This window comes from Pezoporus wallicus, unplaced genomic scaffold, assembly GCF_028554395.1.
Source record: "Pezoporus wallicus isolate ANWC-B61680 ecotype Strahan unplaced genomic scaffold, APGP_CSIRO_Pwel_v1 contig_7961, whole genome shotgun sequence".
In the NCBI taxonomy this organism is placed as follows: domain Eukaryota; kingdom Metazoa; phylum Chordata; class Aves; order Psittaciformes; family Psittacidae; genus Pezoporus; species Pezoporus wallicus.
Window position 1 is genome coordinate 1 of NW_026635130.1, and position 65,497 is coordinate 65,497.

The following is a 65,497-nucleotide window of genomic DNA, read 5'->3' on the forward strand; positions in this document are numbered from 1 at the left end:
GCCACAGCGCCGGAAGCGGAAGTTAGCCGGGGAGCAAACCGGAAGAGGAAGTGTTGGGGGACCGGGCAAGATGGCGGCGGCGGCGGCAGCAGGGGAGGGCTCGGTGCTGCCCCATTCGGTGCTGCTGCCGCCGTGGGACCGGCTGAGAGCGGCCGGGTAGGGCCCCCCCCGTTGTACCGGGACCGGCTGAGAGCGGCCGGGTAGGGCCCCCCGCCTTGTACCGGGACCGGCAGAGAGCGGCCGGGTAGGGCCCCCCCTTGTACCGGGACCGGCTGAGAGCGGCCGGGTAGGACCCACCCCTTGGACCGGTACCGGCTGAGAGCGGCCGGGTAGGGCCCCCCCTTGTACCGGGACCGGCTGAGAGCGGCTGGGTAGGACCCACCCCTTGGACCGGTACCGGCTGCTTTCGGGCCCGGCCCTGATCGCTTCCCCGCAGGGTCTGCCGGCGGTGGCGGCAGCTCGCATTGGACCGAATGGTGTGGAGACACGTGGATCTGAGCCAGCGCCGGGTACGGGAGCACCCCAGTGTGGGCAGGGGATTGACAGGGGGATCACCCCATTGCAGGCAGGGGATTGAGGGGGAGATCACCCCATTGCAGGCAGGGGATTGAAGGGGGGATCACCCCATTGCAGGCAGGGGATTGAGGGGGGAATCACCCCATTGCAGGCAGGGGATTGAGGGGGGGATCACCCCATTGCGGGCAGGGGATTGAGGGGGGAATCACCCCATTGCAGGCAGGGGATTGAGAGGGGGATCACCCCATTGCAGGCAGGGGATTGAGGGGGGATCACCCCATTGCAGGCAGGGGATTGAGGGGGGATCACCCCATTGCAGGCAGGGGATTGATGGGGGGATCACCCCATTGCAGGCAGGGGATTGAGGGGGGATCACCCCATTGCAGGCAGGGGATTGAGGGGATTGGGGGGATCACCCCATTGCAGGCAGGGGATTGAGGGGGGAATCATCCCATTGCAGGCAGGGGATTGAGAGGGGGATCACCCCATTGCAGGCAGGGGATTGAGGGGGGAATCATCCCATTGCAGGCAGGGGATTGAGGGGGGGATCACCCCATTGCAGGCAGGGGATTGAGGGGGGAATCACCCCATTGCAGGCAGGGGATTGAGGGGGAATCACCCCATTGCAGGCAGGGGGAATCACTCCATTGCAGGCAGGGGATTGAGAGGGGGATCACCCCATTGCAGGCAGGGGATTGAGTGGGGGATCACCCCATTGCAGGCAGGGGATTGAGGGGGGGGATCACCCCATTGCAGGCAGAGGATTGAGGGGGGGATCACCCCATTGCAGGCAGGGGATTGAGGGGGGAATCACCCCATTGCAGACAGGGGCTGTGCCACGGTTAAAAAAGATGGAAAAGTTCAGTGGTGTCCGCTTAAGTCCCTCAAACCAGACCTCCAGAAACAGAACTAACAAAACTGTGAGGTTTTATCCACAGAATCGGATTATCGGACGTCCTCGTAACCCGTACGCCCCGGTAACAAGAGAAGATGACAAGTCAACAGACATCCTGCCCACACCTAGTTCTGCACCGACAGACTCCGCACAACGGCCACATAACCCCCATACACGGAGGCTACGATGTCTTTTTGTGATCCTCGTTTTACAGCTCGTCGCTATAGGACAAGCAGTATCAGAGTACCACCCCCATCAGCCTTTTAAGTGGACCTTGTCTAGGTGGGAAGACCAAAAAGTTATCCAAAGCCTAGTCACAACAGGAGGACCCACCTTTACTGCTAGCCTCTGTCAACTAGTGCCTAGAGACCCGTGTTTAGATCATATAGGGTATTATTTCTGCCCGAGCTCGAATCCAGGAAAAGGATATTGCAATTACCCCGGGGAATATTATTGTGCCTACTGGGGATGCGAGACAATAGCCTCAAATTGGGTCCCTGAAACTCCAGACAGGTTTTTAAGGGTACAATGGGGGCCTTATGGATGTACCCCTCCGGAACAAAGTTGGAATGAAGGAATAGTATTAGCTCCCCGTGGGAGAATCGACCTGGGGAGCTGTCAGCATCTTATGATTAATGTAACGAACCCTTTCGACCATGGGTGGATAATAGGGAAAACTTGGGGGGTGCGATATAAGGAATCAGGAACCGATACAGGGGGCCTCATTTTAATAAAGAAGGAACCAATCCCACGAGATCCTAAACCCGTAGGATCTAATCCGGTTCTTCACCCAGAAGTACCTGTCCCAACGATGCCCAACCCAACGACACCTACACCATTACCACATAGTATTGGAAGTAGTACTGAAGTTATTGCACACACCACCAAAATTTCCGATCAAAATTCTCTTTGGAAAATGATGCAAGCTAGCTATCAACTACTGAACAAAACTCACCCAAATCTCACAGAGCATTGTTGGTTGTGCTACAGGATAAACCCCCCCTTTTACGAGGCTATAGGAGTAAGCGACACCCCCAGACGAGCAAATGGTACGAATCCAGCCCAGTGTGTTTGGAACACAGACAAACAAGGGATTACATTAGCACATGTGGTGGGTAAAATCCCAAAACATAAAAAACAACTGTGTGCTAATGTGACACAAGCTAAAACCCCTGCACGGTGGCTGATACCGGCCAGCAATGCCAAGTGGGTTTGTTCCGTTACGGGAGTTACACCTTGTTTGTCGTTAGACAAATTTAATGACTCCTCAGAATATTGTGTCCAAGTAACTGTAGTCCCTAAAATCTTCTACCATGCTGAAAATTTTGTCTATGATTCACAAATGACCCCGGAACACCATCTGTCAAAACGGGAACCCTTTACAGCACCGACAATAGCCACTCTAATGAGCGTAGGACGTGCGGGAATAGGTACAGGAGTAGCATCCTTAGTGCAACAAAATAAAGCACTTAGTGCCCTGAGAATGGCAGTGGACGAGGACCTGGCTAGAGTTGAGCAATCAGTGCATTAGAAAGTTCACTTAGATCACTATCTGAGGTAGTGCTACAAAATCGAAGCGGGTTAGACCTAGCGTAGGAGGATGCGTCGCACTGAGGGAAGAATGTTGTCTATATGCCGACCACACTGGAATAGTGAGGGATGCTATGGCCAAACTACGAGAAGGCCTAGAAAAACGGGAACGAGAGGCGCAACAAAATTGGTTTGCATCATGGTTTAACCATTCCCCGTGGCTTGCCACCCTAATATCTACCCTGATAGGGCCAGTTATAACAATCGTGATAGCGTTGATGTTTGGACCCTGTATATTGAATAAGCTGGTGTCGTTTGTCAAAAGCTGATAGAACGCCAGCAATTGCTTTAAGAGTGCTCTTGATTAGAATTTTTACCCATCTCCAGTTATACCCTGTTATTCTCTGTTACATCTTCGTTATCTCTTGCTTAAGGTGCCTTATATTTTTTATTCAAGTATATGGTGTGTGTTTTAAGAAATGTTGTAAAACACAGATTAAGATACATTTAGCATGTTATCCAAGATTACGATACATGCATTTTAAATGTTGTTATATTTAGCCAATTTAGTGATGCATGGGGAGAGGGGAAATGTAGGTAGGTAGGGTCTGGCGGCCGGAAGATGTCGCGCTATAGGGAAAGATGGGGCCCCTCTCTTGATAGCCAATAGCATTTGGTTTGTGATGTAGGCAGACGGAAGTGACGTCACAAACCCAGGGTATATAATGCTGTTTTACATACCAATAAATGGCATTTGCCATCCACCACATTGGTGGCTGTGAGCTGATGGCCCGAGCGGCCTGGGGTTGGTCACCGTGCCGTTCCTGAACCAGGTCACCACGGCTTGTGAAGGCAACAGGGCTGAGACGGGATCACCCCATTGCAGGCAGGGGATTGAAGGGGGGATCACCCCATTGCAGGCAGGGGATTGAAGGGGGGATCACCCCATTGCAGGCAGGAGATCACCCCACTGCAGGCAGGGGATTGAGGGGGGGATCACCCCATTGCAGGCAGGGAGTTGAGGGGGGGATCACCCCATTGCAGGCAGGGGGTTGAGGGGGGGATCACCCCATTGCAGGCAGGGGATTGAGGGGGGGATCACCCCATTGCAGGCAGGGGATTGAAGGGGGGATCACCCCATTGCAGGCAGGGGATCGAGGTGGGGATCCCCCCATTGCAGGCAGGAGATCACCCCATTGCAGGCAGGGGATTGAGGGGGGGATCACCCCATTGCAGGCAGGGGATTGAGGTGGGGATCACCCCATTGCAGGCAGGAGATCACCCCATTGCAGGCAGGGGATTGAGGGGGGGATCACCCCATTGCAGGCAGGGGATTGAGGGGGGGATCACCCCATTGCAGGCAGGGGATTGACGGGGGGATCACCCCATTGCAGGCAGGAGATCACCCCATTGCAGGCAGGGGATTGAGGGGGGGATCACCCCATTGCAGGCAGGGGATTGAGGGGGGGATCACCCCATTGCAGGCAGGGGATTGAGGTGGGGATCACCCCATTGCAGGCAGGAGATCACCCCATTGCAGGCAGGGGATTGAGGGGGGGATCACCCCATTGCAGGCAGGGAGTTGAGGGGGGGGATCACCCCACTGTGGGCAGGGGATGAAGGGGGGTATCACCCCATTGCAGGCAGGGGCTGAAATGGGGGGGGTCATCCCATTGCAGGCAGGGGATTGAGGGGGGGATCACCCCATTGCAGGCAGGGGATTGAGGGGGGGATCACCCCATTGCAGGCAGGGGGTTGAGGGGGGATGACCCCATTGCAGACAGGAGCTGATGGGGGGGATCACCCCATTGCAGACAGGAGCTGATGGAGGGGAGGACCCCATTGCAGACAGGAGCTGATGGAGGGGATCACCCCATTGCAGACAGGAGCTGATGGGGGGGAGGACCCCATTGCAGACAGGAGCTGATGGGGGGGGAATGACCCCATTGCAGACAGGAGCTGATGGGGGGGGATCACCCCATTGCAGACAGGAGCTGATGGGGGGGGATGACCCCATTGCAGACAGGAGCTGATGGGGGGGAGGACCCCATTGCAGACAGGAGCTGATGGGGGGGGATCACCCCATTGCAGACAGGAGCTGATGGGGGGGGATCACCCCATTGCAGACAGGAGCTGATGGGGGGGGAATGACCCCATTGCAGACAGGAGCTGATGGGGGGATCACCCCATTGCAGACAGGAGCTGATGGAGGGGATCACCCCATTGCAGGCAGGGGGTTGAGGGGGGGATGACCCCATTGCAGACAGGAGCTGACTGGGGGGGGATGACCCCATTGCAGACATGGGTCCCCCATTCCCCACTCTCTGAGCCCAGCCCCTGTCCTGTTGTTCCCCACCCCAGCACCCCAGCTCCAGGGTCCTGTGGCAGCTCCTTCTCCGGCACCTCCCCGCGGGGCTGTGCACGCTGCGGGCCCGGGGCTCCCTCCTCTCCCCCTCCCGGCCTCCCCTCCTGTCCCCGGCTCTGCTGGCGGCCCTGGGCCAGCGCTGCCCCCCGGCTCCAACGGCCTGAGCCTGGCCGAGACCGACGTGCGCCGGGTCCCCTACGAGAGCATCCCCGCTTCCCCGGCGGCGCTGGAGCTGCGGCGCTGCGAGACCCCCGCTGCCCGGTTCCACCCGCCCGCCTCCTCCCCGCGGTCTCTTCGCCACCTCCTGGTCCACCACGTCCCGGCCTTGGTGGCTGCCTCCTCCCGGCACCGCCGGGAGATGCTGAGCCTGCGGGGCTCCTATCGCCTGACGGAGCCCGCTCTGCAGCGCGCTGCTCCCTGCGGGGCTGCGGCGCCGGCGATGCCGCCGCGGGCTCCCTTGGGTACCACTTGAAGCGGCCGCGGGAGCTCGAGGTCGTTGCTGCTGCCTGCAGCACCTGGAGATGCTTTGCCTTGAGCTGGGGGTGAAGGTGTCTGCCGGGGCTGCGGTTGCCTTGGGTCGAGCGCTGCCCCGGCTCAGGGAGCTCCGGGTCGTCGGCGCTCGCATCACAACGGGAGTCCTGGGTCAAATCCGGCTGAATTTATCCCGTTGCAGCTGCTCCCATTCGCCTCAACCCCCAGCCTGAAGCAGCCGGGGCTGCCAAGCCTGGTTTAGGGCCAGAGTGGGCACACGATAGCGAGTGCATCCCATAAAGGGGCTTGGTAGGAAGTTGGGTTTGCTGGGATCCCCACCACCACCCCAACTCTGTTTTCTATGGAGCAGGGGAATAGGGAAGCCAGGCAGCAGCCATCTCTTGGGAACGCCGCTGAGGAGGTGACCGGAGACGAGCTGAGGTTCCCTCTGCTCCTCTTCCCTCCCCACCGAGCACCAGGCAGCAGCTCAAGGAACGCAGAACTGGAAGAGCCACTGGAATAAAAGAGATCCAGGAGCCCAGATCCCAAACTTCCAGTCAACATCCAGCTCCGATTGCTCAAGCAGCCCACATGCACACTCCAGCCTCTGCTGGGGAAGAGGTGGATACCCCAGCCACACGCTTCTGCTTGGAGAAGCCTGGGCAAGGAGTGCTTCCCAATCCAGGATGTCCTTGCTTGGACTTCCCTTGGAATTCCGCTCTTCAGGTTACTCCTTGGGAAGCCTTTACGCATGGGGGCTTCCTGGGTACGTGGTCCTGAGGTCCTGTTTGCTCAGTGCTCTTGGGCATCACCGACAGCCACATTTCCCCCTCGCCTTCTGTTGTCATCGCCCTCCCTGCGGTGTCCGCTGCCATGGAACGCTGCGACGTTCCCATTCCGAGGTTATCCCATCAACCAGGGAGGGCTTTGGATGATTCCTTGTGTTTATTAAATCAAACTGCTTCCGACTGATGTTTCCTGGGCTGGGTTCATCCTGTCCTCCACTCCGCTTCAGCAATGAGCCATTGGGTTCCACACAGCCCCGACGGCAGTGACCCCCCCACCATGATGAAACCCTCACCCTGCCCCTTGCCAACTGCAGGTCTTTGTGCCCTGGCTTCTTTCCTGCTCCCATTCCCAACCTCTGGAGCTGTGGGGCAAGCAAACAACGGGAACATGCCCCCAGCTCTGCTTTGGAACGCATCCCAAGGCTGTTGGCTTAGTAACACCCGTTCCCTGTTTATCTTGCTCAGTAACCCCCGCTCCATGTTTCTCCCAGGCCTGGGGGTTCCCAGTGGAGTGATTCCTGTTATTAAAACTGGGAGCAGCGAGGAGGGAAAACAGCAAAGGGAGAATGAATCCCGGGATAAAGCCAAGTCAAGGCATAGTTGGAGCCGAAGCGCTCCCTCAATGCTTGCAGCGGGATGCTCCCGGCAACGGGATTTAATATCCAGCAATCCCAACTCGCCAGTTTTCCATCATCTCCCAGCACGTCATCGCTGAACACAACGGCACAGCCCAGCAATTCCCGGTTTCCAAGGCACAAAGTGGCCCTTTCAGGTTGGGAAGCGGGAGGGGAGCTGGGAATCCGGGGTGACCGGGGGCAAATGTTGGGAATCGAGGACAAGGGGTGAAGGAACGGGACAAGGGGGAATGGCTTTAAGCTGCCAGAGGGGAGGTGGAGATGGGGTCTTGGGATGTTCTTCCCCATGAGGGTGGTGGGACATGGGGATGGGTTGAAGGGAGAAGTTTGGGATGAGCCATCCCTGTTCAAGGCTGGATCGGATGGGGCTTGGAGCACCCTGCTCCAGTGGAAGGTGCCAGGGGTTGGAGCTGGATGAGCTTTGGGATCCCTTCCCACCCATCCTATGAGTCTATGGGAAGACTTGCAGAGAGCCTCAGTGAATCCAGGCCACGAACAGCCCCCCCAGCACCCCACCAGGGCCACCAACATGGAAAGAGACCTTAGGGAGCCCCTAAAGCTGGGTTATCCGAGGGCAGAGTGACCCTGCTCCAAGCAAGCCGTCCCCGTGTCCCCATCGCTTCCATTGGAAGTGGCCACAATCCAAGGTGCTCCTGGGAGAGGACAAGCCCATGGGACAGAGCCTGGTTAAATTATAACCCTGGGGCTCAGCACCAGGAGCTGCTGCAGGTTCTCCACTGCAAGAGCCTGATTGAGGAGCTTCTGCTTCCTCCATCCTAAGCTTCATCCCCCCCCTCCCCGCCCCACCTCCTCCCCACCAGAGCTTACCAGGATGGAGGAGGAGCATCTTCATGAGGACCTGAAGGTCTTTCAAGGTAAGCTTCAGCCTCAAAGAGGAGGAGGAGGAGGAGGGAACATGGGCTTCCATCACCAACATGGCTTAGGAGGAAGAGGAAGGTCTAAGGCCTCTTTCCTCCTCCTCTTGGGCACCTTGTGGGATGGATTGGGATGGGAACCCACCCCTTGCAAAGGCTCAGATGGAAGAGGAGAGAAAGGGACATCACACACATGAAGGGCTCTTGGTGGAGCCCAACCAGCAACACCGGAGAGGGTTCCATGTCCTGCACCTTTCCCAAATGGAGCTCCCAAGCCTGGAATGTGGGAGCCCGTTTCCCACATTCAACCCCTCCGATACGGGCATCAGATGCCAGCTCCAGCCAGCAGAGACATTCCAGACCATGGATGGTCACTCGGGGAGCAATTTCCCTGCTAAGAAGGGGGTTAGGAGGCACCAGGAGGCTTTCAGACCACATTCCAGCCCCAACCCCATGGCTCAAGATCATCCCTTTGCCTTCTGTAGCAGATCATTGACCACTGCAGGTTATTTATTAACCCTTCTCTAAACGGGCCGGAGGAGCCGTCCCGCTGATCCCAAGGGAATACTTTGCCATCCCGATGCTTTTGTTTTAAAGACAGAAACTTCTTCAGGCAGAAGCTGAAGTCCTTCGTCACCGTCTATTTGCTGCTGGCCCTCTCCTTCCTCCTCATCTTCACCCTCTTCGCTGTGTCGCTCTCCAGAGGTACTGGAACGCCTCGGAACTGATGGATTGGGCACATAGAACCCAGGGATACACGAGGTCTAAGGGGGTGCTTCCTAAAGGTCCTAATCCCAGAGGACGGAGCTCCTGTGTAGTGACCATTGATGTCCATGGCACCATGGCTCATCCAAGCTACAAGCCCTATAGGCTGCTGGAAGGGCTTGGATAGGGCTTAAGGCCACGTTGGATGGGCCTTGGAGCACCCTGCTCTAGTGGAAGGTGTCCCTACCTATGGCAGGGGGTTGGAACTGGGTGAGCTTTAAGATCCCTTCATCCCAATTCGATCCAGTGGGATGCTTTCCAGCCTGGGGCTCTATGGAAGGTGAAGCACGCCTTTAGCTGTGAGGGGGTGAGGTGCTTCCTTGGCCGCAACCCGAGCCCTGACCCAGCATCAATCCTTCTCTCCCCATAGTTTCAGCCATTTCTTCGAAGCTCCAGGAGCTGCCCCCGCCGCAGAACCACACCGTTTCGGGCAGGGATTTCCTCTGTAAGTCCCGCTTCCCCCCCGCCCCATCCCATCAGCTTTCCCTCCCCAGAGCGCCCCTGGGGCGCATCGCTTCCCTGAGGGGCTGCAGGGCATCGCCCCCCTCTGCCTTTGCTGCTTTGCCAGCCACGACCGCTTCCTTATCCCATAGGGAACCGGTTTTCCCAGGTCACTGAAGCCTTTTGGGATGCTGGCGGCCACCTTTGTGCCGATCCAGCCTCCAACAAGCTCCGGGTTGGGACCGACCACCCCCCCCCCCCCCCATCCCTCTGACTTCTCCCTCCACATCCTTCTTTCCCCCAGTGTTTCCCTGCGGACCCGGATCCAGGGAATGGGAATACTTTGGTGGGAAATGCTACTACTTCTCCCTCACCAGGACGAGCTGGCACAAAGCGAAGGCTCAGTGCGAGGAGATGCGCTCGCAGCTCGCTGTCGTTGACAGCTACGCCAAGCAGGTAAAGAGCCGGCTCCAAGCGGGAATGGCCGGGATCCTGCCCCCTTCCGTGTCCCTCCTGGATCCTGCCCCCTTCCGTGTCCCTCCTGGACCCTGCCATCGCCTACAGCAGCCAGCAGAGAGCAGGCAGAGCCTGCGCTGCCTGCAGCCGGGGCTCCGCTTGGGTGCGCTGGGGATGCTCAGACCCAGCAGCGGCACCCATCCTGTGCATCCTGTACACGGGGCAGATACCCCCTAAATCCACAGCCAAGGGCAGAGCTGAAGCTCCCCAGCTCCTCTCTGAGCCCTTCCATAGACTTCTTCCATAGAATTCCCCCGGGTGCGGGCTGGAGGAGCCCTTTCCTGGCGCTTTTCCCTCCTGATCCCTCTCCCCGCTGCAGAATTTTGTCATGTTCAGGACAAGGAATGAGCGTTTCTGGATCGGGCTCACGGATGAGAACTCGGAAGGGGAATGGGAATGGGTGGACGGGACCGACTACAAAACCACCTTCACGTGAGTGCTGCCCTGGGTGCCTGTGCCCAGCACCCCGATGGGGTTCCTATGCCCAGCACCACAATGGGGTTCCTATGCCCATCACCACAATGGGGTTCCTATGCCCAGCACCCCGATGGGGTTCCTATGCCCATCACCCCAATGGGGTTCCCATGCCCATCACCACTATGGGGTTCCTATGCCCAGCACCCCAATTGCATTCCTATGCCCATCACCCCGATGGGGTTCCTATGCCCAGCACCCCGATGGGGTTCCTATGCCCAGCACCCCAATTGCGTTCCTATGCCCATCACCCCGATGGGGTTCCTATGCCCAGCACCACAAGGGGGTTCCTATGCCCAGCACCCCAATTGCGTTCCTATGCCCATCACCCCGATGGGGTTCCTATGCCCAGCACCCCGATGGGGTTCCTATGCCCATCACCCCAATAGGGTTCCTATACCCATCACCACAATGGAGTTCCTATGCCCATCACCCCGATGGGGGTTCCTATGCCCATCACCCTGATGGGGTTCCTATGCCCAGCACCCCAGTGGGGTTCCTATGGCTCCTGCTTCACCCTGCCCTGCTCTAGCACAGCAAGAGAGGCAGAAATGAGCGCCTAAACCATGTGAAATCAGCCAGATTTAGCCCATATCTGCCCGCACTCAACCAGATCCTTCTCTGCCCAGGTTTTGGAAGGAGGGAGAGCCCAATAACAGCGGCAACAATGAGGATTGTGCCCACCTCTGGGTGTCGGGGAAGTGGAACGATGTCTACTGCACCTACGAGTGCTACTACATCTGCGAGAAGCCTGTGCCCCAGTGAGCAAAGCCGCTCATGGAGATGCTCTGGCGCCACGAACGTTCCTTCCTCCTCTTAACTTATGCTCTCTGCTCTGTCCCGAGGAAGAGCAGGGATGGGTTTGTATGGTCCGAAGCGATATCCATAGGAATCTGGGCTCTCCATGGGGAGCTCAGCCTAATAAAGGACAATCGTTGCTCTGGTTAACGAAGCTTCTCTGTTTCTAGGCATGAAGGGCTGTGGGAGGGGAGCGGGAGGCATGGAGCAACACTGCAGGTCAGAGGAGATGCCAGGAGCAGGCTGGGGATAAATGGGGTGCAATGCTCCAGTGGCGGGGTTTGGAACTGGAAGATCTTAAGGTCCTTCCCAACCCAAACCATTCCGTGATTTAGGATTAGATGGATATGGGATTTGCTGCCCACCGGGCATCCCAGGAGCATCTCCCATGGTACCACCGGGAAGGGGAGGCGTGGATGGAGCAGAGCTGAGCTCCATCCATGAGGATTTGGTGCCTCTGCCGTGACCCTTCCTGCTCCTGAAGGGGTTTGGTGCTCAGGGCAGCTCTGCACCCCCAAGAACTACCCTGTACCCCCCACCTCCGCCCGGCTCGAGTCCCGGCCACTGCACAGAGGATCCAAGTGGAGCCCCAGGGACCCCGGGACACACGGGGCTGGAGCTGGAAGCGGGCTTTGCTTCCCCCCCGAGACCCCACAGCACCACTTGGGGGGCTCGGACGGGGCCGGACGGGGACACCTCGAGCTCCTCCGTGGGCTCTGTACCGTGCACAAGTGAGTGTGCAGAGCGCAAGGTGCCCAGGGCGAGGTGCGATCGGACCCGGCTCCGGTCCCGGTCCGCCGCTCGGTCCCGGTTCCCGCTTGGTCCCCGGACGATGCCGGCGCTGGATTCGTTGGAGGAGCCGCGGGGAGGACGCGGACCGGTTCCGCTCCCCCCCCCCCCCCCGCCCCTCTGGGACCGTCCCCACCGGGAGCCGAACGGGTCCACGGCGGCCCCGACGGCGGGAGGGCGCGCGTCCGCTTGCCCTATTGGCGACACCGCTGTCGCGACAGAGCCCGGCAACCCCGCGGTGAGCGGCGGAGCGCAGCCCCCCACCCCATCTCCCCCCTTTCGGGGGGACCCGTCGGTATCGCACCGGGCTCTGCCTGCACCGGGAGAGGGGAAAAGGGGGGGGGGGGGGGGGGGGGGGGGGTCCCACCTCGATGGGGCCCCCGCCGCGCTCCCGGCTCAGGCGCGCTCCCGGGGGAGGCGGGGGGCGGCGGCGCGCACGGGCGCGGGCACGGGCGGGGGCTGCGCGCTCTGCCCCGCGCACGGTCGCGCCCCGCTCGGCTCCATTCCCGTCCCCTCCCCGCCGCCGGGATCGTTATCCCGGTGAGTGCCCGCCGATGGACGGGGCGGGCGCAGGGATGCGGGGTCGGGAACCGACGGCCGGGATGCTCCGTGCGGGGGGAGACGCGGGTGTGCGCCCCGTCCGTGAGCGGAGAGCCCGGCACCGGCAGCGCAGGGACCCGTCGGGTCGCCGTGTCCCGAGCGGACGGGACGGGATGGAAAGCGGGGGGGTGCTGGGCGACAGCGCCGCCGGAGCCCCCGGTGCTGCCCCCGGTGCTGGCTCCGGGGATGCCGGGGGTAAGATCGGTCTCTACCCCAGCGGGACCGGGGGGAGCGGAGCGTGCGGCCGCCGCCGCCGCCGTGATTTCGTTGCCGTTCGTTAAGCGGAGCTCTGGGACGGGGGAAAACGAGCGGGAGGCACCGGGTAGCCCCGACCCGAGGCGGGGTCGGGCGGTCCCGGTCCTTAACGCTCCTCTCCGCCCGCAGCCCCAACGCTGGCCGCCGGGATGAAGACGGAAGAGGCTCCGTCCTGCCTGCAGCAGGCGACGCCGGTCCTGGGCTTCGGTGAGTACCGGACGCACCGGGAGCGGGTCCCACGCACCGGGGAGCACCCGCGGCCGCCTGCCCCATCCCCATCCCCATCCTCATCCTCATCCTCCCGGGCCGCTCCGGGGGTCTCGGCTTGTCCCTAAGTTCCAGCGGGACCCGCAGGCCCTGCTTGCGCTTCCCGTTCTTCCCCCGCCCGAACGATCCCATCGGCATTCCCGGCTCCTCTGCCGCGTTCCTTCCCCGCTGTCGGCATTATCGGGGTGAGCAGCGGGGAGGGAGCACCCCCTCGCCCAGCCTGGCTTTTTGGGTTGGTGATGCTGAGGCAGCCAAAGGCACTGCAAGGTGTTGGCGCGCTGCAAAATGGCATCTTGGCACCCCAAAGCATCCCTGGCCACGGACGCAGCACAAGGGGACAGAGCCTGGGGGGGACAGGGACACCAGGAGCATCCATCCCTTGTCTGTCCCAGCCTCCTGGATAAGCCCCTTCAGAGCCTCAGGGTATCCCGGTCCTTGGTTGGTTTTAGGGAGTATCCCACGCAGGGCCCTGGACCATGGGGTGCTGCCGATCCAAATTGGGAATTCCAGGCAGGAAATCTGCCCGTTGGGTGTTCACAGGCCTGGGGAGGGCCTGGATGCAGGGGATTAAGTTTGGATAACACCGGGGTGAGGCACCGGAGCTGCCTCCCGCATCCCCCTGAGCTGCTTCCCGCATCCCCTTTCCACCCCTTCCTTGTTGTCCCTTTTCCCTTCCTCGGGGAGCCATGACATGGAAGGTGGGAATGCTCCTCGTTAACACCCCTGTGGGTCCAAACTGTTGCATTTTCAGGAGCCCGGTGTCTTTAAGGCAGAACCTCCTTTACTTTCAGTTTTGCTCCTTCTCCCGCTCTGCCTTGGGGGACGGGAGGGATTCAGGCACTTTTCCTGGGGTTTTCTGCATCCCTTTCCACCCTCGGAGCTCGGGATCGCTCCCAATGTGTTGCAGCATCACCGTGCTGGTGGCCTTGTGCTGAGAGACTCACGTGTGGCTTATTGCAGGGCTCTAACCCCCTGCTCGGGCCCTGCATCCTGAGCCAGCATCCTGCTGCTTCCCATCACCCCGACTCCTTGGCATCCTCCTGCCTGCTCAGGGACAGACATCCCCAGGCTGAAGTTCTGGGTCTCTCCCTTTGAGGCTGATCCCACATTCCCAGAGCTCCAGCCTGGTTTTCTATTGGATTATTCCCTGTTTTCCCCCTTAAATCAACCAGGAATTGGGGATTTGTAGTCCCAGATGCCTCCAACCCACTGGAGCCTGTGGGTCACACGCAGCCCATGGGCTGGAATTCAAGAAGGGTGACAACGTTTGATGGCAGGAGCTAAAAACAGAAGGAAAAGTGACAAATGGAGCCTCAATGTGTGATAAATATCCATGGAGAAGCCCTGTGCGTGCCCACAGCCCCTGGCATGCGGTTCCTTGTTGCCTTGGCCATGCAAGCTGCTGCTCCGGCATCACCAGCTATTCCCTTTCCTTCTTCTGGGATTAAATCCTCATTCCCATTCCTGATGCGCTGGCTCCCAATGTGCAGGAGGGGGTCTGGTCCCCTTCCAGCTGCTGTTGTTACCCAGGACCCAGCACTTGCTGTGCTTGGTGCAGCATCACCCAGCACAGGGATGCAGGCGATGCCCAATGCAGGACCCAAAGCTGCCTTTACACCAAACGCCCCTTTTGGGGGGGGGCATAGAATGATCCTCACAAAGCCCCTTCTTGTGTTGGTGCAACCACAGCAGCCTCCTCAAGGCATTTGTGGGCTTTAAATGACCTCAGGGCATGGGGGAAGCTAAAACTGGGTGTTTGGGAAGCTTCCTGCTCATGGCTCCTGCATCCTGGGGTCCTGCTGGCTCCGTGCTCCACTTATCCAGGGGGAAAAGCAGCTGCTTCCTCAGTGAAGGAGCACGGTCCTAAGGGCAGAAGCATCACCCATGGGATGCCATCGTGGCCCCAATCCTTCCAGGGGGCTTGGGAAGGTGCCACCCCGGGATGGAGAAGCTCACAGGGGGGATAAAGGCACGGAGAAGCCGCAGAGGACAAGCAGAAGGAGGCTGTGGCCATTGGAGAGGCTGAAGCTGCCTGGCTCGGCTGCAGAGAGAGCGTTTATTGCTCACTCCTTCACCTTCGAGTTCTGCCGAAGCCTTTGAAGAGCAGCCACAGATTTACGTGTTGATAACGGCGAGGAGGAGCAGCAGCAAATCCCAAAGCTCTGGAGGCGTTTGAAGCCGCTCTCAGCACCAAATCTGGGGTGAAAACTCCCTTCTCAGGGCATCGCTTCGCCTCCTGGCACGGGAGAACTCCCTTCTCGCGGCGTCTTTTCTCCTCCAAGCACAGGAATCATAGGATCATGGGACGGGTTGGGTTGGAAAGGAGATGAAGGTGATCCGGTTCCAACCCCCTGCCGTGGGCAGGGACACCTCACCCTTAGACCATGGCACCCAAGGCTTTGTCTTGAGCACTGCCAGGGATGGAGCACCCATCACTTCTCCCATTCAACCCATGCCAGTGCCTCAGCACCCTCCCAGGGCAGAACTTCCTTATCTCCAAGCTGAACTTCCCTGTTTCAGTCTGAACCCATCACCCCTTGGCCTGTCCCTCATGCAGGTCCCTCTCCAGCATCCCTGCGTCCCCTTTAGCTACTGAGAGCTGCCCTGAGGTCTCCTTGCAGCTTCTCTTCTCCAGCCCCAACGCTCCCCACCTGGCTCCACGGGGGAGCTGCTCCAACAGCCCTGCATCCCTGTTCCGTGGAGGAGCATCCCCTTCTCACTGCATCCTTTTCACTCCGGTTCCAGGTCCCGACTCCAAGATGCGGGAGGTGTGCGCGGGATGCGACACCCCCATCTCCGACCGCTTCCTGCTCCGTGTCAACGAGCGCTCGTGGCACGAGGCCTGTGTGAAATGCGCCGTGTGCCTGCAGCCCCTGGCCGGGACCTGCTACAGCCGCAACCGGCAGCTCTACTGCAAGCACGACTACGAGAAGTAAGTGATTCCCGGTGGCCTCCCCTCTTCCTGCCCATCCCGGCTCTGTTCGGACCATGTTGGGATTGGGTTGGGGGGTGAGGAAGGCTTTGTGGTGTTGGTGCACAGAGGTTGGTGAGATGCTCGTGGTCTCCATAGGGATGCTTTGGGATAGGAAGTGAGCAGCTTTGATTTAATGTTGTGATGTGGATGGAGAGGAGTAAGTGATTCCCGGTGTTCTCCCCTCTTCCTGCCCATCCCGGCTCTGTTCGGACCATGTTGGGATTGGGTTGGGGGGTGAGGAAAGGCGTCATGGTGTTGGTGCACAGAGGGTTGGTGAGATGCTCGTGGTCTCCATAGGGATGCTTTGGGATGGGAAGTGAACAGCTTTGATTTAATGTTGTGATGTGGATGGAGAGGAGTAAGTGATTCCTGGTATCCTCCCCTCTTCCTCCCCATCCCGGCTCTGTTCGGACCATGTTGGGATTGGGTTGGGGGGTGAGGAAAGGCGTCATGGTGTTGGTGCACAGAGGTTGGTGAGATGCTCGTGGTCTCCATAGGGATGCTTTGGGATGGGAAGTGAGCAGCTTTGATTTAATGTTGTGATGTGGATGGAGAGGAGTAAGTGATTCCCAGTGTTCTCCCCTCTTCCTGCCCATCCCGGCTCTGTTCGGACCATGTTGGGATTGGGTTGGGGGGTGAGGAAAGCCTTTGTGGTGTTGGTGACACAGAGGTTGGTGAGATGCTCGTGGTCTCCATAGGGATGCTTTGGGATGGGAAGTGAGCAGCTTTGATTTAATGTTGTGATGTGGATGGAGAGGAGTAAGTGATTCCCGGTATCCTCCCCTCTTCCTGCCCATCCCGGCTCTGTTCGGACCATGTTGGGATTGGGTTGGGGGGTGAGGAAAGGCGTCATGGTGTTGGTGCACAGAGGTTGGTGAGATGCTCGTGGTCTCCATAGGGATGCTTTGGGATGGGAAGTGAGCAGCTTTGATTTAATGTTGTGATGTGGATGGAGAGGAGTAAGTGATTCCCAGTGTTCTCCCCTCTTCCTGCCCATCCTGGCTCTGCTTGGACCATGTTGGGATTGGGCTGGGGGATGAGGAAAGGTGCCATGGTGTTGGTGGCACGGAAGTTGGTGAGATGCTTGTGGTCTCCATAGGGATGCTTTGGGATGGGAAGTGAGCAGCTTTGATTTAATGTTGTGATGTGGATGGAGAGGAGTAAGTGATTCCCAGTGTTCTCCCCTCTTCCTGCCCATCCCAGCTCTGTTCGGACCATGTTGGGATTGGGTTGGGGGCTGAGGAAAGGCGTCATGGTGCTGGTGCACAGAGGTTGGTGAGATGCTCGTGGTCTCCATAGGGATGCTTTGGGATGGGAAGTGAGCAGCTTTGATTTAATGTTGTGATGTGGATGGAGAGGAGTAAGTGATTCCCGGTGTTCTCCCCTCTTCCTGCCCATCCCAGCTCTGTTCGGACCATGTTGGGATTGCGTTGGGGGGTGAGGAAAGGCGTCATGGTGTTGGTGCACAGAGGTTGGTGAGATGCTCGTGGTCTCCATAGGGATGCTTTGGGATGGGAAGTGAGCAGCTTTGATTTAATGTTGTGATGTGGATGGAGAGGAAGAAGGGATGAGCTCTTGGTTCTTGTGACCTCCAAGCCCGTTGTGGCCTCCTGTGTGTGGCACTTGCTGGTCAGAGCTGGGGGCAGGACACACAACACAGGCATCCAGGGATGCTGCTGGGAAGAGGCTCCATCAATCCCCTGGTGTTTGGCAGCATCCTTTAAAGCCTTGACGGCCCAATCTTATCTTCCCTGTGCTTCACAAAGGAGAGCGCAGCCTCCTCCCTTGGGCTGGACAAGGGCTGGGAATGGTGCAACTGGCTTGAGTAACCAGATAAGAACATGTTTGCTGTAAGGAGCACGGTCTCCTCCTCCGGGTGCCGGTCCTGAGGCTGGTGATGGCATTCCCATGTGGAAAGCCTCCGACACTGCTCTTTGCCATTGGTTTTGGGGGCAGGATAACAGCGTGACCACGCTGGTTTTCCTACCTCCGGTCCACTCCATCCCACTCCAATGCTCCAAACCACCCCTGAAAAGCTCCAGCTCCTCAGGCGCTTCCCAAGGCGTCTCCACTCAGCACCTTTGTGCTTCCAGCATGGGAATTTCCTCCTGTTTGGGTCTCTTATCCCTCAACTCCCCCCCAGTCTGTTCCATCTTGGCCTTGACTTGCCAAAGCTCATGTATTTGGCCGGCGATGAATCCCAGGCTGTAGGATCCAGCATCGCCCTGGGCTTCATGGTGACCTGGAGGGGAGACCCATCTGGCACCGAGCCCTGCTCATGTGAAGCTGCTCCAGGAGAGGGAAATGCTTTAACGGGGAGATAAGGCAGCAGCAGCTGCAGCTGGACGTGGGCTGTGGAGCTCCGGATGGAAGGCTCAGCATCAAGATGGATGTTGCTCCGTCCTTACCCCATCCACCCACAGCCTGGAGGCTTGCGGGAGCCTCTTCCCCTCCTAGCTGGGGCCCAGGCACCTGCCCTGTAAACCCAGCACGTGGAAAGGCAAAGGATGAGGGATGCAGGGGGGGATGAAGGGGAACCCCCCCCCCAAAGGGACGATAGCGCCGGGCGCTGTGCTTTGAAGTGTGCTCGTGGCCTGCCAGGGCTGGGGGAGCTGCCGGGGGATCGGAGCCGTTGGAAGCCTTCCCCTCTCCTCCGCAGGCCTTCCCTGGCCCATGTGGAGATGATTTGCTCCGAGGGACTCGGGCTTGAACTCGGCTCGAACTCGCCTTGAAGCTTCCCCATCGCCGCTGAGCACGGAGCGAGGCCTCCAAGCGCCCTCGGTGGGAGGGTTGAGGATGGGGGGGGGACACCAGACCATGGAATCGGGGAATGGGATGGGTTGGAAAGGAGCTGGAGGTCACCCGGTTCCAGCCCCCTGCCACGGGCAGGGATGCCCCACCTTAAACCATGGCCCCCAAGGCTCTGTTTGAGCCCTGCTAGGGATGGAGCACCCATCACTTCTCCATTCAACCCATGCCAGTGTCCCAGCAGCCTCCCAGGGCAAAACTTCCTTATCTCCGAGCTGAACTTCCCTGTTTCAGTCTGACCCCATCACCCCTTGTCTGATCCCTACAGTCCCTGATGGTCCCTCTCCAGCATCCTTGTAGCCCCTTTCAGATACTGGAAGTGCAGTCACCGGCTCTGCCCGCATCCCTTTTAGGGTCCTCTCAGGTCCCTTTTAGGATCCTCTTGGAGCTGGTCCCATCCTTGCTGGCTGAGATGGGCAGGACCTCATGGTGCACGTGAAGTCACAAGGATATTCCTACCCATGGTGTTGACAGCCCATGAAAGGGTGGCCAAGGCTTGGGAAGATGCCTTTGGAAACACATCCCAAACACCCTCATCCAGCCCTGAGCACCAAGCAGGGATGCTCAGAGATGGGAAAGCTGGGCTCTGAGGCCGCATCGTTTGGTACCCTGGAAGCACATCCAGCATCATCCTGTTGGGACCATTCTGCCCCATCCTCTGGGCTGTGGGGGACAGGGAAAGCCCGGAAGGGAGGTGAACACTGTGATGTGAATGGAATGGCTCGGAAAACGGGGAATGCGAGCTGGCTTTTTGCATTAGGTGGAGGAAGGAGCTTGAAGAAGTAGGTTCGGGCGATGGCTGGGATGCAGAGGGAGGCCAAAGGCGCCCCAAAGCCTTTTGTGCACCCAGAGAAGCAGCCAAGGAGCAGCTGAAGAGGCAGAGAGTGAAGCATTGACCCTCCCTGAGCCGCATCCAGCCCCTTGGCAGCTCTTCTGAGCGAGCTGGTTAATGTTTAAAGCCATGTGGGAGGGCTCCTGTCGGAGCAAAGGTAGGAGAAGGGCAGGACAAACCTCACTGCATTCCAGGGGCAGGAGTCAGGCCCTAAAAGCGATGGAATTCACGTTGGAAGCAGAAGGATTTGTTGGGTATGTTTCTCCTTCCCCTTTGTGGCACCTGGGATGTTTGGCGAGAGGATCATCAGAGCACTTCCTAAGCTTGAGGACAGGGAAAACAGAGCTTGGGACGTGTTGATAACCAAAAACCAGGGATTCAAGGACAAAACAGTGCCTAAAAGTGGCTGATTGCAAGGGCTGATGACGGCTGCTGCTTGTAAAAGGGGGCTTCTGGTGGCTCATCCATAGAATGCTTGGGGTTGGAGAGGACCTTAGGATCATCCCGTTCCAACCCCAAGCTTTGCTTTACCAAAGGCCTGTGCCGAGCATCCCAGGCAGCAGGCAGGGCTCCATGCTTGGCCATGGGCAGCAATGGGGTCGTCCCCCCCAATGTCTCTGTCTTCTCCTGCCCTCGCTCCCCACCAGGCTGGAGGCTGTAATAGGAGCGAGCAGATAAATGAGGCAATGAAGCACATGGAGGGGATGGATGGATGGATGGATGGATGGATGGATGGATGGATGGATGGATGGATGGATGGATGGAGCCGTGCCCGGGAACAGCCCCTGCAGGTACCCCCACGAGCAGCACAACAGGAGATGAGGGGATGCAGGAGGTGCACCCTGCATCTCCCACTTCCTTTGGGTTGGGTGATGGGGCTGAGCTTGGGCACCCTTTGACAGCACCCATCCAGTGCTCCTCCCACCAGCATCCCCAGGCTTCATCAACCCACCCCATCCCAGAATCTCCTGCCTTTCCCCCCCCCCCCCCATCCCAAAGATTCCCTCCTTCCTCGTTGGGTGGGTGGCTGAGCCCCGGCTCCCGCAGGGAGCGGAGCCCATCTGGTGATGAATGACATTCATTACACAGAGCTGAGCTTCTCCCAGCCCAGGTCCTGCTGTTCCCTCGCCTTGCTTTGCTCCCAGGGCCCAGGAAATGAAGCACGAACTCCGTAACCACCGGGCAAGATGCAGATGGGCCTCGAGTGGGATTAAGGGAGCAGCCACCACGTGCTCTCTGCCTCCCTGCAGTCGGTTCCATGCACGGGGGAGGCAGATCTTTGGGCCTGGGTGATGAAATGCCCTTTACTTGGATGGATCCTTGCTCTTTTTGGCTGCTTTCCCTTCCATGCTCCATGTCCCAAGGCTTTGAGTCTCTCCCGGACCCCTGGTCATCAACTTACACCCTACTCCCAGGCAGAGCTGCCTTTAACCATCTCCTTGGGTGCTGGGGCTATGGTCTAAGATCAGCTCTTCCTGCAGGAATCATAGGATCATGGGATGGATTGGGTTAGAAAGGACCTTAACATCACTCAGCTCCAACCCCCTGCCATGGGCTAGACCGTGTCACCCAGGGAAAAGGAATAAATGAACCCCAAAAGGTTTGGATAGCAAAGTGAACAGCAGTGATTCAAGGTATCACCCCCTCCCAAGCAGAGGACACCGGTGCAGCTGGTTTGGACCCTTGGCACTTGCAATGAAAGATGTTTCTTATCCCTTTCAGGTGTCTTTATGGGCACACAAAGCTTGTCCAAAGCTTCTTGTGGCCCCTTTAGGCACTGGAGCTGCCCTAAGGTCTCCCCTTAAGGAGCCTTCTCTTCTCTGGGGGTTGATGCTCTTCTCATCCCAGCACCTCCACTCCCTTCCCCATGCCTGGAACGCCTGCAGCACTGGGGTCTGGATGTTTCCTGCGCTCACTGCGCGCTGCAGCTCACATCCCCTTTCCTAAGGCAGCATCCCGGGAAGGGCTCTGCCATCATCGACGAGCATCGGAGAAGCGATTAGCTTGGAAAAGAGCTTTAAGGTGCCCGAGCGCACCCATTCCCCAGCGCTAACCCGTGGCGCTGAGAGCATCACCTGCACGCTTTGCCTCGGGGGGTCGGGAAGGGTCCAAAGGATGCTCCGCGCTCCCGCTCCCGGCCGCAGCATCGCCCTCCTCCCGGCTCAGGGACCACCAGAGGGCAGCCGTGAAGGCGACGGTGCCCGGAGCCAGCTCCTCCGAGCAGTGCCAGGGGCTGCGGCGCTGGGAAGCGGGGCTGGTCCCAACCAGGACCCGCATCCCCAAAGCCCGCATTAGAGCATGGCAAGGGGAGCCCAGGCCCCGCTCCTCCCTTTTACACCCAGGATCCACCTGGATGCATGGAAAGCCCGTGCATCCATGGCAAAGGTTTAAGGCAAAGCGACGTAGAGCAGCGCATCCGTCCCGGTGTTGTCACATCCCTTGTTGCCGACTTGCCTAACACCGACACCAGGCGCTAAAGCAGCAGCTGGAACGTTGGATGAGTGCTGGTGGTGCCACCAAGCACCTTGAGAACGGGATCCTCCTTTAACGCCTTGCCTGGGATGGGTTAAGCTGCTCCCAGGGTGTTCCCCCACCTTGGGCTTCCCAATCCTCTCTTTCCCTTTCTCCATCCCCACCCCTGCTGCCTTGCTAACACGCTGCTGGAGCACGGCCCTTCTTCCCTAGCTGGTGCACAGACTGAATGACAACCAGATCCATAATCTGCTCCCAGCTCTCATTTCCCACTCCCCTTAATGCAATTAAGCCTAAATGAGGTTAATTACAGCTTATCCCAACGATGGTGGTGGCCGCTTCACACACCTCTGGCTGCTCACACAGGGGGTTCCCGTGACTGGGGTCTTGCTGCTATGGTGATATTGGAGCTGGTCAGCTTTGCATGGGGAAGCAGCATCCCAAATCCCTTTCCTCATTCCTGGATATTGATGGTGCCAGGGGAAAGGTGAAGCTGGGAAGGAGCTTGGCCTGTGGAAAAAAGGGAGCTTAAAGAGCAATCTGTTTTTAAACTGGTTGCATTCATCCCAAGCAGCAGCAGAATCCCTTCGCGTCCGACGTGCTTGCTGGACCAGGAGTTTGCTGCTGTTTGTGACCTGGCCCCTTTGACTTCCCTTTTCTCCTCTGCTTTTCCTTCTTCTTACCCCTTTTAACCCCTCTTCTCTTCATTCCTACCCCATCCATCACCACTGGGCTGGTTTGGACATGGAGATCTCTGTTACGGCAGCCGGGTCCTCGTGGCGAAGAGGCGGGCTCCTACCAAAGGGCAGTTCAATCTCTTTTCGTCTGGATGATGCTCAAGGGGTGTCTGCCTCAAGAGCATCCATGCAGAGGGACTGGGAAGGGGACTGCAGCAGAGCTGGAGCAGATCACTCCTTAAGGGACCTTCACCTTCGGTTCTTGCTCTGAGGGTCGCTGTTAGCTCCTTCCCCCTCCTCAATCCTTAACTCAGGTTTATTGGTAGGAGAGCTTGAATCCTTCCCAAAGCAAGTCCTGCTTTAAAGGACTTGAAAGGGAGACCCCTTCCCACCCCATTCCCAGCCTTGCAGGGAGGCTGCTCTGTGAGCTCCAACATGGATAGGGACCACAGCACTGAGGTGCTCCAGGGTTATTCCCGTAACCCAGCAGGGCACGGATGGGAATCACAGATCTGAACTAAAAGGGACGACCCCCAGGCCTGAGCTGTAGAGCTTGGGAATCCTTTGGAGCTTGGGAACCCTTTGGAGCTCTGAACCCTGTGGAGCTCAGGAACCCTTTGGAGCTCTGAACCCCTTTGGAGATTGGGATCCTTTGGAGCTTGGGAACCCTTTGGAGCTTGGGAAACCTTTGGAGCTCGGGAACTCTTTGGAGCTCTGAACCCCTTTGGAGCTTGGGAGCCCTTTGGAGCTCAGGAACCCTTTGGAGCTTGGGAGCCCTTTGGAGCTCAGGAACCCTTTGGAGCTCAGGAACCCTTTGGAGCTCTGAACCCTTTGGAGCTCAGGAACCCTTTGGAGCTTGGGAACCCTTTGGAGCTCAGGAACCCTTTGGAGCTCAGGAACCCTTTGGAGCTTGGGAACCCTTTGGAGCTCAGGAACCCTTTGGAGCTCAGGAACCCTTTGGAGCTCAGGAACCCTTTGGAGCTCAGGAACCCTTTGGAGCTCTGAACCCTTTGGAGCTCAGGAACCCTTTGGAGCTCTGAACCCTTTGGAGATTGGGACCCTTTGGAGCCCAGGAACCCGTTGGAGATTGGGACCCTTTGGAGCTCAGGAACCCTTTGGAGCCCAGGAACCCCTTGGAACTCAGGAACCCTTTGGAGCTCTGAACCCTTTGGAGCCTGGGAACCCTTTGGAGCTTGGGAACCCTTTGGAGACTGGGAAACCTTTGGAGCTTGGGAACCCTTTGGAGCTTGGGAACCCTTTGGAGACTGGGAAACCTTTGGAGCTCAGGAACACTTTGGAGCTTGGGAACCCTTTGGAGCTCAGGAACCCTTTGGAGCTCTGAACCCCTTTGAAGCTCTGAACCCTTTGGAGCTCTGAACCCTTTGGAGCTCTGAACCCTTTGGAGCTCAGGAACCCTTTGGAGCTTGGGAACCCTTTGGAGCTCTGAACCCTTTGGAGCTCTGAACCCTTTGGAGCTCAGGAACCCTTTGGAGCTCTGAACCCTTTGGAGCTCTGAACCCTTTGGAGCTCTGAACCCTTTGGAGCTCTGAACCCTTTGGAGCTCTGAAGCCCTTCCTCCCTTTGCAGTGCATTTTGCCGGGCTCCGTGCTGGGATGGGCTGGAGCTCCCTGTCACTGGTGATGGGAGGCAGCAGCCCTGTGCCCCGTCACTGCTGCGTGCTCCTGCGTCGTCCCCTGTGCCCCCGCACAGCTTCTTCCCCCATTCAAAGAGAGGGAAGAGGGAGCGAGCAGAGAGTTTAATTTAAACCCATCTCCCAAGCTTGCTCTTTCCTCAATCAATATTGCTTTTTACATCATATCTAATCTCTTCCCCCCCCCCCCCCGAAGTAAAACTTAATGAAATAATTCTAATGAATGTTTAATGATATTCTTTTGTCATTATTAAAGCCGCAATAAAAGCGTCTGCGGCCCCTGCGCCTCCCTCCCCCTCATCCCCATCCCTACCCCAGCATCCCTGCTGCCCTGCCGGCTCTTCCCCCCCCCCCCCGCCTCGTCGCGCTGTGACAACGGCAGCTTTCAGACCCGCAAACAGGAAATGAGAAAGGGAGAAACAGGATATTGAGCTTGGATGCTATCTGGAGCCGCAATATCACCCCCAGCAACTCGGCGAAGGAGCCCTTCTCCTGCCAGGCATACTAATGGAGATGGGCAGGCTTCCCCGCAGGCAGGCAGGACGGGATCACTGGGGCTGGGGAGCACCCAGGCTCCAAGCTGCAGGCCTGGGGAGAGGGTTTGGGTTGTGCTGTGCGGGGTGGCGAAGGGGAAGGAAGAGGAGGGAGGAAGGAGCTGGTGGCTCCCTTCCTAGGGGATGCGTTGGACCAGAAGCTCTCTCCCCTGCTCTAGGAGCAGGCTTTGCTCTGTTGTCCCTGCCAGCTGCAGCACAGCCTTGGAGCTGGAGGAGCTTTAAGCTCCCTTCCAACCCATCCCATTCCATGACCCCACAAGAGCTCTGGAACGGCAGCGGGGACTATGCACGGGCTGCAGAGCAATCGAAGCGGCACCGGCACCCTAAAGAGCATTGACCCAGAGCTGCAGCCCAGCCCCAGTCCCACCTTCCAGCACCCTCCCAGGGCAGGACTTCCTTATCTCAAACCTGAACTTCCCCTGTTTCAGTCTGAACCCATCACCCCTTGGCCTGTCGCTGATGAAGGTCCCTCTCCAGCATCCCTGTAGCCCCCTTGGACACTGAGAGCTGCCCTGAGGTCTCCACGCAGCTTCTCTTCTCCAGCCCCAATGTTCTCAGCCTGGCTCCATACAGGAGCTCCTCCAGCTCATCCCCGGGGCCTCCTCTGGCCTTGCTCCAACAGCTCCATGTCCTTACATTGAGGACACCAGAGCCAGATGCAGCCCGAGAGCAAAGGGGCAGCATCACCTCCATCACCTCCTTTGGATGCAACCTAAGAGCAAAGGGGCAGCATCACCTCCATCACCTCCTTTGGATGCAGCCCGAGAGCAAAGGAACAGCATCACCTCCATCACCTCCTTTGGATGCAACCTATGAGCAAAGGGGCAGCATCACCTCCATCACGTCCTTTGGATGCAGCTCAAGAGCAAAGGGGCAGCATCACCTCCATCACCTCCTTTGGATGCAACCTAAGAGCAAAGGGGCAGCATCACCTCCATCACCTCCTTTGGATGCAGCCCGAGAGCAAAGGGGCAGCATCACCTCCATCACCTCCTTTGGATGCAACCGAAGAGCAAAGGGGCAGCATCACCTCCATCACCTCCTTTGGATGCAACCTAAGAGCAAAGGGGCAGCATCACCTCCATCACCTCCTTTGGATGCAACCTAAGAGCAAAGGGGCAGCATCACCTCCATCACCTCCTTTGGATGCAGCCCAAGAGCAAAGGGGCAGCATCACCTCCATCACCTCCTTTGGATGCAACCTAAGAGCAAAGGGGCAGCATCACCTCCATCACCTCCTTTGGATGCAGCCCAAGAGCAAAGGGGCAGCATCACCTCCATCACCTCCTTTGGATGCAGCCCAAGAGCAAAGGGGCAGCATCACCTCCATCACCTCCTCTGGATGCAGCCCGAGAGCAAAGGGGCAGCATCACCTCCATCACCTCCTTTGGATGCAACCTAAGAGCAAAGGGGCAGCATCACCTCCATCACCTCCTTTGGATGCAGCCCAAGAGCAATGGGGCAGCATCACCTCCATCACCTCCTTTGGATGCAACCTAAGAGCAAAGGGGCAGCATCACCTCCATCACCTCCTTTGGACACAGCCCAAGAGCAAAGGGGCAGCATCACCTCCATCACCTCCTTTGGATGCAGCCTAAGAGCAAAGGGGCAGCATCACCTCCATCACCTCCTTTGGATGCAGCCCAAGAGCAAAGGGGCAGCATCACCATCCATCCTTTGGATGCAACCTAAGAGCAAAGGGGCAGCATCACCTCCATCACCTCCTTTGGATGCAACCTAAGAGCAAAGGGGCAGCATCACCTCCATCACCTCCTTTGGATGCAACCTAAGAGCAAAGGGGCAGCATCACCTCCATCACCTCCTTTGGATGCAACCTAAGAGCAAAGGGGCAGCATCACCATCCATACTTTGGATGCAGCCCAGCCCAAGGGGCCGAGCCCTGCAGGTGGGGTATGGATGGGGCCGGAGGAAGATGCTTTCCAAAGCCCAGAACCCCCTTTTCCCAGCGGGAACACCAGCCCTCCATCACCCATCACCCGACAGCCACCTCCACCGCAGCGCAATCACTGCCTGGCACTTACATAGGGAAAAGCAAGGGGGGGGGGGGGGGAAAGCCAAGCCCCACTTTTTGTTCACATTCAGCAGCGATAGGAGAGGGGCCTGGTGGATGCTGGGAGATTTTAATAAAGAAGACAGGGCTGTGAAATGCAATAAAGGAGTTCATCAGATTATGTGCTGATGGCTCCGTGCCACCGCGCTGGCAGCAATATCCTCACAAGGAGGGGGTTAACCCCTTGAGGGACCCGATTGAATCTGACAGCGGCGCTTCACTCCTGCCCCTTGCATATTTATGAAGCTCCCTGGCTTTGGGAGCCTCTTTGGTGGGGGGGGGGGGGGGGGGATTGTGGGGCTGCCCTGGTCCCCGTTTCCATGGATTTGGGGGTGTTTTCAGCATCAGGATTGGGGCTGATGCGAACGGAGCAAGGCTGGGAGTGCTGCACCAAGCAGGACCACACGTGGGGGAGATGCAGGGGTTTGGGTTCCTTTGGAGATGCTGCTCGTGCTGGTGGATGCTGAGCTCTTTGCTGCGTGCTCCATCCCCGAACCCAACTTCTCTCCTAGTGCACGCTGGGGGAGGTCTGGGGGCATTTGAGTCGTGGGCACTAGTGGCACGAGGCACAGGAGTGTACCACCACCGTTATAAGGCTCCTTCCTGGCCTTAAATCCACCCACGTAGAGCCACAAAGAGCAGTGGATGGGATGGAGGATAAAGGCAACCGGTGCTCCCAAATTGCTCCTTCTCCCTCTGAGCCAGAAATGAAGCAGAAGGAAATACCCCCCCCCCCTTTCCTTAATCCCCTGGTGCCATTCCATAGGGCTCAGCTGGGGTGTCCATGGCTGTCGGGGGGGGGGGGAATGAAGGACCGGATCGTGCTGCTCCTGCCTCCTCGTGCCCCTTGGGTATCCCCTTGGGTCCCCATCCCACCCCGAGCCCCCCCAGCCCCGAAGGTGGCCGGGGGCTTTGCGGGTTGCACCTCGCTCTTTGAGGCCACCACAATGGACTCTGCAGCTCAGTGTTAAGTAAACAGCCCTTGCTTAAGCCTGCCCCGCTTCATTTTGACTAAACCCTAACCAAATAAGCTGGCTCCACGAAGCCCAGGCTTCCTTCATTATTCCTTGCTTCATTAACACCTCTTAATCCCATTCCCCCCCCCCATTACCCTTCCCAGGCCTGGGGCAGTGTCTTCTCTGTGCAAGAGGGGCTCCCAACTGCTGCTCAGCGCATCCCATCCCCATCTGGAGAGCTGGGATGTGGCTTCTCCTCCAGAGCCATGGGCAGGGAGAGCCGGGACAGGGATGCTCGGTGAGGATGAAGGGAGAATCAAGCACCTGGGGTGTTTTACCAGGGCTGAAGGAAGTCCAGGAGATGCCCGAGACGATGCAGGAAGGTCTCAGAGCTCCTCGTCCATGCGTGAAAGCCGGATGGATGCAGGCGGTGGCTTTGCTGCCATTCCTCTTCCTGCTGCTCCCCGCTTCCAGGGGGAAGGAATCACATCGGGGTGCTCCAAACCTGCTTTGTTAGGGAAGGAGAAGCAACTTGTTTAAGGGTACAAAGAACACAGGGTATATACACAGAATGCAGAACAGGTAACTCCATGCTGTCTCCAAGGACGTGCAGGCTGCTCTGCTGCCCACAGCATCACTTCTCCTGCCTTCAGTGTCCATGGGGGTGAGGCTCTTCTCTGGGAGCAAGCAGAGACCTCCCTTGTGTCCCTGCTGGTCTTCAATGCACTCAGAATCATGGAACCATGGAATGGGATGGGTTGGAAAGGAGCTGAAGGTCATCCAGTTCCAACCCCCTGCCATGGGCAGGGACACCTCACCCGAGGCCATGGCACCCAAGGCTCTGTCTTGGACGTTGCCATTGATGGAGCATCCACAGCATCCTTGGGCAACCCATCCCAGTGTCCCGGCACCCTCACAGGGAAGAGCTTCCCTTTATCTCCAACCTGAACTTCCCTGTTTCAGTCTGAACCCGTCACCCCTTGGTCCTATCCCTTTGCTGCCCCCCAGCACCCTTTTCATCCCCCCGTGTCGCCGCTGCTCCTCAACGCACTTGGGAACCTCTCCTCGAGCAGCAGCTCCACACATCCCATAGCCACATCCACAGCTCCCAAAGCTCCTCGGGAGCCCCCGCCAGCGAGGGAGAGATGCGCTTGGTTCCTATGGCAACGCAAACAATATTAGCTTGGCTTAACCGGATTCCGGCAATATTAAAACCAGGCTCTTTAGGAATTCCTGGTGTTGGAAGGGGCTGAGAATTTTAATTTCGTGTAATGCGAGCTGACACCGTGGTTATGAGCTGCTTTGCTGGGTGCTTGCTTCAATTAGCACAAAGCGGAGGGGATTTGCTTTCGGGGCTTAGCTGGGAGATGCAGGCTGCGGGTCCCGCGATGCCCGGAGCTCCGTTGAGTTAGCGGCGCTTCCCTCCCTTGGGAGGTGCCAAAGCCGGGCCTTTCCATGGAATTCTGGGCCCGTGACAGCGCCTGTAGGGAGCGAACCCCAACTGCCTCATCGCCGGGAGGCAGCTCGGTGCATGGCGGGTGAAGGGGTCTCCGTGCCCAGCTCCAGCATCCCTTCCCATGCGTCCTTGTCTGGCGCTATGGAGTTCCAGGTTGGAAAGGAGCTTAAGATCACCCAGCTCCAGCCCCCTGCCACAGGCAGGGACACCCCCCACTAGGCCCAATGACTTCCATATTCCCAATGGGCTCAGCCTGGCTCCGTACGGGAGCTGCTGCAGTGCCTGCTCATCCTCCTGGCCGGCTCCAACAGCTCAATGGAAGCCCATCATGCTCACAGCTCTCCTCTCCCTGCCTTGGCTAAGCAAGATTCCGGATGTTTTCCCCAAGGAATTGGGGATAGCAGAGGCTGGAAATGTGAAAGGAGGCAGGGAATGCTCCAGTATCCATAGGGATCAAAGGAAAGGAAACACAAGCGTGGAACAAGACAGGGACTTTTCCATCAGTGTCTCCCTAACTTATCCCGTTCCTTCCTTGGAGAAGGGTCGGGGTGTTGAAGGAATGCTTCTGTTTGTCAGGTCTATGGGTGCCTCTGGATGCGGGGCTCCGGGGTGGAACTACCGTGGGTGTAACACGGGAGTCATCCGGCCTCTGAGAGCTATGGGAAGAGCAGATGGGAGCTTGGGGCTGGCTTGTCTCAAAGCCAAAGCGGGTTTGTGTCACCAGTTCAGCATCCACTGAAGGGTGGGAGCCTTCCTTGGGGTACTTCTCCCATCTGGGATGCAAGGAAAAGCCGGGGTTCACTTCCCAATGGGCTGCGTGAGGGATGAGGAGCAGGAACCTGGCAAGAGGAATGGGTTGAGTGCCCACAGGTGGCATCACAACCATAGGAGGCTCGCTAGAAGAGGAAGACAAGACCAAGTCTGCTTGCTGGGCATGGAATAAAGCAAGATCCCAACTGGAAGTAAGGCCTGGAGGAGCGACTTAGCCTCTGGAACCTCTTCCCATTGAGACTCCTTCACTTGGGGCCCAGCCCTGGCCTTTGCTGCACATCCATCCCCATCAACCAGGCTTGAGGGGGGAATCCCTGCGCCTGATTCTCGGGGTTGCAATGAGTTCCATCCCATCAGCTTCCATGCGGGATCGAAGGCCAGGCACGTGCCTCGTGCTCCTGCTGACCCCAGCTACCTGTGATCATGCACTGGCTCTGTTGCCGGGTCCTTTTTATCCCTAGCCCTCCTTCGCTTCTGCACTGGAGGGATGCTGGTGTTAAGAAAGGGACAGGTTCGGACTCAGCCCGGTTTCTGCTCCCAGTTCACTCCTTCCTAAGAGAGCTGTGGTTAAAAGGCTGCTCCTTGCTCCCATCTCAACCCAAATTCCATGCTTTTATTCCAAGCGTGCCTTCCGGACAGACAAAGAAGGGAAAGAGAGACGGGACGGGAGGAACACGCACGCCAAGCAGCCTCAGCACAAAGGGGGCAGAAATCCCACCCCATCCCACGTGGAACGTCCCAGGCCACTGCCCGCCCCAAAGCCACGGTGGTCTGTGGAAGGGCTGAGCCCGGCCCTGTAAAGCCTCTTCATCCTGCTCCATGGAGTTTGCCAGGAGGATTAACCCAGGCTTGTTGGCAATCCCAGTTTATGAGTTCCCTGCTGGTGGGGAAGCTCCTGTGTGTTTAAACAACAGCCTAATTAATCCCTGTTTTATTACTTTCTCTTGTCAAGTGGCTCAAGAGAAGCTGTCAGCGCCGCTCCCGCTTGTTTAGAGCCCCGATTGCTTCATCACCACCATCTGCTCGGCACACGGATGCTCAGCGCCTGCTTTGCCGTGGGGCACAAGCAGCATCCCCGATGCGTGAGGCTCCCCGCATCAGGCCCCGTGGATGGGTCTTCCATAGGGAGAACTTCCATGGGAAGGGCAGCAAACAGCCCTGCAGAGGAAGACGGGACCTTGAGCTCCGTCCTGGCGTGTTGCTCCCTGCTACGACGGAGGCTCGGGAAGCCCCAAAAGACATTTGGGGTCGCGGAATCATGGCGTGGGTTGGGTTTAAGGGACCTTAAAGCTCAACCCTCTGCCATAGGCAGGGCCAGCTTCCCCTAGAGCAGGTTCTCCAGCGTGATGGGTTGATTTGGGATGCGCCAACGCGGCCCCAAACCTCCACCTAAGCAACCCCGTTGGCTTCCTGAGCCCCCAACCCGGGTCCGCCCCTGCCTTCTAAAGCCTTTAACCCCCAGGACTCCCCCGCAGGCTCTTCCAGACCAAGTGCAGCAGCTGCTTGAAGGCGATCGCCCCCTCCGAGCTCATCATGAGGGTGCTGGAGAACGTCTACCACGTGCACTGCTTCTACTGCTGCGAGTGCGAGCGGCGCCTGCAGCGCGGCGACGAGTTCGTGCTCAAGGAAGGGCAGCTCCTGTGCCGCAGCGACTACGAGAAGGAGAAGGAGATGCTGAGCGCCATCAGCCCCGCGCCCACCGAGTCCGGTGAGGGATGAGGGGCAGCCTTGGAAAGGGCAGGTCCTGCTCAGTTATGGGGCTGGGCGCGAAGGGAGGTGATGGAGGTCTGCGGAGGTTGTAGCATCTTCTCCCCATGGCAACAGAGGGGTACCAGGCTGCTGAGGTCCCCTTGTGCGATGCAAAGACCACTGGATGGGCTGATCTGAGATGTTAGAGAAAGGGTGATGAGGGAGAGCCTTGTAAAGGGCAGGTCCTGCTCAGTTATGGGGCTGGGCGCGAAGGGAGGTGATGGAGGTCTGCGGAGGTTGTAGCATCTTCTCCCCTTAGTGATAGTGGGGTACCAGGCTGCTGAGGTCCCCTTGTGCGATGCAAAGACACCAACCACCCCATTGGATGGGCTGATCTGAGATGTTAGAGTGATGAGGGGGAGCCTTGTAAAGGGCAGGTCCTGCTCAGTTATGGGGCTGGGCGCGATGGGAGGTGATGGAGGTCTGCGGAGGTTGTAGCATCTTCTCCCCATGGCAACAGAGGGGTACCAGGCTGCTGAGGTCCCCTTGTGCGATGCAAAGACCACTGGATGGGCTGATCTGAGATGTTAGAGAAAGGGTGATGAGGGGGAGCCTTGTAAAGGGCAGGTCCTGCTCAGTTATGGGGCTGGGCGCGATGGGAGGTGATGGAGGTCTGCGGAGGTTGTAGCATCTTCTCCCCTTAGCGATAGTGGGGTACCAGGCTGCTGAGGTCCCCTTGTGCGATGCAAAGACACCAACCACCCCATTGGATGGGCTGACCTGAGACGTTACAGGAGGGGAGATGCGGGGCTGTCTCTGAGGTGACCCCATCCCAATCCCCACTTGCCTTGCAGTGAAGAGCGAGGACGAAGACGGCGGCCACTCGCACGGCAAAGGCAGCGAGGAGAGCAAGGACCACAAGCGCTCCAAGCGCCCGCGCACCATCCTCACCACGCAGCAGCGCCGAGCCTTCAAGGCCTCCTTCGAGGTTTCCTCGAAGCCCTGCAGGAAGGTAGAAGGAGCCCGGGGGAGCCTTTGGAGGCCTGGAGGCTCCGAAATGCAGCTTCAGGTCTGATGCAGCTCTCTGGGGTTTGGGGACAGGTACGAGAGACCCTGGCAGCCGAGACGGGCTTGACCGTGCGCGTGGTGCAGGTCTGGTTCCAGAACCAAAGAGCCAAGGTGAGCGAGGGCTTCCCGTGCCACGGGGTCCGGGGGCTCCCAACCGTGCTTGTGCAGTCGAAAGGGAGCAAGGAGCAGCTTAGGGACAGAAGGGGAGGTGAGAGGAACAGAGGGAGCAAAGCGCGGTCCGACCTCGCCTTACAACACGGACCCAGGAGCAGCAACAGCTTGAAGTGAAATACAAACCCCTGCTAGTTATAGACCGTAGGATCACAAAGTGGCCTGGGAGGGACCTTAAAGCTCACCCAGTTCCAACCCCCTGCCATGGGTAGGGACATCTTCCACTGGAGCAGCTCGCTCCACCCTGGCCTTGAGCACTACCGGGGATGGAGCATCCCAACCTTCTCCATTCGACCCATCCCGGTGTCCCATCATGGGGGAGGGCTCGCCTCCATCTCCCCTCTGGCACGTTAAAGCCATTCCCCCTTGTCCCATCCCTCCACCCCTTACCCAAAGCCCCTCTCCAGGTTCCCTGTAGCCCCTTTAGGCCCTGCAGAGGCTGCACTCGGAGGGGATGAACAGGGTTAGAGCACGGCAGGGCTGGGTCCACGGGGAAGGCAAGCAGCCGCTGTCGCTGCGGTGCCAAGCACAGCTCCCTCCCTCAGTCAGACCCTCAGACCCGGGATCCCCATCCCCATCTCCATCCCCATCCGCATCCACATCCACATCCCCATCCCCATGCCCGTCCCCATCCCCATCCCCATCCCCAACCCCATCCCCGTCCCCATCCCCATCCCCATCCCCATCCACATCCGCATCCCCATCCCCATCCGCATCCCCATGCCTGTCCCCATCCACATCCACATCCCCATCCCCATCCCCATGCCCGTCCCCATCCCCATCCCCGTCCCCATCCCCATCCCCATCCCCATCCACATCCACATCCCCATCCCCATGCCCATGCCCGTCCCCATCCCCATCCCCGTCCCCATCCCCATCCCCATCCCCATCCCCATCCCCATCCGCATCCCCATGCCTGTCCCCATCCACATCCACATCCCCATCCCCATCCGCATCCCCATGCCCGTCCCCATCCCCATCCCCATCCCCATGCCCGTCACCATCCCCATCCCCATCCGCATCCGCATCCCCATCCCCATCCGCATCCCCATGCCTGTCCCCATCCACATCCACATCCCCATCCCCATCCGCATCCCCATGCCCGTCCCCATCCCCATCCACATCCACATCCACATCCACATCCCCATCCCCATCCGCATCCCCATGCCCGTCCCCATCCCCATCCCCATCCCCATGCCCGTCCCCATCCCCATCCCCATCCCCATCCCCGTCCCCATCCCCATCCGCATCCCCATCCCCATGCCCGTCCCCGCGCGACTTCAGCTTACACTTCTGCATCTGCATCCCGATCCCCATCCCCATCCCCATCCCCTTGCAGATGAAGAAGATTGCCCGCAGGCAGCAGCAGCAGCAGCAGCAGCAGCAGGAGCAGGAGCAGTTGGGCAACCCTCGCCTGGGCGCCGGCAGAGGCACCGGGCGCAATAGCAGGCAGAGCAACGATGACAGCGAAGGTGAGGAGCTCGGGGGGCTGCAGGCTGGGATGGAAGGGCTTGACCTGGGTGCATGGGAGAGGGGATGCACGAGGAGATGAGCCAAGTCACGCAGGGCGTACCACAATCGGTACCCACAAGCTGGAGCAACCGGGCATCGAGAGCCTGCAGTCGTGGCGCAGCACCTGCCTCCCGGTTGTCATGGAATCAACCAGGTTGGAAACGAGCTTCCAGCTCATCAAGTCCAACTTTCAGCCCGGCTCTCCCGAGGCCACCGCTAACCCACGGCACTTCCAACGTTCCAATGCCTCTTCCAAGGCCTGACCACCCTCTGGGGAAGGAATCGTTCCTCATCTCCAGCTCAACCTCCCTTGGTGCAGCTTTGTTCCCTCTTGTTCTACCGCTTCAGAGAAGACAATGGGGTTTTTCCCGTTGCATGCTGCTCAGGGAAGTGGTGAACGCTCCATCCCTGGCAGAGCTCTTGGGCGCCGTGGTCCATCCCTGCCCACAAGGTCCTTTCCGACCCAAACCATTCCATGGTGCTGCTGCCGTGACTGGCCCGGGGCCCTGAGCACCCTTGGCTTCAACCCATCCCACTGCTCGTGTCTTTAGACAGCGCCAGCGTTCCCGGCTTGGATGGGCTCCTGGTTCCCTACCCCAGGATCCCCCAGCAGCAGCTCCTGCCCCTGGACCAGAACGGCTACAGCACGGACCTGTACAGACAAGGGCTCACCCCCCCCCAGCTGCCAGGAGACCACCTGCACCCCTACGGTAGGAGGCTGCCCAGGAGCTCCCTGCACCCGAGCTGCACCTCCGAGCCCAAGCCGTGCCAAGCAGCCAGGGCTTGGCCTTCGTGCTGAGCCCTTCCCAGCAGCTTGGGCTCCTGCCGTGTTCACCCCCGTTCCCCTTTTCCTTCCTCTTCCAGACTCGGAAGGGGTCTTTCACGACATGGACAGCGACAGCATCAGCCACCTGGGGGACTGCCTGCTCGCCACGCCTGAAGCCAACCTCCTCCAAGCCCGCGTGGGCAACCCCATCGACCGCCTCTACTCCATGCAGAGCTCCTACTTCACATCCTGACCGTGGAGAAGCCGCCAGCCCTTCGCTGAGGATCCCCAGTGGATGCTGCTCCCTCGTCAGAGCGAGCCTGGGGGAGAAGAACCAAGGCTGAGACCTTCAGAGACCTTCCTTGAACGGAAGAGGCAACTCCATCCCGTCCGAGCACGAACTCGCGGGGCCCTCGCGGAGCCTCAAGGACTTTGGAGCGCCCCTCTCCCCTTTTCTAGCCACGAGTAGACCCATGCTATGATGTTGTTTAGCTGTACCTTTAGCAGTGTGTCCAGTGTTGAAGCTTTTGAGCATCGTGTCCTGCGAGCAAAGCCTGGCCACCGCCCCCCAGAGCCGCCCCTAGAAGCAGGAGGAGCCGCCAGGCCCCTTCATTGAAGCCTTGGTTGCAGCTTGCCGCGCATCTTTGCCTCGGTTCCCAACGCAGACGCAGGCTGAGACTTGCAACAGGGAAATCCAAGGGGCTGGGGCATGGCTAAGGGATGCTCCTGCTGCTCCCCGGGCTTCTCCGTGTGCCCCAACGCTGCCCACGCGGCGACGCGCGTCCATCACCCATCCCCATGCCACGGGGCAGGCGAGTCACAAGAAGTGCTGCTTTGTCCCCACTAAGAGGGCAAGGAAGAGCGAGCTCAGAATGGAAGTCTCTGTTGTCACCCAGGGAAGCTCTGTTGTCACCCAGGGGAACCTCTTCATTCTCCTGCCCAGGACCCCAGGCTGGGCTTTCATTCTTTCCATGGGTGAAGGAGAGCTGGCATTCCTGGCAAGGCCGGGTTTTCCCAGGAGCCTAAGAGCACGCCAGCAGAAGGAATGCCCACCTGCCCTCCTCTGTGTGAGCTGACCACAGGACTCCCAAAGGGAACGGTGACTCTTTCCCAACCTGGCATCTCCAGAGCTGGAGCGCGGTGATGCAGCCCCGGAGCTGATGGCTCTCTACGTGGGGCACACCAGAGCCTCCCCACGCTGGTTTTGAAGGTGTGTAGCCTCTCCAAAGCGAAAGCAATGCCCGATTCTTGCTGTCTGCAGGCGCAGAGCCCTGAGCAGCACCCCACGCTCGCTTCACCTTTAATAAAGCTGTGTGAACGTGACCCGTGCTCGTGTGCAGTCACTTCCCATTGCCCCCGCAGCGCCCCGGGCTCTGCTCTTGGTACCAGACGATGCCTCTCCCCAGAGACATCTCCTCCTGTACGTAGCCTAGGGGCACTCACCCACTGCCCCCTCACCCTCTCTTCCTTGTGACCTTGCCCATGGGCTTTCCTTTGCATGCACATTGGAAAACCATCACCATAATGCGACTAATAAAGCAAACTGGAAGTGCAAACCTGAAGCTTGTCTCAGCCCAAACCCCAGCCATGAGCAGCCCGCTGCCCCCTTTGCAGTCCCACCAAGGTTGGCCTGAGCATCCATGGCCTCTCCCAGGCACCCTGGAGCAAAGGAGCAAGCGGTGTCGGTGGCTGCTCGTGCCTTAAGAGGCAGCAGACCCCGGAGCAGGAGGGAGGCAGCTGCAAGAGGAGCCAGCATCCCAACGTGAATAAATGCTTGGCTAGACCTGGAGCTCCCGAGCCTTGGGGAGGCAGCAGGAGGGCAGCGAGCATTACATGGGAAGAGGCAGAAGGAGCTTCACGTAGGTACCCGGGAGGGAGCGGAGCCTTTGGCAGCCTGGGGATAGCAACACCCATCCCTGAGCTCCCGGGGGGCATCAGGGATGCAGGGCTGCATCACCTGAGGGGGAAATGGGAGAGGAACGGAGTAAATCACACACGGGCTTTGGGGCAACAGCAGCAGCTCTGGGGCAGGGCCAAGAGGCACAAGAACCGCTCTCCTCGAGCAGGGAGAGGTGCGGGGCCTTGCTTGGGACACGCAAGGAAGGGCTGGGAATGCCCTGGGATCCCAGCCACGAGAGCAAAGGCGACCGAAAGGGGACGAACGCTCCCCCCCCGCAGCCCACACCACTGCCCTCCTGCTCGCTCCAAAGCCCCTCTGGACCACGGCCAACTAAAGCAAGACGTGTGTGTGCATGGAATGTGCCTCCCTCGTCCCCGTCTCACCCCCCCCAAGCATCCTGTGCCCTCCGCAGGTGCCCGCTGCAGACCCAGGCCTGCCAGCAGCACTAAATCTCTTGAAGGCAGGCGCTGATTTATGGGCTCCTTTCAGACAGGGAAGCCGAGTGGAAAACGAGCCCGTTTTCTGGATGAAAAATGAAAGAGCTGCTCGGGCTCCGTCCCCGTTCGAGGGCTCCGGTGCAATTCCCCTGATTGGCTTTCAAGTTCCACTCGAAAGGAGAAGTGACAGCACCAGGAGCCCCCCCCAGCCCGCTTCACTTTGCATCCAGAGCGATGGAAAGCGAGGAGAAGTGGAGGTAAAGCGAGGCTGAGTAACTGAGCTGCTCATCCTAGCTCAGGGCCTCAGCGCTGCCTGCAGGCTTCCATCCCTCCTCCTTCCTTGCTCAGTGGTTGCGAGGTGAGGAAATAGAGGCATGGGCCATGGTCAAGCCCAGCTTCCAAGGCCACGCAGAGCTCGGGGGGGGTTAAAGCAGAAGGCTGCTGACACCCAGCTCGCTGCAGCAGGAGGCAAACCCCCCCATTTAACCCCAAAGCAGCATTGAGAACCATTAACAGGCATTAAAACCAGACCCGGGAGCTGGAAACCAAGCAAAGCCCATGGCAAAGACAGGAACCTGGTGGCACCCCAAGAGTGGATCCTTTACAAGGCTTAACCCCCACTGATGCTGCTGCCTTAACACGTCTCAGAACTCGCTCCTTTGGGCTCTGCTCCTCAGCACTGTGGTTCTCTATCAGTTCTGAGGCTGCTTTGTGTCTGGGAGGCTGGGGCAGCCCAATCCTGCCCCAAACCTCTTGGTTTTCCACCCCAAGTCTGCCCCTTTGGGGAAAGCAGCTCATTCCCTTCTCCATTTGATTCACTGCAGCCTTTGGTGGTAAAGCTGAACCTCCCAGCCTCACGGACTGCCTGGGGACTTCTCCCCCTTGCTCGGTGAATCCATAAGCCTGTCCTACCCAAACGAAGGGGCAGGAGGCAGTATCACAGCCCAGGAGATGAAGAAGGGGCTTCCTTCTGCTTGGCAATGCCACAAGCAGCTGTGACTGCCCCTCTGGGTTTATTCCAGCAGGAGCAGGTAGCACATAAAGAGTTAGAAAGGAGAAAGAGCTGCAGATCTGCTCCACGCTTCTCCCTTCCAAGGGTCTAGTGGGTGGAAGTGGGGGTCCTTTCCAACCCCGATCGTTCCATGATATGAGGAAGATGTGTTCTTTATCCAGAAGAAAACTTCCATTTCCCCAGCACTTCTGCCCCTGCTCACACCCCAAACCAGGCCGGATCAGCACCTTCCTCTTCCCCCTTCTCCCTAGGATCCCCGTGTGGGTGGCTCGAGGCTGACAACCCCAAGTGCTCGGCAGCTCAGTGGTTAACGTGTAAGAGCAGGCAATAATGGAGTGGCTCAGGCAGAACTGGGCTTAAGAGGGGCCCCGGTGCACCTTAAACCTAATGAAAAATGGCTTTTGTGCTGCCAGCCTGACATTTCAATACAGTGTCAACACCACGCAAAGCACCCTCGCTCCCACCAACTGCATCCTTAATAAAGCTATTCACACCCCAGCCCCTCCTGACCCACGGGGTGCTGCCTCCAACCCCCGTGTCCTCCTCCTTTCCTGCTTGCCTTTGCCCACCATAAAGCAGCTCTTTAGGTCTCAAGCCCCCCCCCCAGCAGCTGCTAAAAGGCAGCCAAGAGCTTCCTGATGTTTGTGCAGATGTTTGCAGACGGGAGCCCAGCATCTTTGGATGTTCCCATGGCCACTGCGAGCCAAAGAGCTGACTTTGTGACTGGGGCTCTGCTAGAAGCTGGACCCCATCGACTTCAACCTGCTGTCCCTCTCCCCAAAGGAGTTAAAGCTCTGTGTGGAGCTGGAGAAGGCCCAGCGATGCTTGCCAGCCACCAAGAGGCTCAAAGGGAACACTTGGACGTAACGCCTGGCTGAACCACCACCGAGGATTAATGGGTATGAACTGCTGGGAAGCAGGGCAAAGCCAAGTTCCAGGCCTCACCCTCTCTTAGAGGTACAAACCCCACCTCACAAACCCAGCGAAGCTGGGCTGCTACGTCCAGAGAAGGAGGCTGCTGCTGTTTCTGGGGGTCATCTGCTCCCTGCACACCTCTTCCATGGCTCTGCTCTGGCAGACCAAGCTCCTACTCCAGAGATGTTCCTCTGGAGCTGCAGTTGTGTGACCAAGGCACAGAAACTCATTTCTCCTTCCTTGAACCTTGTTCCCAACGGTTTAAACCTTTGCTGGCAGAGATTCTCTGCCCGCTTGAAGGGACATTGGAGCTGCTCTAAGGGCTCCCCTTCAGGAGCCTTCTCTTCTCCAGGCTGACCCAGCCCAGCTCCCTCAGCCTGGCTCCAGAGCAGAGCTGCTTCACTACCCTGGGGCATTTCCATGGCCTCCTCTGGACTTCCTCCAACAGCTCCATGTCCTTCTTATACTGGTGAGCCCAAAGGTCTCCCTGCACAGAAGCACTCACCAGGTCACCCCACTCATCATGACACCATCTATCGCTCCTTGTCTCTTCTTCCCCACCAGTTACAGCCCAGAAACCAGCTCTCCTTAGAGCTGGGCTCTGCTCCCCTGCACAGGAAGCCGCGTTGTGCTGTTGCTAGGGCAGGCAGTGCTCTCCCATCAGCAGGTTTCTGCCCTCTCTGCTGCGGGAAGACTCCCTCTGCTGTTCTAAACCAGGAGGAGAGCCGGGCTCCAGCCCCTCACAGCATCCCCCCAGCCGGGGAGCTGCACAGGGTGTTTCCAAGTGGCTCAAGCCAACCTTTATAAGCCAAGCAAACAGCCCGGTATCCAGCTTCCGTCATCAGTGGGATAAAGCCAGACCTGGCTTTGGATGTCAGAAAGGAGGGTTTTGTTCTTTTATTGGGATGCAGGAAAACACTGTGCTGAATGAGCAAAGTGTTGGAGAAGACAGGCTGCAGAGAAAGAGAGAAGGGCTGATTTCTGCTTTGGGTTCCTATTCAAGGCCATCTGCAGGTCGCAGCTGATCCTTTGGTGTCGCTTCACCCCAGTTCTGTCATTCATTTACTTATCAAGCTTTTAGAGGCAACTCAGCAAGCAAACCCCATCGTTAGCAGCACCCTTGTATCGTGACAATCCCAGTCAGGGTCCAGCTGGCTGCTGGAGCCAAGCCCAGCGTGCCCCCAACTGAGAATCCCACCTTGCAGAGCTGCACCTTGCTCTTCAGAGGGGCTCAACCAACCCAACCCAGCAGCAGCACCAGAGTCCAGAGCACACAAAGACTTCTCATTCACTCCTCAAGATGAATTCTGCTTCCAGGGCTCCCCTGTGGAAAAACACAAAGAGCACAAATAAAAGCATCAGGTCGGCTCCGTGTGGATGCAGCACCGCAGCAGATCACAGCCCATGACCACGGGAGGTGATTTCTGGGTGCTCAGTAACATGTTATTTGCTTTAATGCTTTTCCATGGTAGGTTAGATGTCAAGTTCTTCCCCATAAGGGTGGTGGGACACTGGGATGGGTTGAACAGTGTGGGTTTGGATGCTCCATCCCTCGCGGCGTTCAAGGCCAGGTTGGAGCAAGCTGCTCTAATGGAAGGTGCCCCTGCCCATGGCAGGGGGTTGGAGCTGGAGTAGCTTTAAGGTCCCTTCCAACCCAACCCATTCCAGGCCTCTATGGGTTCTACTGCCCCTGTTTAACCCAGCAGCCCCCAAGCACCAAGGACTGAGCGCTCCAGACCCCTGCTCTGCAGCTCAGCACCCACCTCACGTGGAGACAGCACACAGCAGCAAGGCATTGACGTGCTCTATGGGTTCTACTGCCCCTGTTTCACCCAGCAGCCCCCAAGGACTGAGAGCCCCAGACCCTGCTCTGCAGCTCAGCACCCACCTCACATGGAGATGACACAGAGAGGAAGGCGTTGACGTGCTCTATGGGTTCTACTGCCCCTGTTTCACCCAGCAGCCCCCAAGGACTGAGAGCCCCAGACCCTGCTCTGCAGCTCAGCACCCACCTCACATGGAGACAGCACAGAGCAGGAAGGCACTGACGTGCTCTATGGGTTCTACTGCCCCTCTTTAACCCAGCAGCCCCCAAGGACTGAGAGCCCCAGACCCTGCTCTGCAGCTCAGCACCCACCTCACATGGAGATGACACAGAGAGGAAGGCGTTGACGTGCTCTATGGGTTCTACTGCCCCTGTTTCACCCAGCAGCCCCCAAGCACCAAGGACTGAGAGCTGCGGACCCCGCTCTGCACCCCAGCACCCACCTCACGTGGAGACCTTCACCTTGTCTGCACACAGCAGGAAGGCGTTGACGTGCTCGCTGCACTTCACCACTGCCGCCTGGTTCTCCCGCAGGCACTGCTCGAAGGCAGCGAAGGGCTCGGCGCAGTCCTGCCGGATGCGCTGCACGATGGGGCTGCGGGCGGCGGGGGGGTCCTGAGCTCCGCGGAGCCCGGAGCAAGCGGGGCTCCCCCCCGGCCCAAACCCGGCCCCGTGCCCGCACTCACTGCCCGGCGGCGCAGCGGGACATGCTCAGGCGGAGCCGGTGACAGTCGCGCTGCCAGGAGGCCGGGCTGGCGGCCACGCACCGCCCGTACTGCTCCAGCTCCGAGCGGCAGTAGCGAGCCGTGATCTCCAGGGCCGCCTCCCTGCGGGGACGCGGAGCCGTGACGGCGGGGACAGCGGGACAGGCCCCGCTCCGGACCCGCCTCCAGGCTCCAGGCCCCAGGCCAGGCCCAAACAGGGCCCCGAGCACAGCCCGAGCCCCGGCTCCAGGCCCAGACCCGGCCCAAAGAAGGCCCCGGTCCCGGCCCCAGACCCGGCCCAAACAGAGCCTCGGCCCCGGTCCCGCACCCAGACCCAGACCCAGACCCAGACCCGATCCCGGCCCCGGCCCAAACAGAGCCTCGGCCCCGGTCCCGCACCCAGACCCGATCCTGGCCCCGGCCCCGGTCCCGGACCCAGCCCCGGACTAGATTCCGACTCTAGTTCCGGTTCTAGATCCGATCCCGATCCCGGTCCCTATCGCGATCCCGATCCCTATCCCTGTCCCTGTCCCGGTCCCGATCCCGATCCCGGTCCCTATCCCAATCCCTATTCCGATCCCAATCTCTATCCCGGTCCCTATCCCAATTCCTATCCCGGTCCCAATCCCTATCCCGATCCCTGTCCCAATCCCTATCCCGATCCCTGTCCCAATCCAGATCCCCGCCCCGATCCCCATCCCAATCCCTGTCCCGATCCCCATCCCAATCCCTATCCCGATCCCTATCCCCATCCCCATTCCGGTCCCTATCCCCATCCCCATCCCGATCCCCATCCCCATCCCAATCCCCATCCCGGTCCCCATCCCCATCCCTATCCCTGTCCCCATCCCTATCCCGATCCCCATCCCTATCCCCATCCCCGTCCCGATCCCAATCCCCATCCCGGTCCCTATCCCGGTCCCCATCCCCATCCCAATCCCCATCCCCATCCCAATCCCAATCCCTATCCCGGTCCCCATCCCGATCCCCATCCCAATCCCTATCCCCATCCCCATCCCGATCCCGATCCCACCCCACACCTCCCCACCACTCACATCCCTCCGCCGCTCCAGCCGGCCGCGCCGCAGCGCGCATGCGCGGCGGAAGCGGAAGCGGAAGTACAAGTACAAGCACAAGCACCGGGTCGCTCTCTCCGTGTCGGTCGGAAGATGGCGGCGGCCGGCCCCGGGGACGAGCTGGTCTCGTCGGTAACGCTGTACCGGCGGCGGCCGCGGCTGCTGCACGGCACCGTGCTGCCCTTCGTGGCCGGCCTCTACCCGGCCTGGCTCTGGCTGTGGGGGCCGCGCGTGTGGGCCGCTTGGGGCGGCGAGGCGGCGGCGGCGGCGGAGGAGGATGAGGGAGGCCCGAGGCCCGGAGGCCCCGGCCCCGCTGCCCCGGAGGCCGCGTTGCTGGCGCTCGCCGCCATCGGCGTGCTCCATCTGCTGACGGCGCTGTCGGGGCTGTGGTCGGTGCACGCTCACTGCGCCCTCACCTGCGTCCGGGTGAGGCCTCCTGCGCGCTCCTGCTCCCCGTGGGGAGGCTCTGCAGGGGAGCGGGGAAGCGTTCCTGCCGTTAACGGGGCTCGGGCCGGGGGGAAGGAGATGTGCGGGTGAGCAGCGGTGCCCCAGCGCCGTGCGGGGAGCTCAGGGCACGGCCCGGTGCCTCTGCTGCGCCCTTGGAGCAGGGCTGGGTGCTGTTTGCAGGCGCTGTTGGGGCTGGGTCCTGCTGGCAGGTGCCCCGAGTGAAGCGTGTTGGGTTTATCCAGGGCTGGGAGCGTTGGGATGTCGTTGATTCCAGCAGCAGGGCGATGGTGCCAGAGGGATGTGGAGCTGTTGGAGTGAGGCCGTGGAGGTGCTGGGAGGGATGGAGCATCCCTGCTCTGGAGCCAGGCTGAGAGAGCTGGGCTGGGGCAGCCTGGAGAAGAGAAGGGTCCTGAAGGGGAGACCTGAGAGCAGCTCCAGTGCCTGAAGGGGCTGCAGGAAACCTGGAGAGGGGCTTGGGATGAGGGATGGAGGGGCAGGATAAGGGGAATGGCTTTAACTTGCCAGAGGGGGGATGGAGATGGGATCTTAGGCACAAGCTCTTCCCTGTGGGGTGGTGGGACACTGGGATGGGTTGAATGGAGAGGGTTTGGATGAACCATCCCTGTTCAAGGCCAGGTTGGAGCCAGCTGCTCCAGTGGAAGGTGTCCCTGCCCATGGCAGGGGGCTGGAACTAGATGAGCTTTAAGGTCCCTTCCCACCCAAACCATTCTGGGATGCCCCTGGCGTCTCGAAGGGAGGATTCCTCCCAGCCCATTGAATTCCGGGCTCTGGGATGTGCTTTCTGAAGCGTCTCTTGCTTGTGTTGCAGGAACCTTGCCCGAAGAAAGCCACGCTGGCCAAAGTTGTGCCAACCCCAAACAACGGCTCGGTGGAACTGGTGCCACTGCACAGAGACCAGGTGAGGACGTGCTGAGCGCAGGAGCTGCTGCGTGGTGCTGTCAGCTGCAGCTTTAGGGGCTTCTAACTGAAGCTCTTGGTCAGAAATCAGCTGAGGGGGGGGATGAAGGGATCCACAGTGTTCCCTGGCCATACAGCAGAGTCATACAATCGGGAGACACTTCAGGGATTGGGATGTCTTTCCTTCATCAGGTTCTGTGTGGAGCGAAGCCTTTGGTGTTTGTTCACTTGGGTTTTCTCCCCCATCTCTGCAGGGGGAGGATGGGCAGGAGGCTCTTTCCTTTGAATTCCAAAAAATCAAATACTCCTATGAGCTGGATGGCAAGAAGCAGTTCCTCCCTGTCGCTTTCCCTGTGGAACATCCCCTTTGTTACTACCAGAATGCCCGAGGCTATCAGGAAGACAAAGATATCCGAGCAGCTGAGAAGAAATATGGGACAAACAAGTAAGTTTTCCAAGCACAGAGCTCTCCTTGTCAGGGTATCCCAGTCAGGACCAACAGCCTTGAACCACGGTGCTGTTCCTGGGGCTTTAAGTTTCACTTCCTCCCAGCACTCCCAGTTCCTTTAAGGACATCAGCCCAAAGGGTTTCCTCAAGGGTGGGCTTGAGATGGAGATTAACTGCATCTCCCCGCACCAACGTCATTGAAAAGAGGGAGCTGCTGACTGTGATGGAGCCTGCAGGTGGCTTCTGGGCTGGGCTTGTGCTGAGGGTGTGGAATGCTGAGGTTCAGACGGATTCCGTTCTTTCCCAGGGCTGAGATGGTGGTGCCGGAGTTCCTGGAACTCTTTAAAGAAAGGGCTACAGCTCCCTTCTTCGTTTTCCAGGTAACAAACCAGCTTGTCCCTGCTAGGAAACGGGAGAAGTCCTTTCAGTTCCTGCCTTGAGAGCCATAAATCAGCTGGCAGCTTCCTAAACCCAGGAGAAGATGCTATGCTTGCACTGTAACTTTGATTGGCCTTCAGAAAGTGCCTCCCCCTAATGACTTCCCGTGGTCCTCGGGTTTTGTGGCCCCCTGCAATGAAACGTGGTTCAAGTTAGCTCCAGAAAGAATTCCTGGAACTGGGAGGCTTTTGGTTTCGGAGTGGGATGAGACCAACTTGAGCGTTCTGTTCTTCTGCAGGTGTTCTGTGTGGGCTTGTGGTGCCTGGATGAGTACTGGTATTACAGCGTGTTCACCCTCTCCATGTTGGTTGCATTTGAAGCTTCTCTGGTCCAGCAGCAGATGAGGAACATGTCTGAGATCCGGAAGATGGGCAACAAGCCGTACATGATCCAGGTGATGGAAAGCACACAGGATGGGCACGGAATTCTTGCTTTTAGCTCATTTGTTGTTCCTTTACCCCCCTCCCCACCTTTTTTCCTCTCATCCCTTTCTGAAGGGTGCAGAGCTCCTCAAGGTGCTTTCTTGTCCCTGCAGGTTTACAGGAACCGTAAGTGGCGCCCCATTTGCAGTGACGAGATCATCCCAGGGGATATTGTCTCCATTGGTAAGGATGTGCATGATGGTTGCAACCAAAAGCTGCTCTCAGATCTGGTTCTTTCCAGCGGGATGCAGTGTGCAGCCTCAGATTCCCAGAATTCCAGACTGGTCCAGGTCGGAAAGGACCTTAAAGCTCCTCCACGTCCAACCCCCTGCCATGGGCAGGGACACTTTCCACTAGAGCAGGTTGCTCCAAGCCCTTTAGGCACTGGAATCTGCTCTAAGGTCTCCTGGAGCCTTCTCTTCTCCAGGCTGAACCCAGCCTGTGTCCAGAGCAGAGCTGCTCCAGCCCTCAGAGCATCTTCATGGCCCTCGTCCTCCTGGAACACAAGCTCTTCCTAGAGTGGGAAGAGGAATGGGAAGCTCTCTCTTAACCTGCTCTCCCTTTGAAGGCTGCATTACCCTGGGATGTAAACCCAGGCTTTGAAGCCTGGATGACAGGGAGAAGTGGGTGATGTGCTTCCAACTTCCGTGGTCTTGCTAGAGGCCTCATCCTGTTCCAACCCTTTTGGCTGCCAGCACTGCGGCGTGGGTGCATGATGTGGGAGGTTGGGAGCTAAACTGAAGCAGAGCCAGACAGCCCAAGGCACATCTTGTGCCTTGGAGCTTCTTCTCACTTCTGATGTGTTCATTCCAGGGCGATCTCCTCACGAGAACCTGGTGCCCTGTGATGTGCTGCTGCTGCGGGGAAGGTGCATTGTAGATGAAGCTATGCTGACAGGAGAATCCGTGCCACAGATGAAGGTCTGTGAGATGTCCCCCCCCCCATGCTCCTCGCTTGGGAAAGGGGAAAACATTCCAGCCACTGCAAAGCTTGGCTGTGCCCCGAGCAACCTGCTGTGGTTGGTATCTGCTCCCCGGCAGTGATGGATGGTGTCTGGTAAATGAGAAACAGAAGTGTCTGTTTTGTCTGGCACTGACTCCAGCCTTTGGGGCTGAACTCCTGGAGCATGGCATCACCTTCCCACACATTCCCTAGTCTGGATTCCTTGGGCTGGGTAGAGGTGGGAGGAGGAACAAGCGTGAAGCACTGCAAACCCCTACCTCTTCCTTCTTCCTGTGCCAGTGGGTGACTTTAAGATGAAGTCATGCTTGCAGAGCCTCCCTTGCTGAATTCAGGGCACCAGGGGGCAAGTAGTCCCCCAAAACCCGCGTTTCCACAGATGCCAGGCTCTAAACCCAGCATCAGGAGCAGAATGGTTGAGGTCTAGATTCACTTCAGGCCACCTTTGGTTGAAGCAAAGCTTACCTTACATGGGATAAGAACAGAAAGAGTATCTGTAAGTGTAATGCAGTGGTTCTGAGCCTGAACTTTGTCCTGCAGGAGCCCGTGGAGGATCTCAGCCCCGAGCACATCTTGGACATGCAGACAGATGCTCGATTGCACATCATATTTGGGGGAACCAAAGTGGTGCAGCACATCCCACCCCAGAAAGCCAGCACGGGACTGAAACGTAGGTACCTGCACACATTCCTTCTGCCAGGGTCTCCCAGGTTTATGTTAAATGGCTTGATACAACTACTGGGTACAACAAGGCCAGAAACCATCGTGTCCTGGGCTGCATCCATAGGAGATGAGCAGAAGGTCTTGGAGGTGATCCTGCCCCTCTGCTCTGCTCTCTTGAGAGCCCACTTGGATGCTGCATCCAGTTCTGGTGTCCTCAGCGTAAGAAGGACATGGAGCTGTTGGAGCAAGGCCACAGGGATGAGCAGGGCCTGGAGCAGTTCCCATATGGAGCCAGGCTGAGAACGTTGGGGCTGGAGAAGAGAAGCTGCCTGAAGACCTCAGAGCAGCTTCCAGTGTCTGAAAGGGGCTACAAGGATGCTGGAGAGGGGCTCTTCATCAGGGACTGCAGTGATGGGACATGGGGGAACGGGTTCACACTGAAACAGGGCAAGTTCAGGTTGGAGATAAGGCAGAAGCTCTTCCCTGGGAGGGTGCTGAGGCGCTGGCACAGGGTGCCCAGAGAAGCTGTGGCTGCCCCATCCCCAGCAGTGCTCAAGGCCAGGTTGGACGCAGGGGCTTGGAGCAAGCTGCTCTAGTGGAAGGGGTCCCTGCCCATAGCAGGGGGTTGGAACTGGATGGTCTTAAGGTCCTTTCCAACCCAAATCATTCCACATTGGAGGGTCTCATTGAGTCGGTTGCCTCGACCTTGGCACTCAGGATTCACTTGGATTCTTAGACTGCTGTGATCTATTCAGCTGTGTCTGTTGTGAGAGGAGGGGGCAGCTTCACGTGCGTTCTGCCTGCAGTAAGCCTGTCCAAGCTTCCCTCTGAGCTGACTCTCTTCATTCCTGTTGCAGCTGTGGATAACGGGTGCGTGGCATATGCCCTGAGGACCGGCTTCAACACGTCTCAGGTAAGATGTGGACGTGCCTCCTCACCTCTGTCTTTGCCCGTGATGCTGGTGCTGTCATTCAGTGCTTCTCTGTAAGGAAGCCCTGAGGAAGTAGAGCAGTGGGGAAAACAGAACTCTGGGCATTGAAATGACTTGTTTGTGTGGAAGAGGAAGGTATAAGGCTGGTCTCTTCTCTGTGTGTTAAATAAGTAGTCTGGTGTTTGATGCAGAAGTTGGGATTCAGGGCTCCTGGTTGCACTATGTGTATGCTACAGCTCCTGTTCCTGTGAGGAGAGTGTTGGCCAAGGCCCATTTGAGTGTGTTTGTAGAGATGGGAAGCCTTTTCAATTGAAAATCAAAGGCTGCTTCAAAGAAATCAACTTAAAATGGCTTAGCAAGGAGTTTGGGGCTTTGGAACAGATTGATGAGGGGTGACCTGGCTGCTGCTTGTTGAGAGGGTCACAGGAATGGGAATCGCTTTCAGGCTCTGGCACCAAATCACCAGAGTGTGATTCCAAACTGGGGTTTCATGCATCTTTTTAACCAAGTACTGCATGCTGCAGAGGTGGCTTCTTGCACTGAAGGCTGTTCTTCTCAGGGGAAATTGCTCCGTACAATCCTCTTTGGGGTGAAGAGAGTGACAGCCAATAACTTAGAGACCTTCATTTTCATCCTGTTCCTGCTGGTCTTTGCCATTGCTGCTGCAGCATACGTCTGGATTGAAGGTGAGCTTTCTTCTTGCCTCTTCCAGGTCTCTTCCCCAGGACTTGTACCAAAGCTTGTGGGATACAATACAATAGCTGGGTTGGGCAGTGTAGGGGCCCACACTGCATTCTGGATGCTTTTCTTGCCCTCCCACAGCCCTTCCTAGGTAGGTGAGCTTCTTTGTGCTACTCACCTTAGTTCTGTGGGGCACACAGGCTGAGGAGGAGCAGGAATGCAGCTCTCCCATCTCATTCCACAGGCACCAAGGATCCCAGCAGGAACCGCTACAAGCTCTTCCTGGAGTGTACCTTAATACTGACCTCAGTGGTTCCTCCTGAGCTTCCCATTGAGCTCTCTCTGGCTGTCAACACCTCCCTCATTGCCTTGGCCAAGCTCTGTAAGTACCAAGCCGAAGCACAGGAGCAAAACTAGGGCTGTCTCGTGTCTGGAACTGGGGGAGTCTTGCTGTGAAGCTACTGGAGAGGCCTCAGTTTCCGCTCAGTGCCAGTGGGGGGGGGTTGGAGCTGGTGGATGTGAGGAGGTTTAAACCCCTCACGTTGTGAAGTGGGGTCTAAGTCAGGTGTAGGAGAGAGCTGCTTGCTCCGTAACTGAGCAGGTTCCTCTCTATGGAATAGGGACTGGTGGAACACAGCACTGCTAGGACCTGGTGTCTGGTCTGGTTTCAAAGGCCACAGAGTGGGGAGTTTGAGGTTCATTAAGCCTGTCAGAGCACCGTGTTGATGCTCTGGCTTTGATGGCTTCATTAAAGGCACCGAGCATCCTGGCCTGGCTTCGCTGTAGCTGCTGTCTCACAGCATTCCCTCTCCTCTCTCCTAGACGTGTACTGCACGGAGCCCTTCCGCATCCCCTTCGCAGGCAAAGTCCAAGTTTGCTGCTTTGACAAGACTGGCACCCTGACCAGTGACCACCTCGTAGTGAGGGGGGTGGCTGGGCTCAGGTAGGCCCTGGGAAGGGGTTGTTGTGTGGTTTGCTGTCCTCTGGGCTTTGGGAGCTCCTCGAAGCGTAATCCCATCCCGGTGAGGAAGAGAAGATGATCAGGGATTCGGAGAGGGGAGGAATTGGGTTGAACTGGCAGGAGGAGGGGGTTGGTCTCTGGCAAGGGCTGTGGGCTCAGACCTTGTGTGTTTAATGGTGGGGAGGGAATTCTCTCATGGGGTTTTTAGCCCATGAGATGTTCACTGCTTCTCCTTACGGCAGCATCCTGCCTTCTCATTCCACTGCCACGATGAAGTGCTCTTGAAGGCTGGATGCTGCAGCAGTGAGGCATCCGAGTCCTTTGATTCTACAGCTACTTCAGCGTGTTAGTTTGTGCCTCTGCTTCAAGTGTTCTGCTTGAATGGAGCTGGCTTTGGAGGAGTGGCAGAAATGCTGGGCTTGGGCACTGTTGCAGTTGAGTCAGTGCCAGGTTTCCTGCGGCTTTGATGTCCCTGTGAGAAGCTCCACTCTGTTAGAGCAGGAATTTGGGGCTGGGGAAGATTCCAGGGGTTTTGAATGGCTCTGTTAACCTGATGCCTTTGTGCTGCAGGGATGGGAAAGAAGTGACCCCCGTATCTGACATCCCTGTAGAAACCCACCGAGCCATCGCCACGTGTCACTCGCTGGTGCAGCTGGATGATGGGACACTGGTGGGTGATCCATTGGAGAAGGCCATGCTGATGGCTGTGGACTGGACCCTGACCAAAGGTAAAACCTGCTTCCAGCTCCTTGCACAGCTGCCTGAGCCCTGGTTTTCCACAGGCTCTGGGTTGTGGGAGGGAGATGTTGATGGTAACGCTGGTTTTGTCAGTTCTGAGCATGACATTAGCTAGTCTGGAGGTTTCCAATGTCTCATGCCAGCTTTCTGCAAGGAGTGAATTCCATCTGCTGTGATCCCAGGAAGTGTGGCTTAGGGAGGTGGAAATCCTTGTGCTGCACATCTGAGGGACACTGAATGGCAGAAGCCTGCTTTCAGGCCTGCAGAGAATGCAGGATGAGGATGCCATCAAATAGGGGCACGAGTAGCAGGGCTTGCAGGAGTGAGAACACAACAGTGTGGGCTCCAGCATGGCCTGGGGCTTTCTCCAGAGGCTTTGTGCTCTGCTTTCATGTCTGTCCCACACAGAGGTAGAAACCTTCCAGCAGCGTTGTGCACACTTCCAACTGCAACCCGTGCCGTTGGGGGCTTTGCTTCTGGATGTTGACCTGTGATGATGGTAACAGGGACTGCAGGGATAGGACAAGAGGTTTAAAGTGATGGGTGTTAGAAATGGCACCTCCAGCCCGCTCTGTTCATAGCAATGCACACAGGTCTTCTGAGCCTGTATGTCCCTTCCTTGTCAGCACAAGCATTTCCAGCTCGGGGGGGGCTTGTAGCTAAAGAGAGGGCGTTTGTATGATGGGGGTGAGTGAAGGGAGAGCCAAAGGGAGGGACGTTGCTTTCCATAGCGAGAAACCTTTCAGGATTTCCTGATCTCTTTGTTTCCAGATGAGAAAGTTTTCTCCAGGAGTATTAAAACTCAGGGACTGAAAATTCACCAGCGCTTTCATTTTGCCAGTGCCCTGAAGAGAATGTCTGTGCTGGCGTCCTACGAGAAGATCGGCTCCACTGAGCTCTGTTACATTGCAGCTGTGAAAGGGGCCCCTGAGACGCTGCACACAATGGTGAGAGCAAGGAGCTGCTCTAGCAGCTTCCAGTACCTGAGGATGCCAGAGAGGGACCTTCATCAGGGACTGCAGCCATAGGACAAGGGGTGATGGGTTCAGACTGAAACAGGGAAGTTCAGCTTGGAGATAAGGAAGTTCTGCCCTGGGAGGGTGCTGGGACACTGGCACAGGGTGCCCAGAGAAGTGGTGGATGCTCCATCCCTGGCAGCGTTCAAGACAGAGCCTTGGGTGCTGTGGTCTAGTGTGAGGTGTCCCTGCCCATGGCAGGGGGTTGGAACTGGATGATCTTCAGCTCCTTTCCAACCCAACCCATTCCATGGTTCTATGTGCTTGTCCCTTTAGTCTGGAACGTGAATGCCAGGGATTTCATGCTCAGTGCCTGGAAACAGCCTCCACTGGGGAGTTTCAGCCTAATCCCAGTGAGATCTAATAGCTCACTTCATGCATTCCTGGCCCTGAGAACAGATCAGGGGGGTCTCCTTTTCTGCCCTTGCTGGGGGAGGACCCTCCTGAAGGTGCCTCTTTGCCCCTGGCTGCAGACTGAATGTGAAATGCTGAAACATGCTGCTGAATTGTGTTTGCAACTGCATTAATGTGATGGTTCCTCCCCCTCAAGCTGTCTCAGTGCCCAAGCAACTACCATGCTGTCCACACGGAAATCTCACATGAGGGGGCAAGAGTGCTGGCCCTTGGCTACAAGGAACTGGGGCACCTCACTCACCAGCAGGTATTTTGGCCTTGAAGTGGAGCTCTTGCTAAAGGGAACAGAGTTGGTGTGAGCAGGGATGGGGAAGGGGGTCTCTTTTGAGATGTGCTTGCCCACGGCTGCAGCGTTGGGTTTACAGTGTGGGCCCTTCTGGGAAGGTCGTGCTCCCAGCTTGGAATTCCTTTGTGTTATTGAGGGAGGGAGGGATTCTCCCTCTCTGCTGGGCTTTGGTGAGACAAAGCAGTGCAGTCGCAACTGCACAAGAGGGATGTGGAGCTGTTGGAGCAAATCCAGAGGGGTCCATGAAGATGCTCAGAGGTCCCTTCCAACCCAAACCATGCTGTGATTCCATGATCCCAGAGCACTCGTGTTTCTAGCGCTGCTTTGATTGCAGGGAAGCACGCACTGGAAAGCAGGAACGCAGCAGGAAACGCTCAGCTCCCTGCTTTGCTTTGGCAGGTACGAGAGATGAAGCGTGAAGCTCTGGAATGTGATCTGAGGTTTGTGGGATTCATCGTGGTTTCCTGTCCTCTCAAAGCTGACTCCAAGTCTGTCATCAGGGAGATCCAGAATGCATCCCACCACGTAAGTGTCGGCAGCATTCCAGCCTTACCCATAGCCACGGGGATGGGGGAATTTCACCATGGAAGCCTTGTTCCTGGCCTTTCTGCAGGCTGCTGCCCAGGGCTGCCTCTCATAGGGAATGTCACTGGTATCCAGAAGCATTTCCAATGGAAGGGAGATGTGTCTTGAAGTGCCCTTTGCCTGCCCAGAGCTGACTGGTGGCTCTCATGCTTTCCCCTCAGGTAGTGATGATAACAGGAGACAACCCCCTGACTGCCTGCCACGTGGCCCGGGAGCTGCACTTCCTGCAGAAGGAGCACACCCTCATCCTGCAGCCTCCTGGGAGCAAAGGTAACGGAGCCCATGCAGCAAACTCTGCTTTCGTGGGGAGGACGAGAGGCAAAGCAGTGCCCAGGGCACTGGAGCTGTTAGCACGGCTGCTTGATGCTGCAGTGGGAGTCCCTCACTTTCCAGAAGCCTAAATAACCCTCTGTCCTTCGCCCTGCTCTTCTCTGGCTTGGAGTGCTGAGCAGGCTGCATACATCCCTCTGCCAGCTCCCAAACCAAGCCACTGGAGCACAAAATAACCAAAGGAAGAGCAGCTTAAAGCCCTCCTTGCTCTGCAGGCTCAGAGGCCGCCCAGGGAAGCTGGAAGGGAAAGGGAAGCCCATGTCCCTTGATGGGGCTGCACACACCAGGGGCAGTGTCGGGAGCATTTCTCCCAGCTGGGTACCTCAAGCATGCTCATGCCAAGCTTGCCCTTCTCTTTCCAGGCTCCAGCTGGCAGTGGCAATCCATCGATGGGGCAGTCTTGCTCCCCATCTTCCCAATGTCTTTGCAAGAGCTGACCCAGCGGTACGACCTGTGTGTGACTGGGGAAGGTCTCTCTCATCTGCAGTCTGTGAACAGGCAGCAGCTGCTCAAGCTCATCCCTCACATCCAGGTGTTTGCCAGAGTGGTGCCAAAGCAGAAGGTGAGAGGTTTAGGAGGGTTCTTAGCAGAGAGCCATGTAGATCATAGCAGCATGGAATGGGTTGGGTTGGAGGGACCTTAAAGCTCCTCCAGCTCCAGCCCCTTGCCATGGGCAGGGACACCTTCCACTGGAGCAGCTGTCTCCAAGCTCCATCACCTCTGCTGATGCTCAAGCCAGCAAGAGCCAGAGCTCAGCTGTTCTTATCCTAAAGAGCTCTGAACCCATTGGCCAGCTGTAGCTCTGCATTCCTGAATCACAACCTGCACAGGAAGCCTTTAGAGCCCGGCTGAGGGTATCCCATTGCTGCAGAACACAAGCACTTGGCCAAGACTCATAGGCCAGAGAGCAGCACAGGAGCACGTGCAGGTGCCAGCCCTCACTGTGCCTTCCTGTGTGCAGGAGTTTGTGATCACTGCTCTGAAGAGCCTGGGCTATGTCACTCTGATGTGTGGGGATGGCACCAACGACGTGGGAGCTCTGAAGCACGCGGATGTGGGTGAGTGTGAGAGCAGGATTCGTGTGCGCCCCTTGGCAAGCAACACAACCCGTCTCTGCTTCCTTTCCTTGGTGTTCTGAGGGCTGGAATCAGCCTGACCCACAACAGAAATGGGTGTCAGGCAGGATGTGTGTGCTGGTGGGGTACCCACCGTGTGCACCAGCAGGAATTCACACACCTTGCCCTGGAAGATTCTTCCCCCACCCCTAAGCTTCCCTTCAAGTGTAACCTCTGGTGTCCCTGGAGCCTGCCCACCTAAAGCCAGCTGGGATTCCTGCTGTGTGCGAATGCTTTCCTGGCACAGGGATTGCAGAGCTCTTCCCCTGCAGCTCCTGTCTTTGTGCTCCTACAGGAGTGGCCCTGCTGGGAAACGCTCCCGAGAAGCTGCCCGAGCGGAGGAAGAGAGCTCGGGATGGAGCCTGTGATGGGAAGGCTGCTCTGCCGTCCGTGGGCAGTGGGGTGGTGAAACCCACCTCCCGTGGGGCCAAGCACAGAGTCATGTCCCAAAGAGAGGAGCAGCTGGCCATGCAGAGGGTTGGTAACGACAATGATGAAGGGATCCGTGCTCTTTGTTCCTGCTCTGATTTAGTGCTAATCGTGGAAGTGGGAGGATGTACCGGGAAAAGAGCAGCTTTCCTGTGCTTGCACCCAGAATCCCCGTTGCTCTTTGGTCAATGCCACAAGCAGGAAGGCTTCAAGGCCTCCCCTTAGAGCAGGGCTGTGGGAGAGGGCCAGCGCAGGATCACCCTGGAGCCAGGTTGTGGGAATGAGCCATGTGCCTTTATCCCTTTCTCTTCCCGGGCTGCAGGAGCGGATCAGTCAGGTCCTGAAGGATCTGGAAGAGGAACGTGTGCCCGTCGTGAAGCTGGGCGACGCCAGCATCGCAGCCCCCTTCACCTCCAAGCTCTCTTCCATTCAATGCAGTAAGTGCCCGGTGGGACCTGAGCCTTTGGGTCTCCAATGTAAGAAGCAAAAGCCAGGAGGCGGTGGGGTGGGGAGAAACCCCCCTGGTCCCATGGCACCTGCAGGGGTTCCTCACACAGCGAGGGCTTCAGAAAGGGAGAGGACTGAGGGCAAGAGCCCCAGGCCCTGCTGTGTTTGCAAACACTGCTTCTTCCTCTTGCTCCTCAGTCTGCCACGTGATCAAGCAAGGTCGTTGCACGCTCGTGACAACGCTCCAAATGTTCAAGATCCTTGCCCTGAACGCCCTGATCCTTGCTTACAGCCAGAGCGTCCTCTACTTGGAAGGGGTGAAGTTCAGTGACTTCCAGGCCACTCTGCAGGGTCTGCTGCTGGCCGGCTGCTTCCTCTTCATCTCCAGGTCGAAGGTAAGGGCAGGGTGGTGGGGCAGTGGCTGGTTGGTGTCAGTCTCATCAAGGACGAGGGGAAGGTCTTGTACCCACGTAGGCACAGCGCAGGGGTGCAGCACAGGCTGGGGTCTGCCTGGTCTGGGAGCAGATTCTATGGGGCTATAGAATCCCAGCTTGAAGGGACCTGAAAGCTCATCCAGTTCCAACCCCCTGCCGTGGGCAGGGACTCTTTCCACTAGAGCAGCCCCTGTGTCCAACCTGGCCTTGAACACTGCCAAGGATGGGGCAGGCACAGCTTCGCCTCTCATAGGGATCACCCCAGCCCAAGGGCAGGACCTTGCCTTTGGCCTTGCTGAACTCCATGAGGTTTGCATGGCCCCAGCTCTCAGCCTGTCCAGGTGCCTCTGGAGGGATCCTGTGCTCTCAGCGTTACCCAAAGCTGTTTAAAGGGTTTTGTCCCCCTGGATTCCAGAGGCCAGTGCTTGATGGAGGGATCAGGCTTTGGTCAGGAGGAAGAGGGTGATGAGTAACACGGTTCAGTGGCCCAGATGAGCTTGTTCCTTGCACCAGCTGAGCCCTGGGGGTGCCTCTTGCTGGTGTTTGCTGAGGAAGGCAAACGTGGGTTGGATTCTGCTGGAAAACCACCTGGGAACGGTGGAAACCACCCAGCCCCTTTTGCTTTCCTCTCCCAGCCCTTGAAGACCCTGTCCAAGGAGCGCCCATTGCCAAACATCTTCAACCTCTACACGGTTCTGACAGTGCTGCTGCAGTTCCTGGTGCACTTCCTCAGCCTCGTGTACCTGTACCGCGGCGCCCAGGCCCGCAGCGACGCCAGGTGCGTGCCTTGAGGGATGTTCCCTCTGCTTCCTGCCAGGCAGGAAGGTGGGGAGAGGCCTTTGGCAGGGCAAGGATGTGCTGGAGCAAGTGGGAATCTGGTCCATGCTACGTGGCAATTCCAGTGTCTGCTACATGTGGAGAGGGGAATCACACCGATGAGGTGGGATACTGGGAAGCTTCTTCCGAAACCCACACGAAACTGGGATTTTTTTTCCCACTTTTTGTGATAAGGAATGGTGGGATTCTTGAGAGCAGCCCTGAGGAGAAGGACTTGGGGGTGTTGGTTGGTCAAGGAGGCCCCCTCATACACTGGTCTGCACACACAGCGTGAGCAGCAGGTCCAAGGTGGGGATTCCACCCCTGTGGCCTGGTCCCTGACCCCCAGCTTCCTTCTCTTTCAGACAGGAGGAGTTTGTGGATCTCTACAAGGAGTTTGAGCCCAGCCTGGTGAACAGCACTGTCTACATCATGTCCATGGCGATGCAGATGGCCACCTTTGCTATCAACTACAAGGCAAGCCATGTTTAAGTTGTGTCTTGGCAGCACCAGAGAAGTGACCTTGGCATGAAGGTGCAATAATCCAACCCAGATGTCCTCGAATGGCAAACTCCCTTCTGTCAGTGCACTGCAGGGGGAAAAACTCTCTTTTTGCCCCTGTCCAGCATCGCCTCTGCTCACAGGTTCTCCTTGCTGTGTTCCAGGGCCATCCCTTCATGGAAAGCCTCCGGGAGAACAAGCCTTTACTGTGGAGCATCCTCCTTTCTGGACTCGCCATTGTTGGTCTCCTCACGGGTTCTTCACCGGAATTCAATGAGCAGTTTGGCTTGGTCGAAATCCCCACGGAGGTGAGCAGGCAGCATTCCCTGCTGGGAATGCCGGAGGGGGTTTCATAGGAGCATGGAATGGTGTGGGTTGGAAAGGACCTTAAGATCACCCAGTTCCAACCCCTGCCATGGGCAGGGACACCTTCCACTAGAGCAGCTTGCTCCAAGCCCCATCCAACCTGGCCTTGAGCACTGCCAGGGATGGGGCAGCCCCAGCTTCTCCATTCAACCCATGAGGGAAGGAGCTCAAGCTCTAGTGCCGCCATAGCGCATCGGGAGCAGAGGGGAAGGAAGGGAGCAGGACTGACAGGTTGTGTCTGCTCTCCCAGTTCAAGGTGGTGATCACGGAGGTGCTGCTGGCCGACTTCTTCCTTGCTTTGGTAGTGGACCGAATCCTTCAGTTTCTGCTGGGGAGTGCAAAGCTCAAAGTGCCTTCCTGAGCTGGACACCCAGGGCCTCGTGCCCAGCAAGGGCAGCACCCAGGGGCTGTCTTCCATCACCCCGCATCCTTTTGGACCGTAACTCTGAGCCCGGTCAGAGACTGGCGTGGGGGAAACTTCCTGCCAAAGGCTGTGGAAAGCACCTCTGTGCCCCAGGAGGTGGCTTCTTCCCTGGTTCCAGGCCCTCTCGGGAGGTTTTTACTGCCCTGACGTTTGAGGAACCGTTTACAGCGTTTGGTAACTAAAATGAGAATTGATGTATTTTGAAGGGCGTTTGGGACTTTGCTTTGTGAGGCAGAAACAGTTAGGGTGGTTGAGAGACAACGTTGATGAGGGGCAGGAATTCTCCCCCATCACCACCCTCGGAGGAGGTGATGCTCAGAGTGGAGGGTGACAGCGCATAGAAGAACAAGCACTACACGAGCCACACCAGCCCTGAGGTTCAGAACCATCACAACCAGGTCTTGGCAGGGGAGAAAAGAGTTTATTCTTTGGCAGTAGAGAGCGACTGCATCGCTTGAGCTTAGCCTGAGCTTTAATCAGAGTGAGGAAGAGGAGCTGAGCCCCACAGGGGGGTTTGGCTGCACTTTACATCCCCGAGGTGGCCTCTGGGGCTAACACACGCTGGGGGGGAGCCTGGCAGCCGCCGTCTTTTCGACCACAAAGGCATAATTGTACTGAAAACACACCAAAAATACCCCAAATTGGTCAGGAGCAAGGGCTGGGAGTGCAGAAATTCACTGTTTTCACATGCATTTTGTGATGTTTCACAAGCAAAACGTGAGCAGTGCAGCTACTCACCTCTGCCTCAATATCAGCAAGTGATTTAACAGTCAGGTCAGTGAGGAGAGCCTAAAAAACACCCCAAAGCCATGTTTCTACTTGAGGGAGGAGCGGGGACTAAGAACAGCAGCTTAAAGGAGGACTCACGTTGCTGCCAGAGCTGAGCCTGGTGTCAAATTTGGGGTGTAGTGTGAAAGGGACTCCATCCATGGCTGGGGAGAGAAGGGAGAGGCTTTAGGAACGGTGGAGAAGGTGCTCAGGGGACACAATTACCTCCTTGGGGCATAAAACAGCTGTTGGTGATATGGAGAATGTGTGGTGCAGTGAGTCCCTGGAGGGATGAAGCCAGAGGGGCCTGGACAGGCAGGCCCATGTGGACCTGCTGGAGTCAGCAACAAGGGGCAAGGTCAGGGCAGTCCCAAGCCCAAACACAGGCTGGATGGGGCAGCCCTGAGGGGAACCATGGGATCAACCAGGCTGGGAAAGACCTTTAAGCTCATCCAGTCCAGCCATTCCCCAGCACTGCCCAGGGCACCGCTAACCCATGGCTCTGAGGGCCTTAGGTTACAATGGTGTGACTCCAGCTCTGCCCTGAGCACCCTAAGGGGAAGGAATTGTTCCTCATCTCCATCTAAACCTCCCCTGGTGCAGCTTGAGGCTGTTTCCTCATGGCACAACCCACAGTGGTGCTGAGCCAGGCCAGGATGCTGGTGGCTTCCTGGCTGCCTGGGCACAACCTGCTCGTGCTCAGCTCCATCAATCAGCACCCCCAGCTCCTTTTCCATGAGCAGTTTCCAACCACTCTTCTCCAAGCCTGGAGTGTTCCCTGGGGTGTTTGTGGCCCAAGTGCAGCATGGGGTCCATTGCCTTGTTGAACCTCATCCCACGGATCCAGATCCCCCTGGAGAGCCTCAATACTCCCACCCAAGCTGGTGTCATCCACGAAAGAAGCGCTTTTGTTACCTGAGAGCCCGTAGATGTTGGAGGTGTCATAGAGAGCCTCGTGCTGAGAAGCAGCCCGTTTGATGGTGCAGGGAGCAGCGGGTGCCCTGGAGCAATGGGAAGAGGTGAGCAGCCAGCACCAGCCCTGGATGCAGGGGGCAGGAACTGGGAGTCACAGGAGTTATTCCTGGACGTGGCCAGGGAAGACTTGGGTGGGGAGTGTATAAAGGAGTGTGTGTACCCGTAGTCAGGGGACTGGAGCGAGAGCTGCTTCAGGCCTGTGCTGATGCTCCGTGGCTTGGGGACAGGCTTCAGAACGGGCCCTTTCTTACACCAGATGGCAAAATTCCCCATTTCCCTGAAACGAAACCATCCCGGAGCCAAGCTGGGGCTTGGGACAAAGGGCTGGGGAAGGGCTGGGGGAGGGCCCGTACCCTGCTCTGGTGTAACAGGGGAGGGTTTTGCTCTTGGAGCTCAGCTTGATGTCAACCACGGCCGTGTCGACGGCGGCCACCGGCTCCAGCTTCACGTACAGCCGCTTCTTCCGGGAGCCGCCGGGTCCTGTGGGGTGGGAGAGCAGGCGGGAGGACCGGGGGGCACCACTCCCTCCTCGGCCCGGTCTCCTCCCACTTTGGGGCAGCACTTACGGGGCTCCGGGAACTCGGGGGCACGGGTGTAGCCAAGGGGCTGCGGGCTCCGCTCGCTCAGCACCAGCACATCGGTCACCACGGGCCCGGGAGGTGCCTGCATGGGAGCGGGCCGGGAGCTCAGCACCGCACCGGCCACAGCTCCCCCCCCCGCCGGTCCCGGTTCCCCCTCACCCCGCACCTGGGCTCTGCCGCCGCTCACGCACAGGTACCCGCCGCTCTTGAGCCCGAAGCCTTTGCCCAGGTTGGCCGCCGTGCCCTCCACGGTAACGCCGATCTGCGGGCACACGGAGCGACAGCGTCAGGAACCGGGCGGCGGGGCCGACATCGCCCCCGTTCCTTCCCTCCCGGTGCCTACCACGGTCCAACCGGCGGGGGCCGCCTCGGGTGCAGCCGCCCAGCCCACGCCGGTGAGCGGCGCCTCGTCCGCCGCCATCGCAGCCGCGGAAATGGCGGAGCTCCGCCCCCCCTCCCGTTACTGAGCAGCCATTGGACGAGCGCTGCGACAGGCAGCGGCGATTGGCTGAAGCGCTCAGATTGACACACGCGATGACCAATAAGAGGCGAGAACCCTCCCCTGCAGCCCGCCTTCAAACGCGGAAGCCTTTATTAACGGCGGCACCGCTCAGTCCACCGGCGGGCGCTGCCTCCGCGGCGGGCCCGCGATCAGCTTGCGCACGGGGGACTGCTCCAGGTGCCCGAAGGTCCTTGCGGCTGCAACGGGAGGAAAACCCCCGTTAAAGCCCGTTAAGGCCCCCTCCCCCCCCCCCACCGGGAGGCTTCCACATCCCCCTTACCGAGCTGCTTGGACAAGCGCTGCAGGTACTGCTCGCTCTCCTCGGTGAAGGTCTGCAAGAGCCGCCCCGTTTGCTGCAGCCCATCGAACTGCAGAGCCAAGGATGAAGGGTAAAACCCAAAATCACCACATCCCGGCTGGGATAGGGAGGGATTTTGCCCCTAACACCCTCCCTTTCCCCGAGCCCAACTCACCACCAGCTCCATGGAGGTCAGCGCCTCCCTCTGCTCGGCCAGGATCTGCTGGTAGTTGGGTTTGCTGCGGAGGACCTCGGCCTGAGAGGTGTGGAGGTAATCCACCGGCACGCTGTTATCCCGGTGCTCCTCCAGCCGCCTGCAGAACAGGAGTCATTTATCCATCAGGGCTCACAGCACCACGACGGGTTCATTATCAGTTTAAACCCCAGGCAGAAGAACGATGGTGGGTGCTGATTCCCACCTGGCGGCTTCCTCGGCGCTCTCCTGGTGGCGAAGCAGGAGCTCATCCCAGGCATGGGACTCGGCAGTTAACCTGCAGAGCAAGGAGAGAGCAGGGGGTGAAGCAGGGCCACAGCACAGGTTCCTTGAGGCAAAAATGGCAAAATAGAACAAAATCTGCCCCAAAATAGGCTCGAGGAAGGGGTGGCGAGCCTCAGGCTGTGCCCATCCTGGGCCTACCTGGCCATGTGCTCCTTCATTTCGACCACTGATTCCTCCACAGCCAAGTCCTGTGACACCCTGAGATGGGAGAGAGAAGCCAGTGGGATTTAGGGTGGTGCACAGGAATCCCAAGGGATTTAGGATCCTCAGTAATGACCCCCTAGTATTCAGTGCTGGTTGCCCAGCAGCATCAGCCCCAGGAACCCCAGTAGCCACAGGCAAGGATGCCCCAGGAGCCCCAGTAGCTGCAGGCAATGGGGTCACACAGCAAATTCAGGTGAGCAGATGGAATTCCTTCCTCATGTCTGGTCTTTCCACTTCAGTCACCCCTCAGGCTCTGATCCTGCTCTCCAAGAGCCCCTTCCCACCTTTCCATCCCACAGGGATGAGCACGGCAGGTCCTTACCCTTCTGGTTCCTGGACACATCTCCGCAACGTTCCGTCTTGTTTCAGCTGCTGCAGCAAACACTTCAGGTCTTCCCCAGCTGCCTGAGCTGGGGATGGAGACACAATAAGGCAGGTTAACACGATGCTCACATGTGCTGCTTGGAGAACTGGGAATTCAGGACTGCTTCCTGGTGTGATTCCCTGTGGGAACGTGTTCTAGTGATTAATTATCCTGGTTCTAGAGGAGTAACTCATCACTGTGGCCACCGATTACTGTGTCTGTTTGTCTTTCCTCCCAGAAACTAAGGTCACACACAGCATCTTAATTAAGGGCTTGTAGGGACAGGACAAGGGGAATGGCTTTAACCTGCCAGAGGGGAGATGGATGATGAGCTCTTAGGCAAAAGCTCTTCCCTATGAGGGTGGTGGGACACTGGGATGGGTTGAATGGAGAAGGTTTGGATGAACCACCCCTGGCAGTGTTCAAGGCCAGGCTGGATGGGGCTTTGGAGCAAGCTGCTCCTCCCCTCCAGAAGATGCCTGGTGTCATTCCAAGAGGATACCAGGGAAGGGCTGCTATTTTGAAGTTCAGGATTCCCCTTCCTGACGTGCCTGTCACCCCTTACCATTGGATCTGAAAGCCTCTGGGTTGAAGCCATCCTTGTGCTTCAAGCTTCGCTCAAGCTTCTGGGCTGCAAACTAAGGAGAAGATGGAAAAGGTTTTAGTGGCCTTTCCTGAGGTGCAGGACAAAGCTCGTGGGGGGGAATCTGTTACTGAAGGAGGAAAGAATCCCTCCTCCCAGATCAGAACGTTTGGTGCCAGGGGAAAGGCCTTGCCTGGAAACTGGAGAAGAGCAGCTCGGAAAGCCGGTCTTCCTCTGGCAGATCCAGGCTGATTGCTTTGCTTAATTCTGGGGGAAAAGCAGAACAAAACTGTTCCAGAACCATTAAATGGCTCCAGTGTTCTCAAAAGACACTAAAAGCGGTTGTACAGCAGTGCAGTTTGCAGGATACGGAGGAGGAAAAGGAGGGAGAAACAGAGTTCCCCATGAGGAAAAGTCACACCACGGCAAGAAAAGGGCAGAGACTGCCAAGCACTCATTTAAGGCAGCATCTCCTTTTATCCTCCAGTATCTCCAAAACCACTTCCAACATGGACATCAGCAGGTAGGAGGTAGGAATAACGCAGCCACGCTATTAGTGTATTAGCTATGAGTAGTTATTCCTACTGCCATGAAATCAGAATTCAACTCATCTGATTCAACTGATTTCAACTGATGCGATCTGATTACATGATCTGATGAACCTTTATGATCTGATTTCAACTGATATGATCTGATGAACCTTTGTGATCTGATTTCAACTGATATGATCTGATTATATGATCTGATGAACCTTTATGATCTGATTTCAACTTATATCATCCAATTATATGATCTTTATGATCTGATTTCAACTGATACCATCCGATTATATGATCTTTATGATCTGATTTCAACTTAATTGATTCGACTCGCACAGAACAGGTAGGGTTGGAAGGGACCCTAAGATCATCTGGTTGCAAACCTCCCTGTATGGGTTGCTGGAGGGAGGGCTGGGACATACCTGTGACATCCTGGAAAAAAAGGCTTTGGAAGTTTATTATCTTTGATAAAATCCCAAGGGAAAGGGGCGGGCTCTTTGTTAACAGCTGCGGGGACGCACAGAAACCGCTTCCGGGGCGCGGTGGGCTCGGGGGATGGATGGGATGGAGGAGGAGGGGAAGGTGTGAGCCAGAGCAAAGGCCAAGGGCGAGTTTTGGTCAAGCAGTTCCCATTAACTGGCTCCCCAGTGAAGTCTGGATAAGAAAAGCTTATTTTCCTCTACAAAATGACAATACAGAGAACGCATACAATTACAATACGGGGGGGGGGGGGGGGGGGGGAGGTTGGGGTAACTGTTAATAGCTATCGACTAAAACAGAAAAGTCATGGTAAAAAACAACAGAAATCAGAAGAAGTCCGTTTCTTTTCTGAAGCTGGAAAACCTTAGAAGCGCCGGTTTTAGGTGCTGGCCCTAAAATCCGTATTTTTAAAAGCAACAAAGTGAATTTGGTTTGGAAAACGAAGCGAGAGTTCTCTTGGAACCATTTCACATCCCAAAGGGGCACAAACGGAGGGTGAGAGGTAGAGAGGTACCATTGGAATCCCAAGCTCTTGGTTCCAAGGGGGGGGGGGGGTCTGAGGTAATCGGCTGAGTTGTGTGAAACACCGGGGTTGGCAATAGAGCAACACTGACAAATGACACTAATGACCCCTTCCCTCTCTTTAACAGGTCCTAAGGACTTAATTGGACGCATCCGAGTTCACGCTTCCAGGGTCTCCGGCTGGGGAGGTGATGGATGAAGGGGTGGGAGCATCCTGCCAGCTGCCATTAGCCTGCAAGGAGAAGGAAAGACATCGGTGTCCATTGCATCCTTAAGGTCTGCCGGCCACCAAGTATGGCTCCATAGCTTAACAGCTTCCCAGAAGGGCAGTACCCAGGTCTTGGCTCTGCAATAGGGCAGGGAAGGCCCTGCCAAACCTCTTCCCCTCCCAGATTTGATGGTGGTACTTTATTCCCAGGGCTCTTCCTCGTGGCAGGAATGAACTGAACTGCACAGATTTCCATGCGGTCTGGGGCAGTATTTGAAATCAGGTCTCCAGGAGGGATTCCATGAAATGACAGGATCGGATCCTGTATGATTCTGTGAATTCCAGAATCGGACTCTGTATGGTTCTGTGAATTACAGAATTGCATTCTGTGTGACTCTGAAATTACAGAACCAGATTCTATATGGTTCTGTGAATTCCAGGATCAGATTCTATATGGTTCTATGAAATGACAGAATTGGATTGTATATGGTTCTGTGAAATTACAGAATCAGATTCTATATGGTTCTGAGTTACAGAATCAGATTCTATATGGTTCTATGAACTACAGAATCAGATTCTATATGATTCTATGAGTTACAGGATCAGCTTCTATATGGTTCTGAGTTACAGGATCAGATTCTATATGGTTCTGTGAATTACAGGATCAGATTCTATATGGTTCTGTGAATTACAGGATCAGATTCTATATGATTCTATGAACTACAGAATCAGATTCTATATGGTTCTGTGAACTACAGATCAGATTCTATATGGTTCTATGAGTTACAGCATCAGATTCTGTATGGTTCTATGAATCATAAAATCACATTCTGTATGATTCTGTGAACGGCTGGCGTTTTATCAATCTTTTCCGTATCCCACATCAGTCACCCGGGGGGAAGGGGATAAAAATTCAGATCATTAACC

The 65,497-nt window shown here is 57.6% G+C and overlaps 8 protein-coding genes across 9 annotated transcripts in view; 4 read left to right on the top strand and 4 right to left on the bottom strand.

Moving 5' to 3' along the window:
- The first annotated feature begins 70 nt into the window (after nt 1-70).
- On the top strand, nt 71-6,010 carry FBXL12 (F-box and leucine rich repeat protein 12). Its single transcript, XM_057403499.1, is given in 6 exon segments — nt 71-156; nt 437-509; nt 5,303-5,458; nt 5,461-5,722; nt 5,725-5,808; nt 5,811-6,010. Coding segments are annotated over 6 exon segments (861 nt in total).
- A 1,997-nt stretch (nt 6,011-8,007) lies between these two features.
- LOC130596127 (hepatic lectin-like) lies at nt 8,008-11,219 on the top strand. The gene is made up of 6 exons (XM_057403425.1): nt 8,008-8,075; nt 8,673-8,780; nt 9,211-9,285; nt 9,586-9,737; nt 10,117-10,229; nt 10,901-11,219. The coding sequence occupies exons 1-6, from the start codon at nt 8,033-8,035 to the stop codon at nt 11,034-11,036; spliced, it is 627 nt and encodes a 208-aa protein (XP_057259408.1). The 5' UTR covers nt 8,008-8,032; the 3' UTR covers nt 11,037-11,219.
- A 1,068-nt stretch (nt 11,220-12,287) lies between these two features.
- Nucleotides 12,288-35,757, top strand: LOC130596131 (LIM homeobox transcription factor 1-alpha-like). The gene is made up of 9 exons (XM_057403440.1): nt 12,288-12,398; nt 12,843-12,920; nt 15,726-15,912; nt 31,678-31,910; nt 32,746-32,903; nt 32,993-33,070; nt 34,470-34,602; nt 35,194-35,352; nt 35,507-35,757. Exons 2-9 carry the CDS (start codon nt 12,863-12,865, stop codon nt 35,659-35,661), a joined length of 1,161 nt encoding a protein of 386 aa, XP_057259423.1. The 5' UTR covers nt 12,288-12,398; nt 12,843-12,862; the 3' UTR covers nt 35,662-35,757.
- A 5,202-nt stretch (nt 35,758-40,959) lies between these two features.
- Nucleotides 40,960-43,314, bottom strand: LOC130596190 (coiled-coil-helix-coiled-coil-helix domain-containing protein 5-like). Its single transcript, XM_057403544.1, has 4 exons — nt 43,257-43,314; nt 42,184-42,324; nt 41,941-42,092; nt 40,960-40,996 (listed from the first exon to the last, which is right to left on the bottom strand). Coding segments are annotated over exons 1-3 (294 nt in total). The 5' UTR covers nt 43,259-43,314; the 3' UTR covers nt 40,960-40,996; nt 41,941.
- Nucleotides 43,315-43,370: 56 nt separating this feature from the next.
- ATP13A1 (ATPase 13A1) lies at nt 43,371-58,252 on the top strand. The gene is made up of 26 exons (XM_057403511.1): nt 43,371-43,703; nt 44,554-44,643; nt 44,897-45,087; nt 45,398-45,470; nt 45,767-45,922; nt 46,064-46,133; nt 46,764-46,870; nt 47,451-47,580; nt 48,431-48,486; nt 49,064-49,190; nt 49,430-49,567; nt 50,008-50,128; nt 50,717-50,874; nt 51,656-51,831; nt 52,451-52,561; nt 53,000-53,125; nt 53,347-53,455; nt 53,878-54,077; nt 54,477-54,573; nt 54,926-55,107; nt 55,382-55,496; nt 55,705-55,901; nt 56,576-56,718; nt 57,122-57,233; nt 57,422-57,565; nt 57,874-58,252. The coding sequence occupies exons 1-26, from the start codon at nt 43,371-43,373 to the stop codon at nt 57,982-57,984; spliced, it is 3,573 nt and encodes a 1,190-aa protein (XP_057259494.1). The 3' UTR covers nt 57,985-58,252.
- A 249-nt stretch (nt 58,253-58,501) lies between these two features.
- Nucleotides 58,502-60,796, bottom strand: MVB12A (multivesicular body subunit 12A). Of its 2 annotated transcripts, XM_057403524.1 has the most exons (9): nt 60,715-60,796; nt 60,538-60,633; nt 60,357-60,453; nt 60,144-60,270; nt 59,951-60,067; nt 59,731-59,816; nt 58,915-58,979; nt 58,786-58,836; nt 58,502-58,661 (listed from the first exon to the last, which is right to left on the bottom strand). In XM_057403524.1, the coding sequence occupies exons 1-9, from the start codon at nt 60,790-60,792 to the stop codon at nt 58,599-58,601; spliced, it is 780 nt and encodes a 259-aa protein (XP_057259507.1). In that variant the 5' UTR covers nt 60,793-60,796; the 3' UTR covers nt 58,502-58,598. The 2 variants fall into 2 exon arrangements, with proteins under 2 accessions (XP_057259507.1, XP_057259514.1); XM_057403531.1 differs by lacking the exon at nt 58,786-58,836 and having other exon boundaries at nt 60,715-60,795.
- Nucleotides 60,797-60,978: 182 nt separating this feature from the next.
- DSN1 (DSN1 component of MIS12 kinetochore complex) lies at nt 60,979-63,158 on the bottom strand. Its single transcript, XM_057403557.1, has 8 exons — nt 63,015-63,158; nt 62,804-62,876; nt 62,197-62,284; nt 61,809-61,868; nt 61,591-61,662; nt 61,347-61,485; nt 61,154-61,241; nt 60,979-61,070 (listed from the first exon to the last, which is right to left on the bottom strand). The coding sequence occupies exons 1-8, from the start codon at nt 63,123-63,125 to the stop codon at nt 60,982-60,984; spliced, it is 720 nt and encodes a 239-aa protein (XP_057259540.1). The 5' UTR covers nt 63,126-63,158; the 3' UTR covers nt 60,979-60,981.
- A 1,235-nt stretch (nt 63,159-64,393) lies between these two features.
- PBX4 (PBX homeobox 4) overlaps nt 64,394-65,497 on the bottom strand; it is a 10,931-nt gene continuing 9,827 nt past the window's right edge. Inside the window, exon 9 of the mRNA XM_057403567.1 lies at nt 64,394-64,594. Within this exon, the coding sequence (XP_057259550.1) occupies nt 64,502-64,594 (93 nt within the window). The 3' untranslated portion in view covers nt 64,394-64,501. The remainder of the gene's footprint in view (nt 64,595-65,497) is intronic.

What these genes read in the sequence shown, in the direction of transcription:
- ATP13A1 (XM_057403511.1), top strand. Translation starts at nt 43,371, where the DNA reads ATGGCGGCGGCCGGCCCCGGGGACGAGCTGGTCTCGTCGGTAACGCTG. An exon ending in CATTGCCTTGGCCAAGCTCT is followed by an intron (nt 49,568 to 50,007) that starts GTAAGTACCAAG and finishes CCTCTCTCCTAG; the next exon opens with ACGTGTACTGCACGGAGCCC. An exon ending in GCAGCCTCCTGGGAGCAAAG is followed by an intron (nt 53,456 to 53,877) that starts GTAACGGAGCCC and finishes TTCTCTTTCCAG; the next exon opens with GCTCCAGCTGGCAGTGGCAA.
- MVB12A (XM_057403524.1), bottom strand. Translation starts at nt 60,792, where the DNA reads ATGGCGGCGGACGAGGCGCCGCTCACCGGCGTGGGCTGGGCGGCTGCA. An exon ending in CCCCGAGTTCCCGGAGCCCC is followed by an intron (nt 60,271 to 60,356) that starts GTAAGTGCTGCC and finishes CCCACCCCACAG; the next exon opens with GACCCGGCGGCTCCCGGAAG. An exon ending in CCCTGTTACACCAGAGCAGG is followed by an intron (nt 60,068 to 60,143) that starts GTACGGGCCCTC and finishes GTTTCGTTTCAG; the next exon opens with GGAAATGGGGAATTTTGCCA.
- LOC130596190 (XM_057403544.1), bottom strand. An exon ending in TCCCGCTGCGCCGCCGGGCA is followed by an intron (nt 42,093 to 42,183) that starts GTGAGTGCGGGC and finishes CGCCGCCCGCAG; the next exon opens with CCCCATCGTGCAGCGCATCC.
- LOC130596127 (XM_057403425.1), top strand. Translation starts at nt 8,033, where the DNA reads ATGGAGGAGGAGCATCTTCATGAGGACCTGAAGGTCTTTCAAG. An exon ending in CGCTGTGTCGCTCTCCAGAG is followed by an intron (nt 8,781 to 9,210) that starts GTACTGGAACGC and finishes CTCTCCCCATAG; the next exon opens with TTTCAGCCATTTCTTCGAAG. An exon ending in GACTACAAAACCACCTTCAC is followed by an intron (nt 10,230 to 10,900) that starts GTGAGTGCTGCC and finishes TTCTCTGCCCAG; the next exon opens with GTTTTGGAAGGAGGGAGAGC.
- LOC130596131 (XM_057403440.1), top strand. Translation starts at nt 12,863, where the DNA reads ATGAAGACGGAAGAGGCTCCGTCCTGCCTGCAGCAGGCGACGCCGGTC. An exon ending in GACGCCGGTCCTGGGCTTCG is followed by an intron (nt 12,921 to 15,725) that starts GTGAGTACCGGA and finishes CTCCGGTTCCAG; the next exon opens with GTCCCGACTCCAAGATGCGG. An exon ending in CCTCGAAGCCCTGCAGGAAG is followed by an intron (nt 32,904 to 32,992) that starts GTAGAAGGAGCC and finishes GTTTGGGGACAG; the next exon opens with GTACGAGAGACCCTGGCAGC.
- DSN1 (XM_057403557.1), bottom strand. Translation starts at nt 63,125, where the DNA reads ATGGTTCTGGAACAGTTTTGTTCTGCTTTTCCCCCAGAATTAAGCAAA. An exon ending in ATGAAGGAGCACATGGCCAG is followed by an intron (nt 61,663 to 61,808) that starts GTAGGCCCAGGA and finishes CTTGCTCTGCAG; the next exon opens with GTTAACTGCCGAGTCCCATG. An exon ending in TGACCTCCATGGAGCTGGTG is followed by an intron (nt 61,242 to 61,346) that starts GTGAGTTGGGCT and finishes TTGGCTCTGCAG; the next exon opens with TTCGATGGGCTGCAGCAAAC.